This window comes from Hibiscus syriacus, unplaced genomic scaffold, assembly GCF_006381635.1.
Source record: "Hibiscus syriacus cultivar Baekdansim isolate YM2019G1 unplaced genomic scaffold, ASM638163v2 tig00110287_pilon, whole genome shotgun sequence".
NCBI classification, from domain to species: Eukaryota; Viridiplantae; Streptophyta; class Magnoliopsida; order Malvales; family Malvaceae; genus Hibiscus; species Hibiscus syriacus.
In genome coordinates, this window is record NW_024062662.1 from 182,613 (window position 1) to 252,889 (window position 70,277).

A 70,277-nucleotide genomic window follows, 5' to 3' on the forward strand; every position below is an offset into this window, starting at 1 on the left:
ACATAAAACGTTGAGTGACTAAAACGAGAGAAATTTGACAATACTATGATTAAATTTTTTAAAACAAAGAAGTAAATTTCAATGATTAAAATAGAATTAAGAACACATTCTTCGAGAGATGTTTCTGGAAAATATGTTTTATAGTTATATCAGATTATTTTTTTCAAAGCAAAATATGACTAAGATTTTTGTGTCGTCTTTATTTTTAAATATTCTTTCAATTAGATATGGCTACGGATGGGCATGGGTTGGGTCAGGTCGGGTCGAATTTTTGGTTAAAACGACCCGACCCAAAATTACACATCCTCCACCCAAACCTGACCCGACCCGAAAAATATATACCCTCCACCCGACATGAATCCAATCCGACTTTTTGAGATAAAACATGATCTCGACCCGACCCGAAATAATATATTTATTAAAAAATATTATTTTTCAATAAAAATATATATTTAATTAAAAAATATATAGAGAGATGCATTATTGAAATTATCCTTAAATATAAAGGTAAAATTATATATTTTTTGGGGTAGGGTATTTTTCATCCTAAACTCGAACCTGACCTGTCCGGAACACAACCTCTAAAAACACATGACTCGACCCCAAATTTTTTTTTATAAAAAAAATCCAACTCGATCGGGTTGGAACTCGTCGAATCCGAGTTCGATGCCCATCTCTAGATATGGAAGTAGTTAAGAGTATGATCGCTTAATTAGTTGAGTAACTCGTGAGTTGTTCGAATTTGATTTAATTAAAACTCAGTTAATATTAGATTTGGATTGATTCGAATCAAACTCGATCTCGACTCTAGATTTTAAGGAATTGAGTCGAGTAAGGTCCAACCTGACTTAGTAAGTTCACAAGCAGTTCGTTATTATTTTATAATTTTTTAGTAATTACCTGAAAAAGTTATTTCATTCAAAAAAAATCTAAATAATAATTATTGATTTGTTAATAGATAAATTACTAATTAATAATTATGACTAATTTACTAATCTATTAATTTACTAGTTTGATGTATTTGTTGATTGTTAACTTTAAAGTTTGGGCTTTTAAATTGTTTCATACACTCTTTTGATAATTTTTTTGATAAATTTGTTAATTCATGTTTATATTAAGCTCTATATAGTATTAGTAGATTTTACGTATAGTTAAAAAAATAAGGTAAAATTCTAGTGAGCTTAACGAGTTGAGTCAAACAAAATTTTAATAAGCTTAACAACCAATGCGTCGAACAACAAAATTTTTAAACGAACACAAATCAAACATTCAACTCACAGTTGAGTCACTTGATAAGCAACCTTAATCAAGAGGTCTCCTATTAACCTTTTCTAGCAATATTGATATTTCTTTAAAATATATAGTGAAATCTTGATTACAATTAACCATTCACCGTTACTAAAAACTCAAACGTTTATTAATAAAAGTATTTATAACTGAAAATTTACTCTCATAACTCCTATTTAACAGCTAGTTTTATAAATTCCATTTTTTAACTTATAGATAAGGGCCTATTAGATTTTTTTTCTTCATTTTAGCATTATAAGTTTATAACTATCGGAACTATCTACAAACCATCACATGTTGTTACAGAACTCGTTCTAGTTTTCTTCTCCACTTTCTCCCACAAATTCCTTTTCACTTGTTAACAACGCTCTATTTCATCATCAAAGAATCATTTAAAAATAAATACTTACTAAATTCAAACCCCAACTAAAACTTTAAACTGTATGCTTCTATGGTGAGACAATGGAGAGAAAGATTGTTGAAACATGGACAATACGTTCATTGTTGAGGTTAGTTGCTCGGATCGGATATTAGTTGCCATTAATAGTAGAGTAATAGAGATCAACAACTCCATTAAACTTCATTAAAAGTGTGATTGATCGAGTAGAAACGTGGAATGATATGAAAAGAGAAGTTAAATGGACAATGGCTTTCCAAGGGTAAATTACTAAATCGTCATTGTACTTTCTTTTCTTTCATATTTTGGTCTTAAAGTTTTTTAATTTGATCACTCGACTTTGAACATTGAATTGTTTTGGTCACTCTACTTTCTAACTCTGTGATGACATGGGAATTTCTCAACCACACAATCGACACAACACTCTTGTATCCCTAACCTAAACCCAGACTCCAAATCTAAAACAAAAAAGGAATCAGAAGCAATGCAAGAAAAAACTCTCGCCTATCATCCTGAAAGGAAACCTAGTTGTCCCTAACCTAAACCCAGACTCCAAATCCAAACGTTCAACCATCTACACAATATTCTAAACCAAATCTCAATGTCCAAATCAGAAATAAAAATAAAAAATCAACAACAAAATCGAAAATTCCTTGCATCCTCTATTAGATGAGAGCCACGCAACATTGCCTTGAGCACTACTGTTGGAGAACCACTGTCCCAACCGCTTCGCTCCTGGCGCACCTCCTCTGGCCGCGCGTCAATTTAGCCTCTGCCCAGATTCACCAGTGCACCCCCGTTATCACTAACAAGGTGCTAGACCAACCCCTCTTACCAGAAACCCTCGTAACCCCTTGACCCATATCTATCTAACTAAAAAATCCAAAATCGCGTGGCGTTTTGGGACAAACCGGTGTGATGATCAGAATGTGGATTTTTTTCAAACTGAGATGAGAAAAGGGGATGTAAAAGAAAAAAGAAAGAAAGGAGGAGAGGAGGAGAGAAATGGGAAGGAAAATGAGCGAAATGAGCAGAAAGTTAGATAAGTGGGGGAGGAAAGATGGTAAAAAAGGAATGAATAAATGAGGAAAGAGCAGAAAATAGCTTTTTATATGGAATCAAAATGACGTAGTTTTAGTTTAAATTCATTTTTTTAGATTTAAAATAACGTCTTTAGTTATTAAAAAATCGATGTTTAAAGTTTTTTTATTATTAATATAGAGTAATATTAATATGAGATAAGTATAATATAATATATGTTTAAAGATAATTATTAATTTTTTGACATTAAATATTTATACCTCTAATATTTATAATAATCGAATTCTGATATTGATATTTAAAGTTGAGTGATTTAATTATACAAAAACACTAACCAAATCCTCTAAAACAACCACTAACTTATCCTCGCTATACTAGTTTGTTTTTATTACTATCTTTAGTTTGAAATATAATATTTTATTTTCTAACTATATTTTTTTTTTTCAAATTTCAAAAAGAAAATCTATCTTTATTTTTCAAAATATAAAATCTTTTTTTCCACCCAAATCGGTTACCCTTGCGTTTTTATTCAAAATCACAGAAAATGGCATACATGTAATAATGAGCCAGGTGAGTGTCATTTAAAGTAACCGTATCTTTATAATCAGCAGTCGACAACCATCTCATTTTGAGTTTCATCTTTAATTTAAAAATTCGAAGAAACAGAGAGAGGAAATAGAAAACAAGCCCACCACCAAACAGAAAGCAGAAGAGAACAACCACAGCAACTCAGATTAGTAGTTCAAAGCTAAGAAATCAGGGAGCAAAGAGTTATAGAGCAAGTTTTTTGTGGAATTTCAATGGCAGTAGTAGTAGTACTCAATTCTTGTAAGCTTGTTTTGGTCTCTGCTATGATCATGGCGTCGGCAGCGATGATGATGACCGTCAATGCCAGTGGGGATAACCACAAACACCACGTAATCCTGCCGACAACCACCACCACCGGATCCGCATGCAACGGTTCCATAGGCGAATGCTCAGAAGAGTTTGAGTTGGACTCGGAGATTAGCCGCCGCATTTTACAGACCACCAGGTACATTAGCTACGGCGCACTCCGGGGGGACACCGTACCTTGCTCCCGCCGTGGCGCTTCCTATTACAATTGCCAGCCCGGAGCTCAGGCCAACCCTTACAACCGTGGGTGCAGCCGTATCACAAGGTGCAGGGGCTGAGCCTTTTCTTTCTTTACTTGAAAAATAAATAGCAACTATTTCCTTTTCAGATTTCACTTCTTTTAATTGGGGTTTGATTGTCATACATGAGGAAAAATAATTGAGATGTGGAGAGATTGATGACATTCATACTGTTAGTATTATTTTTTTCAATTTTATTTTTAATGTGTCTCTAAAAAATTATTGTTAATGGTACGCATTTTCGTCACATAAATGCATGTCTATGTGGTAGAGTCTCTACTTACGTGACATATCATATGGGTTTCTTTCTTGAACATTGATGTTATCGAAGATTAAAATGAAAAAAATAAATTATAAAGTCAAAAATTATATAAATCGGCCACTAACATGTTAGAAAAAGTAATTAATAGTGTTTAATTTGATTTCTGATACTTAATATTTTTACAATATATTAAAAATAAAATATTATAGAAAATTTACTTAAAATTATTAGAAATTATAAAATATTTTATACCTATTTTAAATAAAATAATGATTTTAAATATAAAATCAAAATCAAAATAAAAATATATAAATAATCTTTTAATATTTTGTGAAATTTTTAATTATAAAATTTACAATAATTTCAACTAAACCTTTTATAATATTTTATATTATAAAAAATATTAAATTCATATTTTATATAAAATTCATAAATCAACTTCAATATTTATTATTTTTCTAAAATGTTTTATCACCAATTTAGCGTTTTAAAATTATACAAATTGTCATAATTCTTTTAATTAAATTTTATGTAATTTTTGGCTCAATTTTTTTTTTTGATCATGCATGACACCAACCCATATAACCTATCACATGAGCCTTTCATAAAGTAGACACGCCTTCTTCTTATGTGATCGAAATAATTGTCATTCTAAAAAATAATTTTTGTGTGTTATTTCAGTAATTAAATATTTTATGAGTAATATTTTAATAATGTTATCTCATTAGAACTTGTAATATCATACGATGATTTTCATAAAATATAGTAAAAATATATTTAATATGAGTCCATAATTTATAGAATAAGTGGTTAAAAGTTATAGGTTGATATTTTCCTTTTCCCCTAAGTTATGCGTTCAATATTTATTAGAATCAACATTTTTCCTACCTTCTTTCCAAATAAAAATTGTTAAAAAGAAAAAAATAAATCTTGAATATGAATAATATGGTGTATGTATCTTGAATTTATTTCCATGTTGGATTGATTAAATTAAGGGGCAAATGACATGTTCATAAGAATTGGTAGGTAAATGAATAATGATGTTGGGTCCACCCAATGAATCAAATTCAAAGCCCTCCCCTTTTAAACCAAACATAAAATTTATGCTTCAAATATCTTACTTTTTACATTAACTTCAATATTTTTTAATTAAAACGTTTCTTTTATATAAATGATTAGTTTTATTAAAAATATGAAATATTTCGAATTACAATAGAAATCTATAATTATAATTGTAAGTTAAGTATATAATTAAAACAATTTATTGTAATAATTGAAATAAAATTAGTCGCTTAAGATTCAATAAGGACTATACAAGAAAAGATTAAAATCCAACTAAGAAACTCAGACAAAGATACATATAAATATATTTGATCGCATCGGCAATGAACCACAAAAGATTATCAAACTACTTAAAGATCATTGATAAATCGCAAATCAGACTCGAACGACGTGAAAAGCTATCCACGAATGCAAATAGGATACCCAAATTCGATTCGAGGGCCCAAATCAGGGAAAATCAACAAGATAATAGATAGGCGTCATCTTGATCAGTCGTGGCGATATTAAATCAACACTTAGAAAAAGATAAATGAAAACAACGACAAAAAACGTATCAAAAGGCAGAGAAAAACGTACTATAAAAATAGATGAAAACGTGATATACATACAGATTTATCGAGAAAAATAAAATAAAGATGTAATATAAAAAAATAAAATAACAATAATAATACAAATAGTTGACAATCAATATTATATTTGATGTCGGTGCGGATCAATAAAAACAAAAAGAAAATAGGATGAATGACGCATCGATAAAATTAGGTTTTGAAAAAAAAAAGATCCGATTAAGGGAGGAGCCGGATCAATTAAAAATTAAAATCAAAACGTTTTAAAAGTAAAAATCAACGTAAATTTCAAATAAAAAATTAAAATTTTAATAGTTAAGAATTAAAACTAATATGATTGCAGTATTTCATGTTCTTATGTAACAATGTAAATTACTAAATACATTGAAAATTTAACATCTTAAAAAATGTTTTGTACTAATCTTCTTTAAATATCTTCTATTTTTTTTGCAATCATGTTAAAAAATCATAAGATTCTTAAAATGATTTTAACAAATGAAAAAACATTTGCTTTTATTTGTCATCGTAATGGTTTAAATAATAGCCCTCAATCTTTACTAAAACGATCATTTTGATCAATATTCCTTTTTTAGTATTTGGGTGCGTAACATTTCATTTTGGGAGAAAAAAAACTTGAAAATTATTAGTTAACACACAATAAATATTCTAAAACAGGAGGTTTTTAACTTAAAATGAAACATTAAGGGTTAAAATGCATCGAGAAAAAAGAATAAGGAACAAAATAATTATTTTGTCAAAGAGACTTTTTACCCTAAAAGGAAACGTTGGGAGCCAAAATGTTAAAAATAAGATTAGGAGACAAAATGATCATTTTTATAAACAGTAGGGACTAATTTTGATATTATACCTTAAATAATGTGGTTTATTTTTTTGGGGAGGGGGGGTGTTTCGATATTCATGTGTGGTGGCTGGGCATGGCAATGATAAAATTAAATTAGATTGGTAGGTTATAAGTTGTGAATGGCTTTATTGGACCAAACTTAAAACTTGTACAAGCTTTGACATGTAACAGATGTTGGTGGTCCTTCCTTCCAGTTTTACATAAAGTTTATCCCAAATATTACCATTTTTAATATAATACATTTTACATAAAATTACTGTAAACTTGGATGCTAAATCATTCCTTTGCATTTTTTGATTGCAAGAGAAGTTTGGTTTCCTCTAAAATTCCATTGAAGCCTCTGTACTTTTATCACCGTCTTCTTATAACTGACCGATAAAACCGGATGCTTCATGCCTTCATGTTCTCTGTTGCGTCTGATTAAAATATTATATTCAATTCCATTGAGCCTTGGTGGAAGAAAGTGTATTGCCCGAACAATGTTCTTGCCTGGAAATGAGGGCATTGTATTTTTGATCTTCTCGGTGACTGCTTCTTCCGCCATATCGCCTAAAACAAGAACAATCTCCAAATCAACCAGGGATGGACCTAGAGGGGACGGGTGGCGGCGGGTCTGGTATAGTACTTAGCGGTGGAAAGATCCCAAAAGACTTCAATCTTCAAATGATTGGATTCGATCACTTTGTTGCCTTTCTTCTTCTTAAAGAACCTCAAATTAGTGTTGAGCTTGAAACACGTTGAAGGATCATCACTCATCACCAAAGTTTATGGTTAGGCCATAACCACCAGTTTGATTCTTGCACCAAGTGACCTTGATATAACACTGCTTGTCGGTTAAAAGAACGATTCTATAAATTCCGGTGACTGTGTTCTAGACCGATGGCACTAGGCTCGGAAAGATGCAAGCATTGTTTGAATAGCTAGAACATGAAGAATGCGAAACATGTACTGCGTTTTCACTGAAACATGAAACAATGTCTCGTTGTATATATTACAAACTGCAAAAGAAATATAGGTTCCCGATTTCGAGAAGGAAAGATCTAATGATTTTGAGAGATGGGTGTTTCTCTTCATGTGTGTCAGTGTCCTCAAACCATTATTACATACAAGTGCAAGGCTTTGCAGAATGCAATTGTGGAGGTGTTTCCAAAATCTAACCATCGTTTAAGTTTGCGTCACTAAGAAGAAAAAGAAGAAATGTATTCTTTTTACATTTTTTTAATCGTCAACTTAAACTTTAGTTAATTGAATCATCAGGAGTTAACGATGGATTAAAATCGAACACATCAAAAACGCTAGGAATGAAAACTATATTTTTTAATCGATAATTAAAATTGCTCAGACAAAAAACATAAGAGAATATCCGTTGAATTTAGCCATGAGTTTAGTAGGTAGCATGATCCGGATAATAGATCGGGTCAGATGTACAAACTTGGGCAAACGAATACCACAAAACCCAGGAGAACTATCAGGTGAGTGCCTGAGGCTAATGTTGTTTTTTAGTCTATGCTGGTCTCGTCGACTGTTCCAGTTTGATCTTCTTTTTTAACTTCTCAATCACCGGCACCTGTAATGTATGATCCCCCCAACGTTTTCTGGGTATTCTCAACCTTTCACAGCTCAAAAATCAGAGTACAAATAAAAGCAATGAAGAACACTGAACTTGGTTTTCTTATATTTCTACTCCTCTTCAACCTTCTTTTCCCCTTTTCCTATGGTAAACAAAACTTTTTTTTTATGAGGGTTCTTTAGCATCAGTCTTTTTCTTTGGATTTCTCCCTTTTATTGATACTTGAATTGATTTTGTTTCAAGTTATTCATTCATGGCTTAGGGTTGGGATTAGGCATTAATTATGCTTTGGGTTTATTTTTTTATGAAAGGATCAATCAAGTGAAGGCTTTATTTATTTAATTTGTTTGTTTAGTTGGCTTTAGATTATGGAATATGTTCTTTTGTTTTGTCTTTAGTTTGTTAATTTCTTATTGAGATTAACCTTCAAAATTAGCTGATTTATCTATGTGAATGTGTTAAGAGTACTATATGTAGATTGTAGACATTGCTTTCAAGTTTTAACTTCATCATGTGTTTTTACTCTGAGAAGCCTCCCATTTTCCTGATAAATGATTTCCAAAGTAGGAAAGGGTCATGCTTAAAAAAACACTCTATAGTTCTAAGGAGCTGCAGCATGTTAAATCCATTTACTTTGTATTGAGACAGGAAAAACCAATGGTGTTTGCGTGTCCCAAGGTGGCCATTTCCCGCCCTTCTCATCGAAGGGGAAACCTCCGAATAGGGTGGGGAAGGGACACAAAGATTTGACACTTTGTAGGTTGTTTCGAAAAAAGATTTGCTGTGATGCTGCCCAGACACATCCTCCTTTGCTTTCTATTAGGAGGCTGGCTTTAACAGGGGAAGCCAGCCAAGAGTGTTTGCATTTGTGGGAATTGCTGGAATGCTCCACCTGTGATCCAAGAGTCGGCATTAAGCCCGGACCCCGCTTATATGCAGGTCTTTCTGCAATGGAGTATTTCTGGCCTGCTCTAATGCTTACTTCTCAATGGATGCAAAGACACAGGTAGACAAGTGTGTCTAATATCTTTTAGATAGTTAATTACCACATGAACATCATGCACTAATGGGGGTTAGAGTATTCTTGATTCGATGCTCCCCTAGATTTAGTTCCAAAACTGTAGAGTTAGCCGCACTTAGGCTGTGGTGGATGATCTGTTGGTCAGGATGGTTACCTTCGTGGTCCTTCCCATCATTTGAGGTCGAACATCTTCTCTGTCGTGCTAAGGAATGATTGTGTTTAAGCCTTGGAGATATTTTGAGTTTATCTGTGTCATGCTGGTTCAGTAACTTTTCGATTTAGATGTTCCCTTAGATTTAATTCAAACATAGAAACCTTTTGTCAGGTTCTAGCACCATGCGGAGTAAATGACTTTGTTTGTGGTAAAGCATCTTAATGGGCATCCAATGGAACAGAACTATGCCTTGCTGCAGGTTTTGGTGTTGAACAATCTTTCGACATGCACAGTGGTGACGAAGAAGCATCTTGTTATGGTGGCAAAGCTAGTCTTGATTTAATTGCTGATTCTTGGGGAGCTTCACGAACTGAGGAGCCCCACGAATCCTGCAACTTCGGTCTCTTAGAAGATTTCGAGCAGTGGCTGCAGGATATGCCGTCTAACGAAAGAGTTTCTTGGGCAGTAGGAGGCCAGGTTCTTACAGCGGGCCTACTTTTTGCAAGGTTGAATTACTTCCTCTTGTGAATCACTAAGTTATCCTTCGGACCTGTGATTTATTTGCTAAATGGAATTCAATTCTAGTTTTTCGGTTTCTCTTTTTCATGAGTTATCTTATAATCGTTTACTACTTCCGTAATTCCAATGACTGTGCAGCAAAAGAAAGAGCCATAACCATCGCCAAAAGCTTGCAGCTATTCAACGAGCTGCAACTGCAAGGAGACTTGAGGGCAAGATGAACCAGACAGCTCCTTCTTCTAGTCAAGGAAATAGGAAAGAAAACCGAAGATGAACATCGCTGCCATTCTCCGAATGTTATATTAGAATCTGCAAGAATTCATACTTAAATTCTTCAACGGTTTTCGATTCCCACCAGTGAGTTCTTATTGTTTACACTTTTTCTTTCTTTCCTTTATGTAATTTCTGCAGGTTGGTATCCTTGAAGTTCACAAGAACTTGACCTGAGTGCTTGACTGATCATGAAGATTTTCGTGAACCATCCTCCTCAACCAGTAGCATCAGATAAATATATTACCCATTAAGATAAGCCTAATTTTGCAGTTCCATTGTGAAATCATAGCAAAAATAAAAAAGTTTGGCTTTGCTGTTTTAAGAGTTTGGAATACTCGTTTGTAGTTGACTTTTTGTTAAAGGCAAATTGTCCTTGATATGGATAGATTTAGAAAGAAGTGCCCTTTAATTATCCTTAAATGTTAATATCTGTGACGTTGAAAGATTTGTCAAGAATACTCGTTTGTAGTTGACTTTTTGTTAAAGGCAAATTGTCCTTGATATGGATAGATTTAGAAAGAAGTGCCCTTTAATTATCCTTAAATGTTAATATCTGTGACGTTGAAAGATTTGTCAAGGGAGACAATAAGTTATTGTTCGCGAACATAATTATTTAATATGTATGAATATGTTCATTTAACATTCGACAATCAATACTTTCTTTTTATCTTTTTATTTGCAAGTCAAAACAATAATGAAATTATGCCATTAGTCCTTAATTTCTTAGTTTTATAGTTTGAACTTCAAAATTTATCTTATGTTCAATTTAATCCCTATATTCATCCATATTCAAAATATAAAAAATAAAAGAAAAAGGAAAATCAAGTAAACGAGTTAATAAATGAGCTTATAAATGAGTTTATTTGTGAATATAAATAAATTAAACACATCTTTATTTGTGTTCGTTTGTTTATTAAATGAATATAAAACATGTTAAATTGAGTATATTCGTTTAATTTATCAAGTAAACAAATCTAAACAATTTAATATATCACGTCAATAAATCAAGTAAACATGTTATTTTAATATTCCACAATCAACACTAGTTTTTTCCTTTTATTTGCAGGTCAAAACAATGGTGAAATTATGCCACTATTCCTTAAGTTCCTTAAGATTCACAGTTTGAACTTCAAAGTTCACCTTATGTTCAATTTAATCCCTATATTCATCGACGTTTTAAATATAAAAAATAAAAGAAAAAGGGAACTCAAGTAAATGAGCTTATAAACAAGTCAATAAATGAGTTTATTTATGAATATAAATAAATTGAACACATCTTTGTTCGTGTTCATTCGTTTATTAAATGAATATAAACTTTTATTCATACTCGTTTATTTAACTTAATAAATGAATATAAACGAACTTTATATGAACTCTTTTCATTTGCACCCCTAACAATTAACGCGTGTTTAACAAATGTACTTTATTTCTACCATGTCCTTGACAATGTGTTATGGTTACAAGGAAAACTAAAACAACATGCATACAAACATTACGGAGTTTTGTTAGAACCCTGCTATTCTAAAATTTACGTAACAAATGAACTTATCTCTTATGTATATCAAACATGACAGTATATTCAACACAAATGCATCCATACACAGGGTACTTACACTGATGATGATTAGAAAATTGTCCAATGCAAAAGAAATTTATTTACTACTGCACAATAGTGAAGTGGGTGGTTAATTTACAGACTTTCCCGATGATATCGTTGCCAGTAAAGAATCCATCTCATCCAAGGTTACTCGTATAGCCATGCGTTGTATGATGAGGAATTCAAACTTGGATTTGAGCAGAATGACATCCCCAGAAAATCCTACATCATGGAACATCAAGCCTTTCCCATCTTTGGTGGCTGTTGAGAATACAATAGAGATCATATTCAATTGAACGCTCATCGAATTTGGTATTTTATATCTTTCAAAAGTCTAGTATTTGCTCGGTTCTACGTACCTTCTTCAGGGGTTTCGAACCACTCGATGACGATTTATTATCAGCGGGTTTCAATATCTCAAAGGAACACACAAGAGCTTCATTAACACTTAATAAAGCACCAGCATTGTCAAACTCTCCGCCATAGTTTGGAGCTGAAAATATTGTTACTAATCTTCGGCTAGCAAAGAACTCGTAGCCATCCTCCACAACCTGCAATTCATTGAAAAATCTCAATCTCGATAAAGTCGGATGAAATAACTAATAATGTCCCGTCCCTATTGGTCGTATTGTCAAGGCTAATCTGCGAGTATAGATTGCAAAAGGATGGCCGGCGGTACATTAGAGGTCATCAAAATGCATGTTACCGTCTAGCCTTTTCCGACAACTATTTTGAGGGTGATCTCAACTTACATTATCAACCTGGAAATCTGTAGATAACAAAGATTACTTATCAATGTTTAGGAAAATTGGCGCTAACAATTTTTACAGTTCTTGCATTTCCACGCAAACAGAGCCAAGAGATGCTAGATCCTTTAACTCGACCGGGGTTTTAAAATAATCTTCAGGGAAGATCAACTAGATGGGTGTTTCTAAACAATTTATATGAGGGGTATGAACTAGACTGGTTTTTACCCAAACTCAAGCTTATTTGATACTGAAATTGGATAATAAAAGCTCCATTGCACACACTAAACTACAACCATATATTCGTAACCAGTGTTTATTTGCTTAAAAGAAACCGGATTACCTGATGTCCTCGACAAATGAGATCAAGTTCATTCTTGTCCAAGAACTCTGCAACTACATCTGGTCCAAAAGTAGATGAAATTCCTCTATCACTATCTGCCCAGCCCTCAACCTTGGGATCAGGATCAGACCAAAGGAGATCACAGAGGAGACCATTATCGGGAACCTCTGTTGGCCTCTGAATTTCCCGGATTTGATCCAAATTTTCCAACTCCGGAGACAACCCTCCATGCATACAAAGTATCTTCTCATCAACGAGTGCAGCCACGGGTAACGTGTTAAAGCAATCCGTAAATATTTTCCAAAGCCTAACGTTGAATCTCCTTTTACACTCGTCATAAAACCCATAAATTCGATTGATCTTTGCATCTTCATGGTTTCCCCTTAAGAGAAAAATCTTATCAGGATAACGAATCTTGTAGGCCAGAAGCAAACATATTGTCTCCAAACTTAGCTTGCCTCGATCCACATAATCCCCAAGGAACAGGTAGCTCGTAGCGGGAGGAAAGCCGCCATAGTCGAAGAGTCTTAAGAGGTCTTGGTATTGTCCATGGATATCACCTGTAAAAGGTGAGTTAAAATGCACAAGATTAAGGATTGTTCATGAAGTCCAAGGGCAAAATATCACATTATAACATCAAAATAAGCAACTTTTTTCTTTTGATATATCATAAACACAAACATAGGAAAGAGATTTGTTCCCAAATTCATCTCATTCAACCAACCTACATACTTCATTACAATCATTTCCACACAGAAAGCAAGTTGAATTGGACTAAGAAAGAAATAGTAAAGAAAATATCAATTGCTGGATATTATCAGAGATTTAAATAGTGGTCCCCTACTGTTATACAACGGTGAAGGTATCGTGCGAAACCATTTTTGCACTACCGCGATGCCTGCAGTGACCGCAATAACACCTACTATAAACGCAAGCCAAGGCGATCGCAATTTAAGTCCCTGGATTTGATATCTCAAGGCAAACTATGTAGAAACAAGCCTCCAACACAGGACTGTTCTGAAATTCCCCAGAATTCAACAATCTAGATAGAAACCAGAAAGAACTCCAAAATTCTCTTCAAAAGTTGATGCAATGAGAATTTTAGCAAGGAAAACAACCAATCCATTAATTTGCATAAACTAGAAGCACAAAATCAGGAGCTACCAATTTCTAAATGAATAGAAGAGAGAGAGGGCTGACCACAGATTCTAATGGGGGCATGAATCTGAAGCAGATTAGGCTGTGAAAGGAAGATTTGACGAGCATTAACACAAAGCTGACGGATCTCTCCTTCAGAGAGCTGAACCTGTTTGCTTCCTTTACCTTCCAACAACCTTCTTACTATATCATCCAATACTCCCTCGTCCATCATTCCTTCCATTGTCATCATCATCATTTTTTATCCTTCAATTTCTTACCAAAAATACAGATGATACTTACCACCCACTCAATTCCCTTCTATGTGCTTATTGAGAGAGACGATAAAAAAAAGGTATAGAGAGAAAGGGAGAAATGAAGCAAAAAGGCTTAAACAACTCATAGAAAGAGAAAAGGGTTACTTCTTGAAACTTTTTTTTAAAAAAAAGGTTTTTTACATGAAACAAAAAGGACCCAAAAAACTCAAAAGGAAATTTCCGGTATAAATTTATTAAGATGAACAGAGTCAAAAGGGTCAAAAGAGCCAAACTTTACTACAAGCAAATAAATTGATCAAAGAAGATTCTTCATGCCCAATTTGGTTTGAAACCTTCAAACTGCAAAGGTAAGGGTTAGAAGTGAGAATTCGAACTAGTTCACTTAAAAATTTTGAGTTATCCGAGTTTATAAGTTGTATTTTATCACTTAAACTTAATTTGAAATTTTTTCAAGTTTTATTGTATGGATTGATTCTAATTTTTTTAACTTTATCTAACCATATATATATTCATATTCTTTTATAAATTATAATGTTATTTGATAAATTAAATATAATTTAAAAATATAAAAATATATTTATAATATTATATTTTAAAGTGTGTATTTTGAGGATAAATGATGTACGAGAGTATAAAGGAGTCAATGAATTGACGTGAAAAAATAATTTACAAACAATTGTAGTTAAAATATCAAATTAAATAAAATACAAAATTAAGGGATTAAATTGAGAAAATAGAGTACATTTTCAATAATAAAAAAAGAATTGAAGTTACATAAGTATTCTATATTGATAGGGGTGCATGTGGTTCAAATTTGACCAAAAACAAACTTGAAAACCAAGGATGAATTGAAGAATTTAGAAATCGTGCAAAATTGATAGACTAAATTAAAAAATAAAAAATCTTTTTTAATCAAAAAGAAGAGTTAAAAGTACATATATATTTTATGATGGTTTAGTAGCACATTGGTTGAAATTCGATAAAAAAATTAACTTATAATGAAGGAGAAAATAAACGAATAGAAAATCATGAATTTAATCACAAATCTATTAAAATACTTATTCAAGTTTTCAATTTTTTGAGTTACTCAAAATTTTAAAATTTTAAATTCGAACTCAAAAATCTGATTAATAATTCGAGTAACTCAACTCCAATAATTCGAAATTAAAAAAATATTTTTTTAAAATTTTAAAAGACAATAAATTTAATAAATTTTAAAGATAAAAATATACTTTTAATTAAAAAAATTAAAATATATAATAACATTATTCATCGATAGACTAACAACAAAAGGGTCCACTAAAAAATGTTTGTTGGTAAGCCATTGACGTTATGCCATCTCCAGAGAAAATGGAATTGGCTCCAACTTTTGTCGTAATACTCCAATAGTAGATTAGGTGTAAGCTGGGATGGAGCCCTTTGTTGGGTGAATAAGGTTGTGATGTTTTTGTTGTTGGTAGAATGTGTTTTTATTAATTTAAATATTAGTAAAATAAAGTATAAATTTCTTTTAGATTATAAATTTAAATATTTAATAAAATTTTATCTCTTTTTATATTCGATATTAACTTCGATTCTGAATTTTAAAAATTATTAGCTTTTTTGTTTTAAGAGAAAGGGCGAAATGAATATTGTTAGAAGCAAAGGTAAATAATTAGGAGTGTTTGATTAATCCTTTTGAGTAACAAATGAGAAGATGTGTTATTTTTTATTTAAAACAAGAAAGGTATGTTCTTTCGCAAGTGCCAACAGCTTAATCATAACACATGTTGAGTTTGCAATATTATATTTAATTTATGTTGTTTAGTATTTATCTAAAACTTGCTTAAGATCTAAGATCTTGCCTTATCAAATTCTAAAAAAAAAAAAGCCTGCCTTATTATATTCCAGGCTTATTCATAAACCGAAAGGGTTTTATTTACGAGTGTGCAAATTCTGATATCGAATTCGATCTTAATTTCTGAATCTGAATATAAAATTTAATTTGATAAAAAATAATTTTATATATATTTAATTACTCATGCATAATAAATAATTAAATATTCTAAGTTTTATTGGGTTAGAGTTTTAATGAGTTAGTAGGTTACTCATTTATTGGGTTAAAATGTATCTAAATCTAAAAGCCCATTTTTTATTTTTGGATAATTTAAAATTAAAATTTATTCGATCTGTATCTGATTCAATTATTTGAAAATAAAAAACAGATTAGATATCTGAATTTTCGCATCAGATCAACATACCAACGAATTGAATCAATCGGATTTGATTTTTTGCACACCCCTAACTTTGCTATTAACCAGCCTGCATTAACATATTAATTGACCATTAAAGGTAAAAAAAGACCGTAACATTCAAAAGCAAATGAAAATAACTTCTTTTTGGTAAATTACACGTTTAGTATATCGATTAGTACTTTTATTCCGTTTTGATCATCCAATTATTTTTTATTTCAAAATCATACTTAACGTTACGTTTTGGTTTCATTTTAATCCCTCACCGTTAAAGATTTAATAGTGATGATGACATGTAATCGCCGCAATAGCACCCGCTATGTCCGCAATCATGATAAACGCAACCGAAAATGCGACCGCAACTGTTATTTAAATCTCTGGTGATCATTTAGGTGCCTACGTCATAACGACCATTAAAAAAATTCGTTAAAAATAAATTAATCGTTCAGTGTTTGAAACGTGGCTTGATTTTTTATTTCCTTAAATTTTTTTAAAATTTCATAATTAAAAAAAATCAAACTTTTCCTATTTTTCATAAAATACCACAAGACTTTCAATTTTAGCACTGATCATCACCGCCGTCGATGATTATTGATTCACCCGCCAGTTACCAGCCTACCAAGCACCCTTCGACCACTCATCCACCGATTGGGATGGATGGGTGTTGGAATTTAAGGATTTAGGGTTTGGATTTAAGGATTTGGGTTTAGAGATTTTTTGGGGTTTGAAACTACAATTGACGGCGGTCGGTGGGTGGACATGCTGCCAGTGGGGGCGACAACGACGGTGGATGGTCGACGAGTGGGGTGGATGTTTTAGGGTTAAGAATTTTGAGATTTTAGATTTTTTTGAAAAATAATAATAATTTTAAGGATAAACTACATGATTGATCACTTTCGTTAAAAATTTGTACAATTTTACTTAATGAATTAAAAAACATAAGATTTGGTCACTTTCGTCTTGATTTAATTAAGATGTGGTCACTTAGAGTTAACTATAGTTAGACCTTTAATGGATTGCTGACGTGGCACAGTGAATTTATAAATTTAAAAGGGTAAATTATACAAATGGTCACTAATGTTTGAGTAAGTTTTTGTTTTCCTCACTAAAGTTTCAAAAGTAACATTAGTCACTAAAACATCAAATAATTCCTTGAACGATGATTTCATATGTAATTTACCCCCAAAGCTTTCTATTTTTGTTCCATTTTTCTTCCTATATATATATATATACTTTTAAAATTTTAAAAATAACAACTTAGAAATTAACTTTTTTTTGGACATGAAGGAATCAAATATTTTGAATGATAAACAAACAGTTAGAAAACTTTTGGAATAAGTTAGATATAAAATTATTATTCAATAACCTATTTGATGTTTTAGTTATCAATTTGTTATTTTTGAAACTTCAATAGGGAAAAAAGAAACTTACTCAAACATTAGAGACCATTTGTGTAATTTACTCTTTTTTATTTTATAATTTCAATGTGCATATAATGACAGTTAATTCCAGTGACCACATCTTAATTAAATAAAAACGAAAGTGACCAAATCTTATATTTTTTTGAATTCATTGAGAAAAAGTGTACAAAACTTAAACAAGAGTGATTAATCATGTAGTTTGCCATTATTTTAAGTTTTTTTAGAATATATTTTTAAATTTTTTATAAATGAGTCACGTGTCACATTCTGAGTGATTTTTTTAACGTCTATTACTGCCGAGACACCTAAATGATAACGTTGAAAACATTTGGAACTTAAATTTTCCAAAAAAAGTTTGGGTACCTAAATAGCAAATATATATAGTTTGAACACTTATTTTTATATTAAGCCTTCTAAAAATAAATACGAATCTTCCGATATAAAAATAATTCATAAAATATTTAATATCATAGTCGAAAAATTGAATTTCATAGAAAATAAATAGAAAAAATTTATTCAAGGAAATCATACTTGATCGGATTCGGGTTTTTGAGTTTTAGGGTGTTACAAAATCAGTATATGTTCATAACTTTCTTAATCAATTAACAACACAAACCTTGAAGACTTACTTGTTCGAACTTAAGATATCTAAAGAAAACAATATTCAATTTTTCACTAAAACTACTTCATGAGTTCAAAGTTTAATCAATAATATATTAATAATTTAAATATTAAATTCAAATATCATAAATTTTGGGATTTATTTTAAAATATAGGACTTGGAATTGAAAATGCTGAAATTAATAGGGAAAATGCGTGGAATTATTTATTTAGAAGCATTACAATATAAAGAATAAAAGAAAGAAAAAATAGTAAAAGAATGGGTGGGTATCTTATCTACCATATCAAATAATTTATTGTTTAATTTTTGAAAACCAAAAACCTTTGCTTTGCTGCACTTTGTAGCAATCATTTTAATATATAAGACCGCAGATATACGAGGAAATTAAGCATCATTCTTTATGGCCTTATTCTTATTCTTATGCTTATGCTTATTCTTGTTCTTTTGCTTCTTCATATCCTTATTCTTCTTTTTCTCCTCTTTCTTTTGCTCTTTCTCGTACTTCTCCTTCTGCTTTTCCAGTTGTTGTCCTAGCTTTTGTTTCTCCAAGTCCACACCAGCCTTTTCTCCCTCGGCTTCATTCGAAACGTCAAAGGTTGCGGTGTACGGAATTCCAGTTTCCTTGATCCAATCGTCACCAATGGCGAAGAACTTGGGTGGAAGGTATTTAGCAGCGTCATTCTCCGAAAGAATCTTAACTCCAGGCCATTTAACACGGTTGTTTGTGGAAGCACCAGGACCTCGGTTTTTGAATTCAAGGTATGTGCAAGTTTGGGTACCCGAACTGGATTCCCAGCTTGTCCAACCTTCTGGGTGCACCATATCGTCGATGTAAGTTTCCATTATAACTGCTGTTGATAGACTCCCCCACGGACGACCAAGGTATACTGGGAATTGGCCCTTCACCGGAGCAAGCTCAGGAGCTGGAAGGATTTGGCCGCCGTGGATCACAATCCCCGTGGGTTCTTTATGGTCGCTTCTCTTTGACGCTGTAATAACGTTTTGTTGACCATTTTGTGGCTTTCGGACGAGGAATGTGCAGTTCTGGAAAATAACGGATGCATCACCGAATACGAAATCGATTGTTCCAGAGATGGTGCAGTCCCGATAGAACTGTCGTTTGGTGAAAGCGTAAAGTGTGTCTTGGTAACCATCTATGGAGCAATTGAAGAACACCGAATCTTCCGATTGTACCCTCACCGCCACCGCTTGCGCTTTCAGTGGCCCTGCTGTGTTCTCGAACGCAATGTTTTTGGCAACGAAGTTGTTTCCGTCAATACCTATATACAGGAACAGAACAAAACAATATATACAGTCATTAGTTATATAAGTACCAACAGAATGGGTTAATAAAAATATGCATATTACCGAATGTAGCAGTGAAGTAGGTAGTGGGATTTCCATCTGGACCGGTGCTGATACTTCCGGTGATTCGAGTTTTCTCTTTACCATCTCCGACCAGTGCTAAATGTGTAATATCGGAAGTGATTTCCACATTCTCGGCGTAAACTCCTTCCTTGACGTATACGACATAAGGCTTGGTGGATCTGCGGGGGATTTTTTGTTTAGCTTCATTTAGTGTTTTGCAGTCTCCACTGCCGTCCTTGGCCACAACAAGGTCGGGCTTCAAGTCAGTTGACAACAGTCTCCGAGCACTTTGTGGCATACGTTGTTCAATATCTTCAAGTAGCAGGCGACGATTCCATGCTTCATTCTTTTCTCTAAATGAAGTCCAATCAGAATGTCCGAGAACAGGAAGTCCATCTTCATCTTGGAGTAATCGACGGCGATTCCATGCTTCATTCTTTTCTCTAAACGAAGTCCAATCGGAATGTCCGAGAACCGGAAGTCCATCATCATCTTGTAGTAACCGACGACGATTCCATGCTTCATTCTTTTCTCTAAATGACGTCCAATCGGAATGTCCGAGAACCGGAAGTCTATCATCATCTTGTAGTAACCGACGACGATTCCATGCTCTATTCTTTTCTCTAAAGGAAGTCCAATCGGAATGTCCGAGAACCGGAAGTTTATCATCATCTTGGAACAATCGGCGGCGATTCCATGCTTCATTCTTTTCTCTAAATGAAGTCCAATCGGAATGACCTAGAACGGGAAGCATATCCTCATCTTGCAGTAACCGACGACGATTCCATGCTTCATTCTTCTCTCTAAAAGAAGTCCAATCAGAATGGCCTAGAACCGGAAGTCTATCATCATCATCTTGAAGTAGTCTACGGCGGGTAAAGACTCCAGCATCCTCCAAATGCTGAAGCTGGTCTTCTAACTCACATGCGATTGCAAGGCCATTTCTGCTGAGTTGCATGGTGATATTCAAGAACATCTTCATTTTTCTGAAAGCATGCGATTTGGATTTTGTTTTTTTGAAGCCATCTAAACAAGCTTGTTGGTTAGCAATGGTAGCACTCAACCAGATCTTCAAATCAGCCAACAGTCTCTTAACGTTGGTTACATCTAGCCTCTCAACTAGATCAAATGACTTTTCAAGTTCAACTACAGTATAATTCAACAGAATTTTGCATGCATCTAAGGCACTTTTGGTCCCTGGATCTTTCTCAAGTTCCCTCAGGTGCGTAGAATTCTCCACAGCTCGACTCACATGCTTCATCGTGGCCTTAAACGCTGCTCGGACCAGGTCTTTAACATCCGTCTTATTTCCGGCCTCTTCCTCGAGTTGTTCTTGACATGTACCCTTGAACTCTGTTGGTTCGCAAATTAGTTCGATTGCCTTTTTGGAGGAAGAGATCTGAGCATTTTTGTTCCCATTTGTGGTCGATCCATCCGAGCCGTTTTCATCGTTAATGCTGACCCCAACCGTCACCGCGATCACCATAGCCACCAAGAGGCAAGAAGAGACCGCGATGATCGCGATCCTCTTCGTCCCCTGAGAATCCTCCTCAGGGCCAGCCATTGTCGAAAAAGCAATATTATTAGAGGGGCAGCAAATTTATTGTTTGCCAACTCCTTCGAAGGTAATTGAAAGCCCTCCGAAGTGTGGTTTTTCTCTGATATTCCTAGCTATAAGAACATGATCCTAATCACCATCACGCACCTGCTTTTATATTTTGGATTTTGGGTTATTTTTAGCATCGCAAACTTGAGAGTCGCCAACCATTTGCTCCAAAATCACAGGCTACCCGTTTATATGTACCATCCATGAATTGGTCTTGCAGTTATAATTGTTTTCAGATTAATGTCTAAATTACGAATTTCTCCTTAACACCTCCACCCAATAGTGTGTAGTAAATGTAACTATATATTTATATATATAGTTTTAATGTCGCTTGTATGATAATATTAACTAATTAAATCCTTTTCATTCAAACATAGTTTTTATAATGAATTATATTATATTAATATGAATTTTGAAATAAAAATAATAATAAAAATAAATCTACGTTGTTGATTGAGTAAATAGGTCCCGACAACCATATTCAGTTCACCCTTTTAATTTGGATTGAGTGTCGCAATCGTTGTTCAAGTGACCATTGGTTGATATTGAGATTATGACGACCCTTAGTGTTGGTCTTAAGCACAGGGTCTTGATGACTTTGTAGGTTGATAAGGTAGATAGATTCGATTGATGTAATCACTGTCAATTGATTCTGATAGATAATATTGGATTTATCAGTGATCATGTCAAAAAGATCGTGACTTCTCAATAGGTGTAAGGCTCCATAAACCTTATTTTCAGAGATACTCTCTTGAGGCTTCAACCATGAAGATATTCTTCGTAGGAGTTGTTATTTAGAGATCTTGAAATATGAAGATGGTATAATATGTGTATCCCTCGAATGTCATAAAATGACTTGACATAAGACTAACATGTGAAGGTGTGACTTGCATTAGATGTATCGCATTTTTAAGAGTCATGATTGCTTTTCAACGGCTTTGATGTGTCCATGTATCACTGTGTGAGAGGTGAAATTGAGAGACGTGATATTTTAACTGTTGGAGTTGGGGCAAAATCCCTGTTCATCTTCTATTTGACTTTGTACTCACCGTTTTCTTTTCCATACTCGATATATTTTTATGTAAAAAATAAAATCATATATGGTTTCATCACACGTTAGCATTCCCCGCTAGTCCATGTAATAAATCAGATACAATATCTCAGATGCATGACATGTTGCAGCAGATGTAATAATGATCCCCACATTGGATGAATTTGGCTCCGTTTATTGATTTGAAAGTTTTGAGCAACATCTTTTGCAGCTAATCTTATTGTTCATCTTCACCTATGTCCAATGAAGCAGATAAATAGCTCAAGATGAAGCTGTCTAGATCTCCCTCTAACACTGAATCAGGATCCGAGACCTCATAATTGGTCCTAAGATCCTTCACCATGCGATATGGCTGTATCAAATGATAGCAAGCTAAAGTTAGTGTTAACAAAATCGTTTCTAGTCCCAGAGGAAATTATAGTGCAACAGAGCATATACATGAAGGACGTAAGTTCGTATCTGGTTGCCCCAACTTATCTCAGTTAGAGACTGTGTATGCTGGGAATTCATCTGCGCCTGACGAGCCATCTCAAGCTGGTCTAATCGAGACTGAAGCACAGCCATTGCCGAGGCTTTATTCTGATGTTGTGATCTGTGTTTCCATGTAAATCATTAGCACAAGTAAATTGCAGTGGTTTTGACAATGAGGACATATAATCCAGACCTTTCGTTTTGACAAGTAGCAGTTACTCCTGTCGGAATGTGAACAATCCTCACAGCACTCTCAGTTGTGTTAACATGCTGACCACCAGCTCCCCCAGCACGAAACCGTTCAATGCGAAGATCAGATTCATTAATTTGTACACGGGAAGACCCATCACCTAGGATTGGAATTACAGCAACAGCAGCAAATGAAGTATGCCGGCGTTTTCCACTGTCAAAAGGTGAGATACGGACTAACCTATGAACTCCTACTTCTGCTTTGGCATATCCAAAAGCATATTCACCGTCAACTTTGATAGTTGCTCGCTGAAAGAATACACGGCCTAAGGTCAAAAACCTATAGCCTCTCGAAAGAATCTTAATTAAAACCAAAAGGTAACACCTCAATGGGCTTCATGCTTAGCACTAACTGGCATGAAAGTTCCCAGATATTGTTGAATGTCGGTTACTCTAGGCATGCTTAGTTTCGTTCTATACTGAATTAGGTAATAGATACTGATACCCAGTGCTGCTTAAATGAAGGATAAAGAGAGGTAAGAGACAAACCTTGACGCCTGCAATCTCACCAGGCATTTCATCCACTACTGTTACTCCATAGCCACGCCGTTGGGCCCAGGACTGATACATTTGCATAACCATTGCTGCCCAATCCATGCTTTCAGTGCCTCCAGCTCCAGCTTGCACCTACATCGTAAACCTAAATATCAAGGTTGAGATTGGAAGAAAACAAAGCAGCGGATTTTCATTATCTGTTGGGATAAAGGAATAGATTAAAAGGATACCACTCAACTGTAAGTAAGGCAAGCGTATTCTTTTTAAAAAAGAATAGACATATTAATAAAGCTATAGGATGAAACACAGTCAAAGCAGTATATAAGTGAAACCTCTATATAACAAGAGCAAGAATCATGCTCTCCAGCTAACAAAGCTTCAAGCTCCTTGTGTTTTGAATCTCTTCTCATCGTTAGTAATGCTTTCATTGATTCCTGCAGAAGAAAATTTTACGAAGTAAAAACCAGCTACTCGATGCCAACAAAAAGATGCTTAGTAAATACAAGCGATGTTATTCGTAGACTCAACTCAGAGGACGATCATAACAGCAGAACGTCCCTGCACGACAGTTAACAACCACATACCATAGAGTGTTATCTCATCAAAACTTGACGAAAGTAAATAACTCGTCATTCTATTGTTAATGTTATTTTTCATGGTAAAACCGTTCCTTTGTATAAATAACAAATCCAGCAATACCAAAATACACAATTATGACATAGAGAATTAATCTGAAGAAACAAAACCTAAAGATAGTAATTACAGTCTCATTTACAAACCTATCAGAAATAAACCCTTAATCACTAAAAAAGAATGAAGACATGCCTAGATAAGAAGTGAGATCCCACCGATTCCAAGTCAGTGTCATTCTCTTCCCTTGCAAGCTTTATCATATCTATATGTTCAAGCAGTTCTTGCTCAAATGCCTTCACTTCTTCATTTACCCATTAGTGAGCCATGTTCACGGCTTATCTTACCGGCATGGACAGGATCATTCCATAGGTCAGGCTTATTAAGCTCTGCAGATAGCAAAACCAATCTAACCATCAATTTCTTCCACTGCATCCAAAGACAATAAAGTACTTAACGAGCATGTTCTTAACACATGTAACGCAATCTATTAACAGAAAGATCATACTTGGAAGTCAATCCAAATATATAAAGCAGAAATTGAACATCAAAACTTCATCAATTTTTTTTGTCTAAGACCATGAGACTTGAGAGTTTACAATAAACTAAAAAATTGCTAAAGAGAAGAACAATAGCAGAATACCAATTTCAAATGTCAATTTATTACGATTATTAAGAAGAAGAAAAAGAATCAGAAAGGCATAAACTTCATCAGTCACTTTATACAAGAATTTGACCAAATGCTAATAAAACTACTACCTGAAGGCGTCTCTTGATAACTTGAATGGACTGAGCAATAGCAGCAGCATGACTCTTCCAATCACTTTCACTCTCCTCAAGAATCGTCCACTGACTGCTAGCAATCCCATCTACTGTTAGTCCATCAGACGTACAAGGTTCCACAGCAACCTGGGAACCAAATTCTCTTGCCCAAATCCACACATTTCGATGTAGATGAAATGAATGTTGATATTGTGGCCCCAAAAAAATGGAATTTGGAAGAGCAGAAAAGGACCCCCATGTCTTTTTCAGTGACTTATGCAAAAGCGAAGAATACACAGGATCAAAAACCTTGGAAACTTGATTGGAATCTAGGAAATTATCAAAAGACTGCACAGAGCAAAAAGCTCTAGTTTTGGTTATAATGTATTGAGATATGAAAAAAGACCCATTGCTCAATCTCTTGGACATGTTTAGAAGGGGGGAAAAGAGTCTTCTTTTATCCCAAAAGTATGATTTTTGCCCTCTTGGTTTTTGGGGTTTAAGATTTAGGAGGAACTATTGATTTTCAATTCTGAAAATAAGGGTTTATGGCCATGGGAAAGGCCAACTGGAGCTAAAAACGACGCCGTTTTCTCTCTTACAGTAGCTTGATAAATTGAAAGATTCAATCACCAACCGTCATGTAACGTGACACAAATGCCCTTATTTCCCCTTCTCCAAGCCCAACAAAGCTTCTTCCTTTACAGACCAAAACCCTTGTTCAAATTCCGCAGAACCCATTTTTTCCGCTCAAGAATGTCTTCAAACTCCGATTCCCTCCAAAATTACCCAACACCTTTATCCCCTCCATTGCCGTCAATCTCAAAAGACATTGAGCTTGCCAGAGCGATGACAGCTTCTTCAAAATCAAGCCTTTTTGAACTCTCAAAAAGTGAGATTTTATATGAAGATGAGTGGCTCATTGCCGTCAACAAACCTCAGGGGATTTATTGTGATACCGTTCTAGCTTCTGTTCCTCGCTTTCTATCTGACTCGCCCGATTCAGATCGGCTCTGCCAAGGTAGAGTTTGCCGCTTCTACTTCCCAGAAACGTGTACTTCATTGTTGGAAGCTTTAATTTGTTCAAATGTTGCAATTTATTTAACTTAAGTTTTTTTATCTGATTTTGAAGCGGCAAATTGTTTCCTTTGTAAATGAGATATTATTAGTTTTGTACAAAGCACCTTTAGCACTGGATTAGAGTCTAAAAACAAGACTTGGTTATCTGTAGATTTCTCCTTCTTTCTACATGAAATAGAAAAATACACGGGCTTCGCTTCATTTGATCATATATGGATTTTCATTTAGCATGTAGGGTAGGGATTTTCATAACAACTGCTATTCCGATTACAGACCGTTATTTAAATCCTTATGTAGAGTTGAAAAGCATTGTATCACAATCTATTTTTGACTCTTGATGATTCATTACTAATAACCAAGATCAGAAGAAGCTTTCTTTTGATATGCTTGAACCTTTTTGTTTGTCAATCCAGAGAACCAATCCAGCACATTAGAGCTCCATCTGGCAAATCGACTTGATCGTGACACGAGCGGCATCATGGTTATTACCAAGTCGCACAAAGTAGCTTCTATGCTCGTCAAAGCATTTACTAATCACAAGGTTCAGAAAACATATGTTGCTTTCTGCATTGGTTCAGCTCCACAATCAGAAAGAATCACCATCAAATCAGGTCATGGTCGATCAAAGTTTGGAGCATGGCGTGTGTATGCTGCAGGAGATGTAGGTCGAAAACTACCAGGAGGTTCCGTAGTTAGGGACATGGAAACTACATTTGAAGTGTTATCAATCAATGGACAGCATGGGTGCAAGGAGCCATCTGAATGTGTGAAAGATGAAGAAAATAGTATTGTAGTAGAAGAAAAAGCTGTTATCGATGTTGATGCAAAGAAAGACGAAATTTTGGTTAGAGCATTTCCTCGAAGTGGAAGAACACATCAAATCCGATTGCATTGCCAATATCTCGGGTTTCCTATAAGAGGCGATGTGAAATATGAGGGAGTCTATGAGTGGAAAGGAAGAACATATGATGCCCACGAGCTTCACGCAGAGACCTTGTCTTTTCAGCATCCAATTACTGGTTTCCCTCTCATGATTCAAGCACCCCTTCCTTTTTGGGCTAGCCAAGCACTGCAGCTTCTAATAGATTGAAGGGCGTTCCCTGCATGCACCCACGCAACTTTTAGCTTCAGAAGATCCCCAAAAATATGGTAAGCTAATTCGATGTGATTATTTCTCAAGAGTGAAATTGGCATATCTTGCGTTATGCATGTAAGAACCATTATAAGCTTACTTATGTCGCGCATCTTGTTGGTTTTAAAACCAGCTGAAGAGTTTGTTCACCAAAAGAATTGAGAGAGAAGTGAGAAAAAGAAGAAAATTGAAGCTATAAAAATCGACTCACGGCATGTTTTTATTAAACTTTTAAAGTTAAAATACAAAATACTGTCACTACTACTGATTTTTTTTCAGATCAGTATGGTCTTGAAATGTTCAAATCTAATCTTGCCAATAGGCTTAGTTAGAATGTCTGCCAATTGATTTTCAGAATTACATTGAACCATTGTAGATTTTTTGTTCTGCTCCATTTATCTCACAAAACAAAACTTTACCTTGAAATGTTTTGTTTTTCCATGAAAGACAGGGTTCTTTGCAATTGCAACAGCAGATTAGTTATCACAATATATCCTTTGCTGCTTCCTCTTAGATCAGATTCAACTTTCTTAGCCAAATGGCTTGGTTAACAACAATAGTTGTAGCAAATATTCTGCTTCTACTGTTGATTGGACAATTGTTTCTTGCTTTCTTGAGTTCCATGAAAAACACCAGAATCAAGTGTAAAAAAGTATCCAAAAGTGCTTTTCATATTGAATCACTCCAATCACTCCATTTATCTCACAAAACAAAACTTTACCTTGGAATGTTTTGTTTTTCCATGAAAGACAGGGTTCTTTGCAATTGCAACAGCAGATTAGTTATCACAATATATCCTTTGCTGCTTCCTCTTAGATCAGATTCAACTTCTTAGCCAAATGGCTTGGTTAACAACAATAGTTGTAGCAAATATTCTGCTTCTACTGTTGATTGGACAATTGTTTCTTGCTTTCTTGAGTTCCATGAAAAACACCAGAATCAAGTGTAAAAAGTATCCAAAAGTGCTTTTCATATTGAATCACTCCAATCACTCCATTTATCTCACAAAACAAAACTTTACCTTGAAATGTTTTGTTTTTCCATGAAAGACAGGGTTCTTTGCAATTGCAACAGCAGATTAGTTATCACAATATATCCTTTGCTGCTTCCTCTTAGATCAGATTCAACTTTCTTAGCCAAATGGCTTGGTTAACAACAATAGTTGTAGCAATATTCTGCTTCTACTGTTGATTGGACAATTGTTTCTTGCTTTCTTGAGTTCCATGAAAAACACCAGAATCAAGTGTAAAAAAGTATCCAAAAGTGCTTTTCATATTGAATCACTCCAATCACTCCATTTATCTCACAAAACAAAACTTTACCTTGAAATGTTTTGTTTTTCCATGAAAGACAGGGTTCTTTGCAATTGCAACAGCAGATTAGTTATCACGATATCCTTTGCTGCTTCCTCTTAGATCAGATTCAACTTTCTTAGCCAAATGGCTTGGTTAACAACAATAGTTGTAGCAAATATTCTGCTTCTACTGTTGATTGGACAATTGTTTCTTGCTTTCTTGAGTTCCATGAAAAACACCAGAATCAAGTGTAAAAAAGTATCCAAAAGTGCTTTTCATATTGAATCACTCCAATCACTCCATTTATCTCACAAAACAAAACTTTACCTTGGAATGTTTTGTTTTTCCATGAAAGACAGGGTTCTTTGCAATTGCAACAGCAGATTAGTTATCACAATATATCCTTTGCTGCTTCCTCTTAGATCAGATTCAACTTTCTTAGCCAAATGGCTTGGTTAACAACAATAGTTGTAGCAAATATTCTGCTTCTACTGTTGATTGGACAATTGTTTCTTGCTTTCTTGAGTTCCATGAAAAACACCAGAATCAAGTGTAAAAAAGTATCCAAAAGTGCTTTTCATATTGAATCACTCCAATCACTGTCTGTATACCCAAGAAAACTCAACTTTTCAACCTTCTTGAACTAGAAATCATAATCTGAAGTGTCTTTTATATACCTTAATGCTCTCTTGGCTGCCGTAAAGTGTGAGACATTGCAACAATATCTTGATAGTAAACTTACAGTAAACATGATAACTAGTCTGGTTATTTTTAGATACAACAAGCATCCAATAAGACTTTTATAGCACTTCTCATCGACTCTTTCAAAGTCATCTCTGCTGCTTAGTTTTTCACCTTGAGCAATGAGCATACTAATAGACTTGCAATTCTCCATGCAAAATTTCTTCAAAATCTTCAATGAAAATCTTTTGGCTTATGGAAGTGCCTTGTTGGGATTGTTGAACCTCCGTCAAGAAAGTATGTCATTTCAAACACACCTTTTATTTGATTTTTGAAGGCAACAGAAGCTTTTCACTACTTTTGGCTACCAAGGGTTCATCGACTATATAAAGATACTATCAACAAGGTTTCTTCTTTTAAATTTTCTCAAATTAAGTTAAATTTTATTCACTCCTATCCATAATGATCGACAAATTAATTTAAAGAATTTGCATCACCCATGCCAACTTTCAAATAAAAATATTATTATTATTTTTTGTGTAAAATATAGAAATGATCCCCTGAATATAGGTTAATGCTTTGTTGAGTCCTCCGATTATTAAAAGTTATAAAATAATCCTCCGACTATAGGACATTGCTTTATTGAGTCCTTAGATTATTGTAAGTTACAAAATGGTCACCTGACTCTTCATGTATTTCAAACTTGTCTGTATCCTTTAAAAAGTTGATTGTGGTCTAAGTTGGACGTTAACTTGTTGACTGTGATATAACAAAATCTGATATCAGAATCTCAAAAGACTATCATATCTCAATTAACATGTTAACGTTCAAGTTAGAAGACAGTCAATTTTTAATGGAAAATGACGAGTTTGAAATATATGAATAGTCGAGAGACTATTTTGTAACTTTTAATAGTTGAGGGAATCAACAAAGTAACACCCTATAATCAAGGTATTAGTTTATAACTTTTAATAGCCGATGACTTAACAAAGCAACACCCTACTGTCAAGAGACTATTTATGTAATTTACCCTTATTTTTTACCTTAAAAGTGTCAAATGGCTTTGAGATATTTTGATAAATCTAAACGACAAAAAGATTTGTAAGGACATAAGTAAAGTACTAAAACATGTTTTGATATTATTTGATAGTTAAATTTAGATTTGAATATAAATATTTCCAAACTAAATTTTTATTTCGTAATATTTTAAAAATGATGATGAAATTTTTAGTATAAATATTAAATCAAGAAGTTGAACACGAGAGAGCATGGTGGCCGGAGGTCACTAAAATCTAGATTTATTGTTTAAATTTTATTTAGTTATTTTAATTAATTAAATATCTAAATCTAAAATTTAAATACTCAATTAAATACCCAATAATTAAGTAAATTAGAATTAATTTTAATTTATTATTAATTAAATAATTAGAGTCAAATACTTAGTCAAAGAGAATCCTCATTCCATAATTAATTAACTAAATTAATCATCAAGTAATCTTCAACCAATAAAATTACAATAAAATTTAATTTAATTTCTAATTCAAAATTCAGTCAATATCTAACAATCTCTCTTTTGACATAAATTTCATTAGAAAATTGATCTTCGATGCTTCAAGTACGTAAGCCATATCACATCCTAATTTTAGGGTTAGGAGATTTTGATGTTTAATTGATTAAAAAAAGAGTAATTAAGAATTTGAGGGGATTTACTGTCATTATTACAAATTGAAGGGACCTATGATTTTGGAACTTATAAAAGGATAATGTACAAACTTATAATATATGAGCAATAAATATTATTATCCATTCACATTGTGCTCTACACTAATGTATAATTTTATAACAAAAATATTTTAAAATTGATGAGTCGTTAAATATTTTTAAAATCTTTTATGCTGAGACATGTCATTATCTAATTATATATAAAAAATGACATATCAATGCTAATTAGTAGAGAGAAGAGGATCTGAAAACTAAAAAAATAAAATTGTCAGCATTGTTGGTGACACATTTGCAAAATAAAAATATATATGACCAAAAATAGAAAATAAAAATAAATTGATGACTAATAATATAATTTACTCAATTATTTAAATTGTATTTTTAAATAACGAACCTCTCATTTCTCCACGGTTGTACTTGTTTTTACCGTAATCAAAGGACTTCCATTCTTTTCCCCTTCTTTCTCTTTCCCATAGCTAAAGCCTCAAAAGCAGAAGAAAGAAAAGAGAGAGAGAAAGAGAGAGAAGGTCCAACGGAAGGCAAGTAAGGCATCGACAGATGGAAGATTTCCGGAACTCTTCCCACCGGGAAGCCGGCGGCCGGAACTTCGAAATATTTGATGCTAACATGTTAAAATACGTCGACAAAGTTTATTTCGGTCGACCTCAACTATCCTACGATCCTTCTCCTCCGATCGATCAAAAACCGGCCGATAAGAAAAAGAAGAAGAAGAAGAAGAAGTCATCGTTGCCAATCACATCATGGTTCAATGAACCAATGATAAAAAGAAAGATGAGGGTTACCAAGTATAAGATGTATGCCCTTGAAGGGATGATCAAGTCTTCTTTGAAGAAAGGCCATAAGTGGATCAAGAAGAAGTATCATAAGCTTGTGCATAGTTATTAATGGAAGAGACGTTGATAGCATGGAAGTGAAATGTGGGGGGAAACACCCACAAAAAGTGTATAAAATGCATATTTTTCCCCATTATTTCTTTTCGTTTCTTCTTCCTCTTCTGTTCATTATATTTTTAGGATTCTAGTATTCTACCATTGAAGAGGTTGGAAAATTTGATCGAAGGATGAACTGTGATGATACATATATACGACTGAATTATGATGCAAAAATGATCAAACACATAAAAATCATCTACTATTTCTTTGTTTATTAGAGTTGCATCTGCATTTTATTTTTAAAGGATGTGTATCTTGACCAGTGCTGCAAAGTTTGGATTTTGAGTTGTTTAGGTGCGCTGTACAGTGCATTCCCCCCCTTCTTTTTGTTAATGTTTGTAGCTTTAACCGGTTGAATCTTGCCATTCTTAAAGCTTATGTTTGAGGTTGGTTCTTATTTCCTACTGAAAAATTATTGGTGCAGACTGCTCAAGTGATTACCGATAAGCCTAATATTTCACTCATATAATCATTTTAAATTAAATTCTATTTAATTTTATTTATCCGATGACCTTACATTTATGTAAAATTAAAAAAAATATAATAGATAAGTGAATCCATCATATATATATATATTAAATTGAGACAAAAGTTCGGAGAATTTTACGTCCAGTAGTATTTCTGTGAATCTCTCTCCTACATGGAGGAAATGTGACCGTAAATGCCATGAAGTTGCCAAGAAACAACGTGAAAATAATAAAAAAAGACGGTCCAAACTTGAAAATAATAAAAACTGCATCCATCTAACACAGAGAAAGGACACTTCGGCCGACAGTAAGTGAAAGTGACATAGTGAACCTAGTGGGACTACTGATAATTAAGGATAAATTTTAAACAAAAAGATTAAATTCTAAACTATAAATCATAATTACGACACATAACACTAAAATACACTAAACTAAGTTCAAAAAAAAATTGTGTACGAGATAATTTAAAAGCATTTAAGTGGCATAATCATAAAATTAATATGTGATGTTGCATAAATGATCACTTTATCTTTATTTTTTTGAGCATTTTAATTTTTAATATTTATTTTAAGATAAAAAATTCATCACTTAATAGAAATTATTAGTTAACAAATTATCTTCTTGAAGTGATGTACTTTATTTCATTTATACAAAATATTCTATTTAAAAAAAATTAATAAACTATCGACGTCTAAAAAATGTCTTATCATACATAGATATAATGCAATACTGACATGACACAAATGAAGATGTGACATACCACGTTAGTAAAAATATTTTTATTAATTAATTTTATGTAATTTTATTTGTTAATAATTATAAACCATTCAAACATTGGCACATGGTAATCTCTTGCTGATTTAAAATTAAAGGATTTTAAATAGAAGCTTAGAAGGGATGGAACCCAAGTCATTTGGAAGAAAAACATGTTCAGAAAAAATAACAGACCATTAAAAACTTTATTCTGTTTCATAGATTTTCGATCCGACAAAAGTGCATCGACTAATGCGAATGAATCGTCGTAGGGAGGTTTTTAATCATCTGTTATTTTCTGAATGTTTCATAATTTAATGAAATTTTAGTTTTGGTTATACAACAATCCTATCATAATATATACAAGGAATCTTGACTTAGCGGTTTAGGTATGAGTCATTCCTCCCAATGGTTCAGTCCTTTTTAAGCTTATATTTTAAATCTTTTAATTTTAAATCTATAAGAGGTTGTCATTTATTTTTATATTAAACCGAGACAAAACAAAACCAGACACGGTTTTTGTGGAAAAACATAATTTAAAAGCGTTTTTTTTTTTGGCTCAAGCGCGCGATTTCAATCCGAAAGTTCTCTTGATCGCACGATTTCAATCCAAAATTTCTCTCAATCGTGCGATCCCAATCCAACCCAACCGTGTTTTTTTTCATAAATTTCTTGTCAGAAGAAGAACTAAATTCAAACACATGTAGCCGTCCTCTTCTGATTTGTCGGATGGCTCGTTTTCATTGTATATTTTGATTTCTCTTTTTATGTACTTTTCAATTATGATCACGCGTTTGTTCTATTTCCACATCGTTAATTCGTTTTACCTATGAAATCCAAATGATATTTTAGTATCATTTTTTAGTTAAACTCCGGTCCAGTGATGTGCACGATTTAACTATATCCTTACAAATTTTGCATATTTAATGTTCCTTTATGTCTTTCTCTTCCTTTTGGGGGTTTTCTTGTTGCTTTAAACCATTTTTATCATTTAAATACAACATTTTCTTGACTTCAGCGACATTACGTGTTTTAAAACAGTGGTTTTGAAGAGTAAATTCCCGGTATCTTCTATTACTCGAGAGTTTTAAAGTCAACGAAAGTGTTTTGCTTTCTGGGTATTTATAACAACCAGCTGGAGAGCATTTGGGTTACCAAGTGTTTGCTTTTATTCTTTCCAATTTGTTATCTTTTCATGATGCTGCCTAGTAAGAGAACTGCTCCTGATCATGGTGATGATGATGAGAGCTTGGAACTTATGGCTCCTGAGCCTAAAAGAAGAGCTTACCTCAAGAAGTGAGTTGGGTATTTTTCGTTAAAAGGTTGATAATTTTTCACGTTTTTCGAATTGAGTTTCTTTAATTTCTTGGTTGTTTTTTTTTTTCAGTGCTGTTCGAAACAAAATGGGTGTTGGAGGGCTTTCCTTCAACAAAATTGTGCTCAACCTGGAACCAATGCTTCGGTTATGGGTAAGCCCTGCTTCATATGTTGGTTCTGCTTCATTTGAGCTCAACTTGGGGTACAGTTTGAGCTGTCAAATCTTATTATGATAGTATCAACGAATTTATTAGCTGGAATTGTATCTTTACATTTCAATCTTGGTTTGAATTGCCTGATTTCTCAGTTTATGTCACTGTATTTTAATTCTTCTACATATCATCCGTTTAGGTTCGAGAGGCTGTCGAAACGGCAATTATGTCCTCCATTCCTTCATCTTCAAGGTCAGCATTTTGATGTATATCTTCCATGTTTGTATGTATCCTTATGCTGCATGTTTATTGTGTAATCCGTTAGCAGTCTAAGTTGGTACTTTTACTGTTTTAGATCCTCGCTTAATCAGATCGAGGCACCAAGAGGACGAAGGCTGCAGTTGCGTTTTGTCGATAAACTACCTTCGACCTATTTACAGGCAGCAAAGTTGAGGCTGAGAATGGGAATCCCATTAGGATTGTCCTAGTTGATGCAACTACCCAGACAATGGTCTCATCCCTGTCATCGATTAAGGTCGAAATTGTTGTCCTCAATGGTGATTTCGGCACTGATGAACGACAAGATTGGTCGGAAAATGAATTCAATGCTAGTGTTCTTCGTGAACGAGAGGGTAAAAGGCCATTGGTAACAGGGGATCTCAATGTTACGATGGTAGACGGTGTTGGTACTGTTGATAACGTGGTTTTCACCGACAATTCGAGCTGGATAAGAAGTGGAAAGTTCCGTTTAGGAGCTAGAGTTGTACAAAGAATTGCTGGTGAAGTGACGATCAGGGAGGCTACAAGTGAAGCATTCAAGGTGAAGGATCATCGTGGAGAATGTAAAGCTCAAACACTATTTTTTTCAAATTCAATTCCATATTCAGTATAATCTTAAAAACTGACATGGAAATTTATTCATATGCAGTGTACAAGAAACACTACCCGCCGCACCTACGCGATGAAGTATGGCGTCTCGAAAGGATAGCGAAAGATGGCACCTTCCATGCTCGTTTGGCTTCTAAAAATATTCATAACATAAAGGACTTCCTGCGGCTGCAAGTTACTGATCCATCCACACTACGCAATGTAATAAATCAAGAATTCTTCATATCCATCATAACATCTAATTTTTTTTGTTTCATCGGCTGAACCTGTCTGAATTGTGACATAACTGCAGATACTAGGTGGTGGGATCTCAAACAGGGTATGGGATACAATCGTAGAACATGCCTTAACTTGTGTTCTTGATGATGATGAGTGGTATACCTACTACGGAGCTGCACAAGGAGTTGGTCTCCTCTTAAACTCCATTTATCAGGTCATTGAAGTAACGTTTGATGGCCAAAATTACCTGCCTGTAGAAAACTTAAACTTCTCCCAGAAGGTACGTGTGTCATATCCGTGAATTTCGTAATTACAGTATTTCACCTTATTATGTTCCATATGTTACATAAGAATAAAGACTGAATGGTTTTCCTGCAATTCATTTTTGCAGCTGCTAGTGGAAGATGCAAAGAGACAAGCTTACAAGAATGTTCGGGACCTGGTCTTGATCGACCGGCAAGCGATTACGGCTGGCCCTTCAATGCTCTTTACAGGTCTGCTGCCTGAACCAGTAGGCACCTCGAATTTGCTTCTGCAGCAACCTGATCTCTCAGCCTCAAACCAAGGTAAAAGACCAGACATGCCACTAGGGTTCTACCAGTTTCAGACTTTGAATTCCTTCTTATTAATTGAAATGCAGAACACATGTATTATATGCTTATGAAATCCTTGTATATGCAGATCAACAAGGCATGTCACTGGGATTCAGCCAATCCTCCTATGCCTATGAAGTGGAAGATCCCGATCAATTGCAGGGAATTGGAGCATTTAGTCCAATGCTAAGAAACAGTTTTCGAATGGAGGGAATTTTCCCTTACAATGGAGACAATGTTTTTTCACTTTTCACAGATGGAGATTTCGATATAAATCAGGATAATCCTCAGGCTCAAATGCTAAGCTTAACATCAGCCGCTCCTGCATGGGCACAAGGAAATGGATTTATTTTGACTCCAGACTATGAATCATCATCTATAGGCATCCTTGCTTCTTCCCCAAGCTTCAATGTAAATAACCGAAGCATCAGAGAGGCGAGAGATGTATGTCCCAAAGCTCAGTGGTTGAAGTTACGAGCCGTTATCCAATGGAGGTCAATTAGACGTGGTGCTGCAAGAAGGCGGCACTGGCTGCCACAAGGTATATGTATATAAATCAGTAGGAACAATTGCACAGCAATTAACCATCTCCAACATGTTCTATGTAATCAGGAGACAATAATCTCGAATGTCTTTTATCTGAGGTTTCTACATCTTATGTAGTGTTTTTGTTATGGAAATGTGTTGTAACTTGTATGTCGTGTGAGGTTGTAGGAGGGCAATCAGTGTTATTCTCTTAGGTTTATTATTTAGCTGAAGATGTCACCTTTGTAACTTGCAACTAACAATTGCAAACAAAACAAGGGTGTTTGCAAATAGTGTTTGTAAGTTAAAAATATTAGTGTAATAAAATCATCAATTTGTTCACTCCTTTTGATTTGAACAGAGAGCCGCAATCGATGGTTGCATGGTGATCGATCAATGATATGGTAACAAAGAGGAGAATAGAGAGAGCGAGTGAATGGATAGGAAGAAATCCTTTTTTAGGTGAATAGGGGTTCAAAGATTGATCCGTGATGATGTCATGCTTTTGCATGTTGATCGATCAGTGATATGGTAATAAGAAGGAGCATAGAGAGAGTGAAGGAATGAATGGATAGGAAGAAATCCCTTTTTGAGGTGCATAGGGGTTCATATATTGATTCTCTATATGTGATGATGTATTGCAGATTGTCTTTTCGAGAGGTGATGGCTGACTGGAGGGTACAAATAACTCAGGAGGTACAACATTATGTTCTCATTGATTGAGATAATGTTATAAAGTGATTTGATCCGAGATTTATATGCAGAGATATTTTTTTGTATGTATTGAGTTTGATTACGCTTTGAAAGTTACTTTGGAGGCATCTCTAGACTAATGTAAAATTTTCTGTGAGGTGTTTTCAGCGCCTTCGAGAGGTCGAAAAAATCGGAGGTTTCTCCAGGCTTGTTTATTTTCCCTACGAAGAACCTTTTAGGATTGATGGACGTATGGTGGAAGACCTCGATGCCTTTATACGTTTTTCCAAGCCCGTATAAGGCGTTTTTAAATTTACAGAGTTTTATTAGTGATATCCCTGAACTCATATGTACTTCCTTGCAAAGGGCCTTCAAGGCCTTTGGAAATTACTTTTGTGTTGTTAATTGAGGTGGGCAGAATTGTCTCCGGGCCCATATACATTTCTTGCAGAGATTTTTTTGACACTTCTAGGATATCTCAATTAATTCGGGTAAAGTTGTCTTTAAGCCTGAACGTATTCCTATTTGAGGATTCTCAATGCTCTTAAGATATCTCAATTAATTCGAACGGAGTTGTCTCTAGGCCGCATGTATTTCCTGCGGAGGATTCTCAATACTTATGGGTATCATAATTTGGTAAAATTGAAGCGTATAGAGCTAGCTCTAGGACCGTATGTATTCCTCACAGAGGATTCTCAACGCTTTTCTTGAGATCGTTTATGTATTCTTCAGAGCTTAATGGCAAATTTCTTCGACCATAGCAGAATAATATCTACTCCATTTGGCTAGTGAGGTCACATGGTCATATTGGTTGGAAGTATCTCCATATTTTCGATTGTAGATGAGGCATCTCGACACTCTCTGAAGAGTCCATAAGGGGAGAGACATCTTCATCTTGGTAGAAGCAATGGAGACTCTTCTCTTTGCGAGTCAAGTCTAGTTTTACATGACTTCTATTCGTGGGTTAAGTCAAGTTGAAATTAGCTCCTTTTTGCGAGTTGAGCTAGTTGAGATTGGTGTCTCCTTGCAAGTTGAGTCGAGTTGTGGACTCCTCCTCATTGCGAGTTAAGTTGAGTTTTAGATGACTTCATTGTTGGTTAAGTCAAGTTGAAATTAGCTCCTCTTTGCAAGTTGAGCTAGTTGAAATTGACGCCTCCTTGTGAGTTGGGCCAAGTTGTGAACTCCTCCTTGCGAGTTAAGTCGAGTTTTGGATGACTCCCCTTTGTGGTTTAAGTCAAGTGAGAATTAGCTCCTTATCACGAGTTAAGCTAGTTGAGATTGACTCCTCTTTGTGAGTTGAGACATGCCGTGGACGACTCTTCTTGTGAGTTGAGCCGAATGCATTGCTCATTGAAGTTTCAAGCCCATTTTCCTTCGTTTTGAAGTTGAATATTGGCTTTAAAAAATCTATAAAATCGTATGCATGTGTGTAAAATCATGAATGCATTGTTCTTAGGTATGCCTAAAGTAAACAATATTGAAAATTTAACCAAACATGAACGCTTTCAAAAATAAACAAACATGAACATAACTCTATTAATTCAAACTCGGTTCATTTACACTCTAGCATGTCATCGAATACGCAATTGAGTTAGTATGTTCAAGTAGTGGGAACTACGTTAGATCTCGTGTAGTTAGGTAAGTTGTGTATGAAATGTTAAATATGTTATGAATGTCAAATAAAATGTATGATATTCATTAAGTCCGATGATCTCAATACTATAGAGATTTTACGCATTCTTTGTATTTCCTATGTGTGAGCATAAGTCGTGGGCACGATTTATTCTCATATTTTTAACTTCCTAATGAACTCTGGAGATAAGGCATGGGCATGGCTTGATCTCATAATCTTCTGTCATTTGTTATTCTTGGTCTACCATTAATTTGTATTAAATATGTTTTTGAATACTTAAATTTGTCTTTAATTGATTGAATAACCTCTGTATGTTTGTATGTTGTATAAATTGGTCCATCATTGATGTTTAAGTTGTGATTCCTTGATAAATTAGTCAAATTAGAATCCGATCAAGTTCAATTTCATTCTAACCTTCAAATGGGTAAATAAATTTACTTACTAAATTTTACTCTATCTCTTATTTCATTCATTGTACTTTTAATCAATTTGATCACTAAAATTTTAAATTGCTCCTGTTTTAATCTCTGTCGTTAAATAATTGTTGACATTATGACATGGTAAGCAATACTAAAACAACGTAGCGTTGAATCTCTACAAAAAAAAAAAAATTAAATTTAGACCAAAATGACGTAGTTGGTCTAAATAAAATGTTATCTTTCTTCTTCTTTTTTCTTATTTATCTTCCTCCCTTCTTTTTTCTTCTTCTTCTTCTTCTTCTTCCCCTCCCATTTTCTCTCTATTTCTCTCCTCAACCTCAACTAACTCAGATTCCGGCCACCACATCAACCGTCGTTATGACCACCGTGGCACCGGCCACCTCTCATTTCTCCAACTAAAACCCTAAATTTGCATAATATATATAGCGATCTTGTTATCTCCATTTGCATCCGGGCCTTCTTCCACAATTGCTGCGGATCCATTGCTTTCCTGCTCCCTTCTTTCTATTTGCTCCTTTTCTTGATATTAAGTATTTCATACCTACACTTGTTCTTATCTTTGGTTTTCTGAGTCTGTTGCATGTGAATGGATGGGTTTCATCAAAACATAAGTAGATAACCTTTGTGTTAATACTTAGTTTTTGTTTGAGATTTACATAAATTGCAGAATCATTTTATGAGTTGGAAGAAGAAATGTTTACTTTGATTCAAATAATATTGCAGAAAAAATGTCTTTTTCTTTCTAGCAAACATTTTATTGACTGTTAATATGTTGGAAGAAGGCCATCAATGCTTAGTTTGTTGATAAAAATAAAATAAATAAAAAAGATCGATCAACATAAAGGCTCGCTGACAATGGCAAGCAAGAGAAGTTTATGCATGAGGGGTTATTTGAGAGAGAGAGAGAAAAATTCCTTAAATCCCTATAAATTAATATTAGGATCAAGTAATTTTATTAATTTTAAAAAATTAATTACTTAATAAATTAATAATGTATTAATTTATTTAAAAAGATTTATTCGATTCAACAAACATACGTTATCTTCATGATATGAATTCATTAAGTGACTTTGCAATCAAAATTGAAGATGATATAATATCTTTACACTCATTTACGCGGTAGGAAGCACTCATAACTGTAATAAATTTTCACAATTTTTTATCACAGTATGAGAACGCAACATCAGAACTTTTAGATGTAATAAGGAAAGTTAGAGATGATATACAACTAGATTTAAATTATAAGAAGCATACAACAATAGAATACATTTTACTAAGTTTTCATAGTTATATTTATAAATTTATAGAATTATTAATTTATAATATTGAAGAGATCGTATATTTATATAAGAGTCTTTCAAAAAATTATTATCCTTTTAATTTATAGTTTAGATCGTAGGTTTAAATTAAGACCAAAAAAATTATTATTTTAAAATAAATATTAATTTATCTAATATTAATTTATCTAATATTAATTTATAGAGATTTTATCATAGGTTGTACTTAGAAATAACTGTGCTTGATGGTGGGATAAGAATATTATGTTCAAGATCCTATTTTTATTTTCAAAACTTGATAGAAAAAACTGTTTAAAAAAATATAAAATTATTTTATCCTATAAATAAATAAACAAAACTTAGACGAAGGTTAAAAAAGTCAATTTAGGACCCGAGACGTACGGATCGGGAGATGCGCACATGGTCCGGGTGATCGATGGGGCTCAAAAACTTAAACTGAGAGCCCATTCCACTATTGTTCAACCTCAATCCAAGGGGAGGTTAATCCCTTGTTTGTCTCCATCTACGAGAAAGATAACTGAAAAAGGAACTTGAAATCCTCCACGTTTCTCTCTCTTTAACTATTATATAAATAGCTTGTGTTGGAGCCTTTTTTCAAACAGTTATTGTGCATTTCTTCACGTCTCGGATCACTCCCAACACAAGGCACGTTTCTCCCTCCCTCTCTCTCTCTCTCTCTCTTTTGGTTACTTGGAAATCGAAAGAAAATCAGAAATTTTTATGTTTTCATATTAATGTTCATTTCATAAGTTCAAAAAGGGAAAGTCGAAGAAATCACACTTGAACATGGTAAAATGAAGTTGGTTTTCAATGGATAACAAACGAGGAAAATTTTGAATTTGATTATTTTTTCAATTCCCTTTTTCGCTTTGGGTTTCTCTCTTTAAATTGTACTTTGTGAGTCCATTAGCTTTCCCCCCTTCAGATCATGTAAGGTTGCATTGAAACTTCATTTAGGTTTAGCTACATGATTAAATTAGTTTGTTTTGTTTTGCTGGAGTCAAAGTAACAGTTGTCATTTATTGTGTTATTAGGGGAAAATGATGAAGATGGGGTTTACAATTTGCCCTTCGGATCATCATTTTTGTTCAGTTTTTGGTGTAAAAACGATGCATCTTTATGAGTCTACAGTGACTAGTTTGGTGCAAAAGTAGGATTCAAGTTGAGTTCTTGATAGGTTGTTCAATTGTTTTCGATAATGGCTGATATATAAACTTCTGTATTGAAATTTGCTTGAAAATTGGGTTGTTGCTGGTTTTTCTTCAGCTTCATTGAAACATGGGCTTTCAAATTTGTGTCTTGGGTGATATTTTCTCTGTTTTTCTTCTTATTTTACTAATTCAATGGTTCTTCATTTTCAGATTGCAGGCAATTCTTTGTCTGATGTGGTATAACTCAACCATTGAAATCTTGGCCTATTATAGATCAGATTCAGATGAGATCTCTCGCCATTTGCTTTTCAATGTTGCAAGCTCCCAGAGGCAGGATCCATGGCTTAGCTAATTTTATTGCGAAAGCCTCCACAATATAAGTCCGGGTCGTGTACATAATTCGAGCTTCAAGCCGCTTGCTTCCAATTATGGGATCGAAGGAGTTTCAGTAGAAGATGGACTAGAAGGCCTATGACAACTAAAACAGATGGAAGAAACAAGACTAACCAGGCTGCTAAACCGAGTAACCTTATCCGTAAAATTTTAGATGAAAAGGTTTCAAGAAGCACTGCATTGAATTTAAATAAAAAAGAAGAAATAAGTGAACATCAACAGCTTCAGTACTGTGGTATTCAACAGATGATTGCAGAGAACAAAGACTTAGTTGACCTTGTAACATTTATCATTTATGATACTGAAACTTCGGGTCTTAGCAGAAAGATGACCGAATCATCGAGATAGCTCTTCAAGATCTGTCGGGAGGTGAAAACAGCACATTCCAGACATTGGTTAATCCGGGATGCTATGTTGCAAATTCACATGTCCATGGCATCACAACCAACATGGTGTGTAGGCCTGACGTTCCAAGGTACAATGTTTCTTATTTCCTTGAGTTCCTTCCACCAAATATGAAATCAAAAAATGAGAAATTCTGTTTACTAGATGGTATCACTGTATCAGTGGTTAAATTTGGAACTTTTCCACTGTTTTCTGCTGGTGGGAAATGTCATTGGCAACTACTATCTGCATCTAATGCGGAATTAGGTTTTGCTTATAGATTACTGTGATGCTGTGCTTATAGATTACTGTATGGACCTTTTGTAGGATGGAGGAACTAATACCAATCTTGCTGCAGTTCGTTAAAGCCGTCAGAAACCCGGGGGCTATATATTGTGGGGTGCTCATAATAGTTTTGCATTTGATTTGCCATTTTTAATCAATGAATTTAGTCGTTGCTCATACGAGATCCCTCCGAATTGGTTGTTTATGGACACCCTTTCTCTTGCTCGTGAATTAATGAAGTCTGGAGGTCTATCCCCCACCCTTTCTCTTCACCTAAAGGATATTTGTTTCTCTTGCAAGTTAAAAGCTTGACATGAATTTTATTGACAGGAACCAACCTCCCTTCAGGAATATCCGTGAAAGCACTCCGAGAGCACTACAGAATTCCATTAGTTGGTTCGGCACATAGAGCCATGACCGATGTAAGAACCTTAGCAATGATCCTACAGATGTTGACATTTGACTTGAAACTCTCACTCCCGAACCTCATCACGAGATCTTCCACTGCCTCGGAATATCTGAACAATAAAAGGAAAAAGAGTTGAGCCTTAGTTTCAGGTTTGTTATCCTCCACCTAAATCATTTATTGTATTCCTTAACCCCATTCTTACCCATAAAATGCTAAGCTGCATTTTTCCATTCAATCTCTGTGTAGCATGTACTCTCAACTTTCCAATAAGTAAAACATCATTTAATGAAACAAGTAATCAGTAGATTCTGTTTTTGTTTTTTTAAGTCCAAAGGAATGATACAAGTTTATACCATGTATATATATGTAATGGAAACATTACATGGGAGAGGGTTTTTTTTTTTAAAGAATGACATAGAGTCCCAAGTCAGTATATTCTTCTTGGGTACTAAACGTATCTTTTATTTTGTTTTGGTCACCCAATTATTTATTTTCAAAATCATACTTAGTTTTGGTTTCATTTTGGTTACTCGTTAAAAAAAATAATGGTGAGGATGACATGTCATCTTTGAAAACAATAAAAAATGTCATGTTAGCAGATTTATTAATTTTTTAATGTGGATGATTAAAATGTAATGTTTGGTATGATTGGAAAAAATAGTGAGATGGCCAAAATGAAATAAAGTGAAAGTTTAGGTACTGAATTGTAATTTACCCATTCTTCTTTTGATATATTCATTTAGATCCATCTCTAGATCAACTCCATCCTGAGCCTACGTCCGAAACCAATAATTTAGTTGCACCAAAATCATGCGTTATAAAGGGCTAAAGGATCAGGAGTGAATAAATTTTGACCTTGATTTTTTTACATATATTTTAATAAAATCTAATTAACAATATATAAATAAATATTTTAGAATCATTTCAGGTCAGGATGAGATGTTTTCTCTAAACCCGAATTCAATGTCAATTGATTAATTTAAGAAAAAAAATATAACCCACCCAAAATTTTAAACTTGCACAAAATCTAATCTTGTGGAGTCCGATTAAAATCAATCAAATAAGAAATTTTCTTTTATCATCCCTTAACACTATTAGTACATTATTTGAGGGAATAATAACAACTTACAAACTATGTAAGAGAGCATGAAGAACAAAGCACCAAACATTCAGCGACAAACTAAAGAAGGGGTGCGAGGGGCTCGTACCCCTCTATTTTCTTTTTCTAAAAGTAAAATATTTTTGGGTAAAGTACATAAATGGTACTCCGACTATTAAATATTATAAAATGGTCATGCAATTATAAAGCATTGCTTTGTTGAGTCCCCGACTATTAAAAGTTACAAAATAGTCATTTGACTATTCATTATGTTCTAAACTTGTCATTTTCGTTAAAAAATTGACGGCAGTCTGAGCTGGACGTTAACTTGCTGATTGAGATATGATAAAATATGATTTCATAATCTCAAACGACTATCATATCTAAGTTAGTATATTAACGTCTAACTTAGACGACCGTTAATTTTTTAACGGAAAATGACGAGTTTGGAACATAATAAATAGTCGGGGTGACAATTTTATAACTTTTAATAGTTCACGGAATCAGTAAAGCAATATATGATAATCGGAGGACCATTTATGTACTCAACCCATTATTTTTTATAAATTTAAATAGTAGGTGTACATTTTTTAATAAAAAAATTAATGTTTAATAAAGCTTTATATTTTAAAGTTTGATCATTTAATTACTTTCAATATTCAATCTTGGCTTTACCATCAAACATCAATATTTATCCTTTGATATCCAAGACAGGTGTATGTGTGTGGAGAAATCAAAGATGACTTTTTTTTTGTTGAAGAGGACGAAAAAGCAAACATTCAAATAAGTTTGAAAATAGTTGGAAAATAGAAGCTGTGTCTTGCCCAAATAATTAGATTGTATGGCCTCATATTTATTTTAAACAGTAAGTTTAGATAACTTCTCTCATTTCCACTGTCCATTATTTGAAGCACGTTTACCTACAAATAGGGCGTGCCCTTATTCTCATTCACTTTATAAGAAAAGATTTACCAATAAACAAAATGATAAACTACATATTTAGCGACTCGACTATCACTTTAGTTCGTTTCGATCACTCAACTATTGTTATTTTCAAAATCATACCCAAAGTTATATTTTGGTTCCATTTTGGTCACCCACCGTTAAAAAAATTAATGGTGATGCTGATGTGTCACCATAAGATAATATAACATCATCATTGAAAAAATAAAAAAATCATCACGTCAGCAGTTCTATTTATTTTTTAACGGCGGGTGACCAAAACGAAAGTTATGTATGATTTAAAAAAATAGCTGGGTGACCAAAATGGAACCAAAATGATAGTTGGGTGACTGAATACGTAGTTTACCCAAAATAATAACTGCAATTTGAACATATTCCAAAGGCATAAGTGTGGCATGATTTCATGAAGAATAAGAAAATATATGCATTTGAGTAGGAGTTAAGCTTAATCACCCACTCATTTTGCCCAAGGAAAGAAACATAAACCCATATAGCAAAACCGAATTGAATATTTGAATACCATGCTTCCTTGATTAATAAAAGCAACCAATTGGAGATTGGAAATTAAGTAATGGCATATAGAAGACTATAAATTTTAGCCACATTTGAACAATCACCCACTTGCTTGTTGAATGTTGATACATTTAGCATGCCACGTGAGTTTAGATGAGTAAGTAGGTCCCATCAGCACATGGCCAAGTCAGCAATTGCCTTGAATATTTTTCCTTTAGTTTTTCATGTGTGTTCCACTCAACTCCATTAAAGAGAAGACAAACTGCTCCCACAAAGTTTAGTTGTTCGCCCTTCATTATTATATTCATTTCTTTAATAGATATTTTTATTAAAAAATGAAATATAAATAAATGGCCCTCCATTGCATTTCTCTCCCAACCCCACTTTATTTTATTGCCAGCCAAGACACAGCAAATTCCCATTAGATTAAAAACACACACGCACACAGAAAACAAATCTCTGTGAATGAATGAGAAAAGAAGTTAAACACAATTTTTTTTTGGGACCAAGAAAATTAGATGGAGAATTTCTTTTATTATATAGACCATAAGAAGATGAAAAATAAATCAAAAGTCAAAACCACTTTCGCCTTTGTTTCACTTACCTACTTACAATCTATCTTATATTTGTTACAACGAAAATAGATAACAACGAAGGTAAAACGACCGTAAAATAAAGAATATCAAAATTTTAAGTGAAAATCTTATTGATACTTTATTAATATATATCTTTATAAATAATGGATGATAATGTCAAGTTCGACGAACACGGATGAACATGGTTAATGAGAACACCATTAAGTTAATTGATAAAACGTTAAATTATAAATAACTAAACGTATAATTATAAATTAGTTAAAAATCTAAATGTAATTTAATTAAAATAAAATATTTATAAACTATTAGTTTTTAGGGTAAACTATTTCATTGACCATCGAACTATTTACCCTTTTTACTTTAACCACTGATTTTTCAATTTTGTTAATCGGGTCACCTAACTATTTAAATCTTATCAATTAAGACACATGTCGTTAAATATTAACGAAAGAGATGGCGTGACAGTTAATAAAATTTGTATAATTATACATTTAGTCCTCATTACTTACACATTTTATTAATTTTATCCTAACATTTAATTAATTCAATAAATTTAATCCTCAATATGATAGTGACATATGTCACTGTGTGATTGGAATTTTTAATATTTTTTATTTAATAATTTTTTCATTCAATCAATAATCGATGATGGTGGGGTTTGAACCTGGGACGCAAGCCGAAAAACTAAGCACTCTAATCACTAAGATGGACCACTAAATTTGTATAATTTATAATATAATTAATGGTAATAAATGACCTTATAAGGACTCAAACATAGAATATTTGAATAGTATGAAAATATAATATATATATAAACAAATATTATAATTGATTAATAAATGTATATGTTTATTTATATTTTAAATCACATTTAATGCAAAAAAAATTGAATTTAATATGTTATAATTGAAATGTATCATTTAACATATTTTAAATTAGTAAATTGTCTTCATTATTCTAATTTTATTGAACTGAAATGTACCATGTCTTATATTTTAAAATATTATAACATCGATCGGATTATAATCTTATTTAACAACTCTATATTAAAATAGACTAATTCAATAAAATAAAGTTTCCCCTAAAATTTTCTTCAAATATATAATGAATATATAATAAAATATAAAATTCTTACTTTAACCGGAATATAAACAAGTCAATGCATAAATTAAAATGCTTACTACGATAAGCCCTCAACTATCATGAAAATTCTAAGTCAATGAAGCTCTTCGTTATTTTTCAATTGTAATATATTAATTTTTTTATTTTTCATTAAAATGATTTAAAATATAAATAAAATACATTCACATATTAATCAGTTATAATATTTTTTTGTGTGTGTATATATATATATATATCATATTATCATTATTCAATTATTCCATGTTGAAATTCTTATTAGGTCATTTTGATTTATTTATTGCCATTAACTATATATATTATGTTGTGATATGTTTGTGATTTGAATGGTGCAGTCTAGTGGTTGGGGCTTTTGCTTCATTTCCTCGCGTCTTGGGTTCAAACAACACTAGTAATAGTTATTGAATTAATTTATTTTCAATTCATTCCATTGGTGACACGTGGCACCATTTGATTGGATGAAAATTATTAAATTAGATAAAAATATTAAAAAAAATATTTAACGGCTGGTGGCTTGATTGACAATATTTAAATAGTTAGGTGTCCCAATTAACAAAATTGAAAAATCAATGGTTAAAGTAAAAAGGGTAAATAGTTAAGTGGTCAATGATATAGTTTACCCTAAAACTATTATTTTATAAATATTATATTTTAATTAAATTACATTTAGATTTTTAACTAATTTACAATTATACATTTAGTACTTTATAATTTAACATTTTATAAATTAATTTAATGGTTCTCATCGTTAACGGTGCTCATCGATAACGGTGCTCATCTATACTATACAAGCATAGTAGAATTTTTCAATTAATTAAATTGATTTTGGTCAAAAATTTGGGTAAGTTCACTAAACACGGTTAAATAACAAATTATATGGTAGATGGGATTTTCACTAACTTAACGTAAAAGGGCAAGATCTTTAAAACTTAAAAACTAAAAGGGTAAACGACCTATTTGGCCACCAAACTATTCCAACATTTTTTTGTCATCTAACTTCTTTTTACGTTACATTTTATTTTTATTTTCATCACTTCTCGTTAGATTTAAACATTGTCTTAAAAGAAATGATGATGTGACATAATACAATAACAATTTTAGTCTCTAAAACTTATACATTGTATCAATTTGATCTTAAGTTGAAATAATTCAGAAAATTTTCAATATTTTAAAATTCTATCAAATTGATCATCATTTTAATTTGAAATAATTTCATAATTCGACATTAGTGATGGGGTTTGTGACATACGATGTTTCGAGTGTTGAACGGCTGGCGAGGAGGGGCGATCCACGGTGAGTTTTCAGAATAAAGGAGGGAGTAACGAGTACCTAGGGTTTCGAAATAAGGAATAAAGTTCGAAAAATGTTTGGGATTCGTTGGGGTTGATAGTCCTCAATAAATAAAGGGATTCATGATTAACAACTTTTCTAGTATTGAATGGTGGGTGATGAGGGGCAATTGGCTAGGGTTTTAAGATAGGGGATAAGGTTTCAAATGATGTTTGAGATTCATTGGTTTTGCGTAAATCCCATCTGCAAAGCAATTTGTGACAAATGTCATTTGTAGTGCTAAATGATCAACGAGAAGAGTCGTCTAGCTAGGGTTTTGGGATAGGGGATAAGGTTTGAAAAGATGTTTGGTATTCGAAGGGGTTGTATAGTCCTTAATCGACAAAGGGGTTTATGACGAATGCCGTTTTTGGTGGTGAACGATCGGTGAAAAGGAGCGACTGACGGTGGGTTTTTGGGAGAAGTGAGTGAGTGACGAGCGGTTAAGGTTTTGAGATAGGGTACAACGTTTCAAAAGAAACAAAATTTCAGGTTTCATAGAATTTACCCTCGAACGTGCTATCTAATCAGATTTAATCCTTAATTTTAAAAGAACTATAACTCTTCATTCGAATTGAATTCACTTAACTTTTGACACATGTCATCATCTTATTAGATGATTAAGTTTATTGAATTATTAGATTATTTCATACCAAAATAGGGACAAATTGATAGAATTTTTAAATATTATTGATTTATTAAATTATTTTGAATTATGACAAATTTGATAGAATATGCAAGTTTTGAGGACTAAAATCGTTATTATACTATGTCAATCACCATTTTCGTTAAGTATACCTAAGGAGGGATGACCAAAATAGAAACGCAACATAATGTGATTTTAAAAAATAGTTAAATGATAATAAATGAAACAAAGTGACTAAATAAATAGTTTATTCAAATTAAAAATATAATATTTAAAAGTAATTTATTAGGGAAGCTGTTTTGTTTTTTTAGAGGTATTTTTCCATGTAAATATTAAGATTTGGGACATAAATGTCATTATCAAAGAGTTTTGTCAAAAAATCAGCACCTGAACCCCGCGTTTCTATCTCTAGATTTCCCTTCCAATCAAATCTCTATGAACTCTCCCATCTCTCTCTCTAGTTTTTGAGCTTTGATTTTCGGAACCAAGAAAAACAAGGGAAGAGTGTTTTGTTTATGCATGCAGATATATGAATAGACGCCCAATGAATGTCCATATCAGCTCGATCTGAGGTTTCTCTTTGCTCATCTTTCAACTGTGAACTCCTTTTTGGGCTTCTTTCACTTTTTGAGGAGTTTTTGGCTGTTCATTTCCCACCTTTATTTCTCTTTTGGATCTTGAACTGAATTCTGGGTTTTTCATCAAACGGTTGAAATGGGCTTGGTTTAGATTTTGTTTAATTTCACTTTTTTCGTAGATTGATGTATTAAGAGTGTTTTTGAGTTCACTTATTTTAAAGTTTTATGCATTGTCTTTGTTTGATTCATTTCTTTCTTTATCGTTGTCATTGCTTTCTGGGGATAAGTGTAAAGTTCAATAAACGTGAATTTATGTGGAGAAAATTTCAGATCAGTTTATGGGGTTGTGTGCGTGTGTGTGTGTTTGCAGTAAGCTTTAGGAAATGTTAAATCTTGAGACTATCCTATATTCATCCCTTTTTGCAGTTTAATCCATCTGGCTTTGTCTGCCATTTTGAATGATGTATAGAAATGAGGAAACTGTGGGCATCTTTTGATCAATTTGATTCACTTTTTGGCTTTATGATTGAAAAAATTGTGTTTTAAAGGATACTAATGAGGTATATAGATTGTAAGATTGTTAATGTTTTATGACTTGTATAGTTTCAATTGGATTGCTAGGTATTCATCATTGTCTTCTAGAAATGTTGATACCTATTCTAACATGAGCCGGACTGAAGTATTGAGGATGAAGCCACCTCTTGTTCCACTTGCAACCTTAATCGGCCGTGAACTGAGGAACGAGAATGTTGAGAAGCCTTTTGTGAAGTTCGGGCAGGCTGCTTTGGCCAAAAAAGGAGAAGATTACTTTCTGGTTAAACCTGATTGTCAGAGGGTTCCTGGGAATCCGGAAACGCCTTTTTCAGTATTTGCGGTACTCTCTCCCTTCCTCTTTCAAACATGAAGTCTTGTTTGGTTTTGAAGAAATGATGAACAAACACAGGAGAAATTGAATTGTATTGTGGGAAGAAAGAGATTCCGAGTTGAACTTTGGTCAATGCATGATATTGTTTGATTTGTACACATAAAAATGAGAACCAGTCTCTTGTGATTTTTCTTCTTTCCTCCGTTACCGATCAAGTTGATAAATGTAAATTTGACAATACTTTTGATCCTTCTGAAGATTCCTAAGATTGGTTATGTTGGCAGATCTTTGATGGTCATAATGGTATATCAGCTGCCATTTTTGCAAAGGAGAATTTATTGGGTAACGTCTTGGGTGCAATACCACAAGGTGTCAGTAGGGAGGAGTGGCTTCGAGCCCTTCCTCGGGCTTTGGTTGCAGGTTTTGTGAAAACAGACATTGAATTTCAGCAGAGAGGTACTTATTCAATTTGGGTCATCACATTCGTTTTCAGGCGGTCAAATTCTGCTGCGAGCTTACTTATCTGTCTTCTTATTTATGTTGATGACAGGGGAAACTTCTGGGACGACGGTTACATTTGTTGTGATTGATGGATGGACTATCACTGTTGCATCCGTTGGTGATTCTCGATGTATATTAGACACCCAAGGGGGCATTGTTTTTCTCCTGACTGTTGATCACAGGCTAGAAGAGAATGCAGAAGAAAGGGAGCGTGTCACTGCCAGTGGTGGTGAAGTAGGAAGGCTTAATGTTTTCGGGGGTAATGAGGTATTTTACTTTACAACATGAGAAGTTTCTATCCATCTTTTTTTAGTGGTAGGAATTAGAAGTCATGGAATGGGTTGTTTATGATGGTTATGAATGTGTATACCTCCTATTCTTTATGGTTTGAATCTGTTAGGTTGGTCCACTTCGTTGCTGGCCTGGTGGATTATGCCTCTCTAGGTCAATTGGTGACACGGATGTAGGAGAGTTTATCGTCCCGATACCACATGTTAAGCAAGTGAAGGTTACATCTTCATTCTCATGGCTAATGCATTTAATAGTTTTCTTCTAAACAATCAAACCTGACTTTTTTTCTGGTTTAACTTAGCTGTCAAACGCTGGAGGTCGACTTATTATTGCTTCAGATGGTATTTGGGATGCTTTGTCTTCGGAAATGGCTGCCAAGTCTTGTCGAGGTTTACCAGCAGACCTTGCAGCAAAGATGGTTGTGAAGGTAATAACCTGACTGGTGTTTCTTACTTGTATTATCCACTCAATTTGCTTTGCTATTTAATCGTGGTTATAACACGTCTTTTAGGAAGCTTTGAGGTCAAGGGGCCTGAAAGATGATACAACCTGCCTGGTTGTTGATATTATCCAATCTGACCAACCGGTCCTACCTTCAACTCCAAGAAAGAAGCAGAATATGCTCAGTTCTATTCTTTTCAGGAAGAGATCTCTAAATTTTACGAACAAGACTACTAATAAACTTTCTGCCATTGGAGTTGTTGAGGAGCTGTTTGAAGAGGGTTCTGCCATGCTTGCTGAAAGGTTCGTTCGTTAGAATTTTCCTCTGCTCTTTTAAGTTCTAATTGTTTTTATTTTTTAATTTCCTTGTTGCTTTATAATATTCATGTTTGGTGTAAATGCGTGTGGAAAAGATTATGGATCATTTATTTGCGTTCAACAACAGGGATTGAAATTGGTTTGTGATCACCTTTTTTGTTGTATTGCGTTTATTGCAATCACTGCTATAACGATGCTATTGCGGTCATTGCAGGCATTGAGGTCGAGAAATTTTTTCCTAATTCATACAACTTATTGTAAAACATAACTATTATAATTACAAGTATAAAAACCATTTTTAATAATATTTTTAAAAAAAAATGTGACGCAGGTAATTGTGGTCCGCTATTGCCACTAAAGCATTTTTTCATTGTCGCTATGCACCACTACTGGTTCCATATTTGTTCCACACCATTATTTGATGGTTTTGTGGCTGCAGTGGGTGCCGTTACAGTGAAATTAATGGCTGCGACACTGCTATTGGACCGCTATTTGAATCCCTGGCCTACAATCTGACATGCTACTAGCAACAATTTTGACTAGTTTCTCCTAGTTTCCTATCAAATTTACCCCGAAATGCCGGTTTCTTTGACAAAAGTACTGCTGTAATTACTTGGAAAACGGATCTTCAATTAAGTTGTTTGAATGGATATCTCATTGCAGGGAAAGCATAATGAAGGTTTTTAAAATAGTTCAGTCTCTCTTTTTATTAGAAAAAATATAAAAGAGCACGCCCTAATTCAAAAGAATCTTATGATAAATTTTGCAGGTTGGGTAAGGATTTCCCCATGAATGCTGCAGACTCCGGAATCTTCAGATGTGCAGTCTGTCAATTTGATCAACCTCCGTCCGAGGGTTTAACTCTGAACTCTGTGCCTTTTTTCTCACCTGGTTCAAAGCCATGGGAAGAACCCTATCTCTGCACCAACTGTCGAAAAAAGAAAGATGCCATGGAAGGAAAAAGGCCAAGCATACCCACAGTGATCGCATAACATCCTGTCCGGTAACAAAGTAAATACCATGTATGTTTTTTTTCCTAGCACATTGAGCTTGCTTGGTTTCTCATTACCTGTTGATTACAATAGATGTGCGTAAGAATCAAGGTAGAAATAGAGTTAGGTGTTCTTTTGCCATTATTGTCTGCGAGTTTACGTTGGTTGTTTTACCGACCAACTCCGGACAAAGATTTATGCTATCTGATAGATATTTGTGAGTTTACATTGCCTGTTTTGTTGACCAATTCCGAACAAAGATGCTATCGGAGAGATATTTGTGATAGAATTGATTGCTAACCGCATAAATTTTGCAAGTAAAAGTGAAGACTGAGCAGTGTATATATCTATTTTCAACTTCCTTTCTGCTTGAGTTTACATTGCCTGTTTTGCCGACCAATAGTCGCTCTTTCGCGTCCATGTTCTTTTTTTATGAGAGGGAGAATGATGCCATCAAGAAGCAGGCCTTAAAAAAGCTGTTAGAGAGCTTCATATGCCTAAAATGTTGAGATCTCTTTCACAATAAGGTTTTAGGGAAAGAATCAACAGAATCATGGTAAAACAATTTAGGGGTCAAATTAAAATTTCTAAAAATTGTAAGTCTAATAATTTTTTTAAAAAATCTTGAGGGACTAAGAGAGTTTTCAAAAAATTGGAGGCCTAATAAAAGTAGTTAATATCGTATCACTATCAATCGTAGAATTTACAACTAATAGAAAATATTTTTAAGTGGAGTAACTTTTTAAGTAGTACAACTGAAAATATTATTAAGTTTATAATTTTTTTAAACATTTTCGATGGGTAACAGAATGTGTTTTGGTACTGAATGTAAATCTAAAATATTATTCATGCAAACCTTAAATGTTATCTAAATTTTTAAATTGATTTCAACTTAATACTGAAAGTATTTTAGATTATAACCTGAAATCATACTAAACATACATCTTACATTGGTGTTGATAACGTTTCAGGTTTCAACTAAAATTTTTGCATGAGTTTTTATCTTCCAAGATTAAATATTTCACGATAAGTATCAGAACTTTGACTCTGAATTTAGATACTTACCAAACAAACTTAAAATGTTATATATGTTGCTAATACTTTAGGTTGAAAAATTATAAATATCGAATCTCAGAGAATAAGTTTCTATACTTACCAATCGAACCTAAAATGTTACAAATATATATAACATTTTAGGTTTGCTTAGTAAGTTTTGAAACTTAGAGCAAAAGTATCGAAACCTAAAATGTTACTAATATATAGAATATTTAGGTATTTAAACTTTTTGACGATCAATGTAGGTGTCTAACGTTACAAATACTACCAGTTTAAGTGTCTAATCCATCACGTCTGTTAAAAAAATCGTTATATGACATGTTTCACACACACACATATATATATATATATATATTTTAAAATTATTTATAAAATCGTAAAATTATTATTTGGAGAAAAATCCAATTCTTTTAAAATGTAAAGATACCAAATTCTTAAAATTTCTTATTCTACTCCTTTTTATTTCAGTTGCGAACATCTCAGATCATCTATCCATCGTCGAGCGCTTATTCATTCGTCTCGATCGTCTATTATCCAATCATCACCCTTGTTATTAAGAAACAAGAAAGAAAGCACATGCATGTGCAACAATGATCGGCCGATGATGCCAACAACAGTTATAAGAGGGCAGGAAGGAATGACAATGTAATACCTCAAACATCGGATCAGTTACTATAGTGAAAAGAATTAAAAATTGGTGGGTTATTTTAAATAAATTGAAAAGTACAATGATTGAATTAAGAAATTATGTTTAAGACTTATTATTAAGAATGAAATAATGGAGGGGCATCATGATCCTTTAGAAGGAAATGAATTTAATATTCATTCTTTAGTGATATTTATTAAGGGTTGTAATGAAAAAGGGATAAGTCTGACTGTGGTTCTCTACTCTCTTCTTCTTCTCGTTCTCGTACTCCCTCTAGCAAAGGTAAGATTTCTTCAAGTTGGTTTTTCTTTTCGTTTTGGGATTGGTTTTAAAGCCTTAAGTGATATAGAAGCTTAAGAAAAGCTTAAGAATGAATAAAACTAAGAGATTATTGACTTATTAGTGGTTTAATAAAATGAGTTTTTAAATGATTCGATGAAATATGGTCAGTTATTGGAGTTTAAAAGCATTTTTAACTTGTCAAAGATGTAAATAAGAAATTTGGAGCCTTAGAAGTGATTGAAAACATGTTTGAAAATTTGGGGTGATTAGTTTTGAGATTTTGGATGTTATAAGGAGATTTATGGATGTAAGTTAGTATGAATAAGTGATAATGAGTTTAATGGTATGATTGGAGATAAGAGTAAGAGATTTAGATGAAATTTGAGTAAAAATCGAAGTGAAATAAGTAAAATCTGGGTAAGGGTATTGGTACTGGAAGAACAATACCGTTACTATAAGGTTAAATTGAAGGATTCGGATGAACAATATCGATAACGATTTAAAGAAGTACCGATACTAAGGTGTAGGTATCGATACCGTAATCAAAAATAAAATTCCATAATGCTATAATGGTATCGATACCGAAGTGGGTATCGGTACCATATAAGGGAAATATCAATACTATAGGAGGGGGTACCGATACTATTCAGTCTGAAATTTTAAATTATGATGAATTTTTAATAGAATTCGAAAATAATAGTACGTTTGAGTATTATTATTTTGTATAAATGTTAGAAAATATACTAACATTTGTATTGTATGTGTGATTATGGATGTTTGTGTATATCGTAATCAAGCTCCTGAGTCAAGCAAACAGAAATGCAAGGATAAAGTAGTAAATTTTACAGTATTTTGATATATTTTTAATAATGTTTATGGAAATGATTTTACGAATAATTTTAGAGTATGAACTGCTCTGAAATGAATGGATGAACTTTTATATTGTTTTAACAGTTATCGATGTTTCAAAAATAAATGTTTAAATTGCGAATTTAACTTAAAGGCCCATTGTATGTGCATTGAGGTTCATAGATACATTTCGACATAGTTTGTGTATGATGACTATCGATCGATTTTATTTAATGCATAAGTTGCATTTTCGTATGATGATTATCGATCGCTTTTGTTTAATGCATATGTTGCATTTTCGCATCAGTACTATATATACTTTTGGTACTATGTGTGCACTCATGATATTCATAATGAGTTTATGAATGATCATTTCAGCATTATGTGTGCATTCATGGAATTCATGATGAGTTTGTAAATTATCATTTTGGCACTTAGGTGCAACTCATGTACATTGCATTCTCATTCAACATACATTGGGCAAATAAAAAGGATAATTTGAAAAATTTTTGATTGATAGGTATGTTGGGCATACGAAATATAGTTTTACTGGTTATGTGCAAGAAACTTGGTTTACTAGGGCAGTTTTAAGTATTATTATGATTTGTACGATTTAATTCGTATTTTGATAGTTTATGATATGCTTATATATTGGTTACACTTCATTTATATTATTATGTCTCACTAAGTGAAAACTTGGAGTGTGTTGGTTCCACGCATAGGTATTAGTACGAGCAGAGTAAGGATTGCAACTGATATTATAGATGTTTTATTATTATTATTACATTAAAATGTTTTATTTATAGAAACAAAATTTTATTGGTTTACAAATACGGAAATGTTTTAAGGGTCATGTGACACCTGTGACTTGTATATAGAAACGTATATGAGAAATGGGTGTTACAGATACATCGAGGGTTTTTATTTTATTTTTTTTAAAAATAAAAATTTCAGAAAAATATAACATTGACATATGGCATTTAAACAAATTTCTTAACGGTCGTTCCGAGATAAGCACCTAAAAGTATAACGAATAAAATACTAGAGACATGCTTTGAATGAAAAATTCTTTAGATACCTAAAACTAACATGATATAATTTGAACACTTATTTTTATATTAAACTCATTTAAAATGATAATTCTAAACACCTATATTGATAAAAAAAAAAAAGTACCTAATTTAGAAAAAAAATCTATAATAAACCTTTAAATACAATACGGAAATTTCTAATAGACTTCAACGGATATTATCTATTGGTATCAATTTCGCAACTTACACAAACCAAACCTGCAAAGTAACATCCACTTCAAACTCTTTGGGTCTCATGAATAACACAAAAGCTGTCTTAGGTTAAAAGTGATGAGATTTGTGACTTCGTCGCAAGACCATGACATGGGTAAATTCTACAATACAACCTAATAATTTAATAATAAATTAAGGCTAAAAACGACAAAAATAAATGCGATTGAATATGTTATAAAAAATACAATATTTTAAGTTTAACATTTTTCATTACCAATCGAAAATATTATCTTTCTTGTAATATTTTAAATTCAATTGAAAATGTTACAAAGAAAATATCATTTAAGTTACGTGCTAAAAAGTTATGCTTTTTGATAATATTTTTTTTCTATCGCACCGATTTTTACCGTTTCTTAAATTAAGCTGCTTTTTTTTTTAGACTTTCGCCCATGATATTGCAACATTGAACAATACTGGAAAGAAGATGCCAAATAGGTTAAAATTACATTCTCAATTCCTCCAATGATAGGAAGAAACAAGAGAAGGCAAGAATACCAAAGTTGATCCAAAGTCATATGGTTTAAAACAAAATGAACTAAGAATTACTTTCATCTTGCCTCGATCACCAGAAAGCATAAGAAAGTTGAATATTTCTTTTTATATAAAGTTAGAAGTTTCCGCTGCTCCCATTTTCGGTGAAACGTTTCTCACTATGTGCCCTTATAGGTCAGACTACACCAATCCCTCACCTGCCAAAATCAGTCAAGTGCATCAATCAGAAGATCAAATATGTAGAAGGTACAAGCTAGCTGAGCAGGGCTGTAAATGAACAAAGAGATACCTGAACTACTCATAAACCATTAGTATATTGTTCGCTTATCAATCCTTTTTTTTTATTAGTCTAAGGTGATTATAAGGTAACATCTGTTTGAAAAACTCTCAACCATTTGACAATGAACGCTCAAACATCCTTGCAGACATCGTGCTTGAACTTGGAACCTCTAAGGATAACAATCATCTCTTAACCATTGTTCATTTATAAATCTAAATAAATAAGATTATTTTACATCTAAAATATAAGAAATATGTTTATTTATGGTTTGTTTATTATTCATAACCTAACTTCTAATTGTTCGCAAACATGTTCAATTATATATTTACAAACGTATTCATGAACATGTTCTTATAATATTGGCAAACATATTTTTTTAGTTCACAAACATGTTCGCATAGATTAAAGAAACGAACACACATAATTTTAAATAAATAAACAAAAACGCAGTTTTGAAATTTTTAACGAACATAAACTGAACACAAAATTAAAAATAAACAAATGAACATGGGCTATGTTTGTTCGTTCAAGCTCGACTCATTTACAACTCTAGCCCATATGGTGATTTATTATCATTATGTCCTTTACTAGTAGTTTCAATAACTTTAGGATCAACATGCCACTTTCAGCAAGGGTGATTTATTTATTCCATCTTTACAGAAATTATCGATCAAAATTTGAAAGGAAGGGAAGGTAAGCAATCAGTCATAATTCAAAGGAAAAATTACAAAGAAAACTTACTCAGGTCATCAAAGGATATATTGTTAACACCTGGACCAGGCTTTATAAGGCGAATTCTTCCTACAGGGAGAAATTATAAGGTAAAAATGTCACAACAACGACAATGCCACCAAAATTGATAAACTCGTTAAGATAAAAAAACCAAAAAGCATGCGTCCTAAAACAATAAAATGCGTGTCAAGGGAGATAAATAATGGCATAAAAAGCCACATACCATCACGGCGGATACATATTTCTGGTACATATTTAACTTCACCATTTATGCTGTCATTGTAAACTCTGGTCTCAATATCACCCTCAACAAAGACTTGAGAGCTGCATCAAAAATACATTCCTCCCGCGCATAAGCATGGTGCCATTTTCTTAGATAATCCGAATTTAGATTGTATCAAGTATGAATACGTTACTTTTTAGTGATTTGTTGAACTGCATATGCCCCAAGTGTATCATTATGCACAGCAATTCGATGCCATTGGGCAGGTTTTGGTGTGTTTTGGTCCCGTATGATTCTCTGGTCATACATACCACCTGTTCCAACTGTAAATATAGTCACAGTTCTTCCATTTCTCAATATCTTCTGCACGGGGGCTTGCCCAACTTTCCCACATATAATTGCCTGTAAGAATACAAAATACTTGTTTAAATCCCCATTCAAAGGTAACAGAAAAGACAAACGGGGAAACATGTGCACATACCACCTTTACTGATTAAAGGAAATAATCATATCTAGAATCCAAGTTTTGCAGTAACAAATGTTGCTATATATTCATTCGCCACGAAGTTCTCACTGATTAAAAAACTACCAAGAGGCTATTATACCTTGTGTACACCACGAAAATCCCAACCCTTTCCAGGACTGACACCTTGGGGCCGTGGCTCACGCCTGTCTGGCTTGAAACTCAAAGCATCATCAGCCTCTTTGGTTACCCAGTCATCATCTTCAGAATCATCAACCGAACCTGTTGAATACCACATCTTGGAGGTACGTCGCACACCCTCGACTACAACATTTTCATTAACAAAGTTACCAATGACATTCCATAAAAATTCTGTCATACACATCAACTGTTTGGTAAAATTGCTGAAAGAACCAACATTGATCAGCATAGTTAGTTTACATCATTACAAAGAAAGCTAAATCTTTTTTTCTGGGTAATGCCAGCCCTAAAAGTTTAAAGAACAAAATGAAAACAGCGCCTACATCAAAACGTTTAATTTCATAGTCATAACCATAAACGTAAAAAGAGAGAGAGGGAGAGAGAGAGAGAGAGAGAGACCTAGAGAAGAGGTGGGTGTTGTAGAAACAGATACTCTAAGGAGCTTTGCACATCTGATGGCAAGTGAAGTCATACTGTATTCCTGTGAGTTGATCGAAACTCAGAAAAACCCGAAGGGATGAAGAAGAAAGCAAGAGAATTGAAACAAAAAATGAAAGGAGGGAGGAAGGAGGAGGGTTTTAGGTTTTGGATATGTAGAATGGGCCAGTTGTAGAGCTTTCTCACATATACAAATAAATGTTTAAATTCATCGCTTGTTGCTCTTGGGCTGTAAATAGGGCCTCAAATACATATTTATTGAATTCTTCATTTTTTTACTAAATGTTTTTCACTTTTCATTATTGTTTTGGTTAAACTACTTATTTGGTCATCTATCTATTATTTAGTTTCTGTTTGATCACCCGACTATTATTTTTTCAAAATCATATCTTACGTTACTTTTTTTTTTGTTCTGTTTTGATCACTTGTCATTTAAAAGTTAATGGTAATGTTAATGTGTCATCATAAGGTGATGTCACATTAGCATTGAAAAATAAAAAATGTCACGCCAACATAACCATTAATATTTTAATGATACATGACTAAAACAGAATAAAAAACATAACGTTAGTATTTTGAAAAAATATATAACGTTAGTATTTTGAAAAAAAATAATTGTACAACTAAATCAGAAACTAAGTAATAGATATGTGACCAAATAGGCAGTGTACCATATGTTTTCATTTAAACTTTAGATCTAATGATATATTTTAACCATTAAACTTTTTTTTACCTCTTATGACTCTAAAATTTTAGTTTATGATATAATGTTAAAATATATTATAATGTTTCATTGAATAATTATCTTGATCTATGTTCTTTTACTGAAATAATTTAGCATTTAACATTATATTTTTTTTATTAAAGTGGCCCTTATATAGAAGAAAATTATTATTTTTAGAAGAAAATTATTATTTTTTAATAGTCTGGGGTAATTACAAATAGTATTTGTTCACAGTTTCTCATTCCTAATTTGTAAAATAAGGATTTCGATCAAATCACACATCACAGTATACTAGAGTCCTTATATAGTTGCTCGAATCGAGGATCTCTAGGGATGGAACACTCCTCCCTTTAACCACTGAGGCCACTAAATAGATTCATAGATAAATATTATTAGTTGAATAACAATCAACATATAGAACTGACATGACAAATCTACATGACATTGGATGCTAACGCAACACAATAACACTACAATAAAAGTATTTTATTATACGTGAATAAAAAGTATATTTTAAATTTATTTTATATAATTAATTTTATTAAACAATTTCAATTGAATAAACTAAAAATTATCTTTGAAGTAAATAAAACTCAGGTTAATGAGATCAATGTCTTTGACGTAAATGAACTTTGTTCATTTAATATATATATATATATAACATATTATCAACCAAACTGCCGAATCTAAATCTCTTTCCCTTACCTGGTTTTCAAATCATTTATGGGAATCGGCAACATAAGATGTAAAGAGTTGGAATGCTTCTTCTTCTTTTTTAATAATAAGGAAGCCATGCAAAGTTAGGCTGAGACTACAGGCAGTGAGGAAGCTCCTCTTACATCAGTGGATAAGAGAGGATCTAATTAAAACAGGTGGGGGCGTTGCATAAAGCTCCATTTGGGTCACAGTGGGCGGAGCCATTTTTGCTAGTTTGTCGGCTAAAGCATTCGCAGAACGAGGAATCCAGCGGAGGCGAGTGCTCCATCATGTTTACGCAAGGCAGTGATGGAACGAACAAGGGAGACTGGGCTGTTCTGTGCCATATTATCTTCGAGCAGCTTGACTGCTTGCTAGCAATTAGTTTGAATTTCCAGGCTCTCAACACCAAGACTCCGAGCTAGGAGGAGGCCTTCATAAATGCCCCAGAGCTCAGCCTGTAGAATTGAGTTGTGACCGACATTTTTGTTGAAACCATAGATCCAAGAGCCTTCATCATTCCTGATAACTCCTCCCGAGGATCCGAGACCAGTCGATGAGTGAACGCCACCATCCGAGTTGAGGCACATCCAACCTGAAGCAGGTTTTTTCCAAATAGCGTTGACCACAGCCGTTTTGTAAGTGGACGATGGGGGTAAAATTGCAAGGCCGTGATACTTCGCCCATTGATCAGCACATTGAAGAACACCGGGTAAAGGCAGAGAGGCACCTTTGAACTACATATCATTTCTTCGTTTCCAAATTTGCCAGGTTAGAGAGGCAGAAAACATAGACCAAGTTGTTCCATTCCTCGGCAACAATTCCTTAATATTTTATTTTCAATTCCTTAATATTTTATTAGAAAAAAATAATATCTCTAATGTTTAATTAAATATTCACTTTAGTCTCTATATTTTTTAACACTTTGAATCCCAACGTTTTATTTTAAAAATAAATGATCTTTGATTGTACGAAGATCGTTAGTTAACTACCAACAATTGATTTTCAATGATATGATAAGATATGTGTCTAAAATGATGATGTGACATGTTCTACACTATCACTTTGGACACACAACACATGTCACTTAGTCACTCATGTACACATGACATGTTAATACTTTGGACACATAGGGCTTGCTATGTTAGTGAAGAAAATTGACTGTTAGTTAATTAATAATTTCTTGTTCAACCAGGGTCATTTTAACATAAAAAGAAAAGTTGGGGCCAAAGTGTTCCACAAAAGAATAAAATTCAAAGCGAATATTTAATCAAATATTAGTAAATTTTTTGTCATTATACTTTTTTTTATTTCACCCTTTAATGTTTTCATTGATTTTATTCATAATATCATTTCTTCATTTCATGAGAGCAATTTGGAGTAGTTTTCTAATTGTGTCGATGCAAGTGTTAACAACATTGGAGGATATGGCTGTGAGTTAGAGTGAGTAGGAAAGATATAACAGAGGACTAGAGTGACTGCAGAGGATATGAGACAAAGGACTTGAATGGTTGCAGAGAATATGGCGAACGTGTTAGAGAAATTGTGAACGAAACCCCCAAGGATATAACAAATAACTTTTAAAAGGAACAAACTGTATTTAATGGTGAAAATTCATTTATTGTACTGCAAAAGGATTGATTATAATGAATCCTATTTTTATATATAACTTTACAGCCAATCTAACCGCTTCTCTATCTACTGCTAACTAACGTAACAAATCAACTAATTAATCACTCTCTCTCAAGTTGAGGGGTGATATACAGCTTTTACCCTCAATTTGTGCTGATTACCTCCGACGGTGACTGATGATCGGTCGGTGAAGCTCCCATGGTTCTCTGCACAGCACTAGTGGGAGAAAGCATTAGACTGGAGAAGAAGCCTTCAAGTGAGAAATGAGGAAAATTATTGGGGGGGGGGGGAATACAGAAGAAAGGGTTTTAGTATATTCCACCCAAAACTATGTCGATTTTGGGATAGTTGGGAGAGGGAAAGTAAGAAAATGGAAATAGCAATCCTCCAAGTATCACAAGATTTTGTCCTTGTCGACTAATTTCAATACAGTTTTAATTATGGCTTAACAGTTTCAGATATTTTGATTTAGTCCTTAATTTGGTTTAAATATTCATAATAAAAATAACATTTATTATTTTAAATTATCCAATTAAAAATCGAGCATAATCGTATATAAATTACTTTTGACTTGTAAAATCGATTATACACATTTACGTAAACCAAACAAATCACCTTGATTTCATAACTCAGTATCACCAAAATAAATACAAGGCATCCACTCGATATAAAATACTTCACACACACACATATATATATATATATATATATATATATATATCAATAAATTCATTTTAATAACAAATCGAGTACACAGATACTTGTAATAATAATCCTCGTTAAAACTTGACTTGATATTTGATATTATTTTCGAAATATCCACGCGGTATTAAAAATTATTATAATATTCTTAATATAAAATAATTTGTATAATTATTCGATACCATATTTGAGAAGTTGGATTTCATAGAAAATGAATTAAATACTTTTAAATTTCAAAAAGCATATCAAATAAAATAAAATAAAAATCATATTCGATTGATCGAATTTGTATTTTAAAAGTTAGGGATGTTACATATTTTTTTCATGGGATGTTTGGGTATAAATCTCAAGTGATTGTGTCTCAAGGTTTGGGTAAAAATCATATGGGAGTTATAAGATTAAATATTGTCTTCAAAGGTTCGAATTTAAATATGCGAATTTGAATAGAAAAAAATCTTTAACAACGAAAAGCTGAGATAATAGATATAAACCTTGTTAATAAAATCAAAATACTCTAATTCAATTATACTCATTTTTTCTATTAGTCATCATAAAACCTTTTTAAAATCAATTCACTCGCCTTAATAGTATCAATTGAACTAACAATTACATATCTTAAGTTGTAATCTACACAAATTTCATTTGGAAAAAGAGATTCAATTTTATCATTATCAAATCGATCTCACTCAGTTCAAACAACCCACGGTATCCAACCTTTTAATACTTGATTTACCAACTCTTTTTTAAAATATATTCATAATGCTTTTAAAATTAAATTACCTTACCATTTACATATGTTCACCTCAAGTTTGTTCAAACTCATAATAATATATGACCCGAATTTTGAATATTTAAGCAATAAATTTGGGATTGAACTCTTGATTTCAACCCTATTCACTGTCCTTAGCCTTTAACAAATAAAGTAATGCTGTTGAACAAGAACAGATAAAATTCAGCTTTAACACTGTCTAAACGGTTTGGCATACAAAATGCAGTAATCCACCGAGTAAAAAGATAAACAAATAAAACACATAACACAACTTTATCATGTCTTGATGTCTTCAAAAATAGTATGTCACAACGTTGTCTGTTACAAGTCACTGACAATCATAAACAGTTCCAAGTACAAAACTTTTTGCATTTCAGCACACCATTGAATATCAGAAGCTGGATCAACCACGTTGAGCCCTTGATGGTCGCCAGGGTTCTGGTTTGCTGCTGCCGCTACCACCACCCAGACGATTCGAATCTGGTGGTAATGCTCTGCTACCACCACTGCCTAAACGATCAGAATCCTGAGGTGGAGCCCTACTGCCACTGGTCCAGCGATCAGATTGCGGTGGAGGAGCCCTGCTGCCCGCAGTTAATCGCTCTGGTTCTGAGGGTGCTGGCTTGACCCATCGATCGGGTTCAGGTGGAGCTGGCCCAGAGCTTTCCGGTCTTTCTCGCCGAAACCTAGGAACATATTTCCCGGGAGATGGAGCAGCAGCTTGAGCAACTCCAGGCTCTGTTGTGCGGGATCCAGTAGGAAGTTCAGAAGGCCTAGAAAGCCCCTCTGCAGACCTTCCCAAAAGAGCTTCTCGCCTCAGCCTTTCTTTCTCTTCTAATTCTCGTTCTCTTTGCCTCTGCTTTTCGGCAATCTCATCCATTTTTGCTTTGTGTTCAGCTTCCTCTTTCCTTCGTTTCTCAGCCTCTGCAAGTTTCAAAGATCCAACAAATCAAGTAGATAGAAAGCAGAAATTTGTAGCCTCGTAGAAAAAATCTCATTGGATACCTTTGCGTTTACGAGCTTCCTCCTCTTCGTGCAACCTTTTTATTCGTTCCTCCTCAGACCTCACATAAAATATTTTCTTTCTCTTGACATCTCTTTCCTGCATCCGGGCCTGAATGATTTGATTGATTCTATTCTCTCTTTCTATTCTCCTTCGGTCAAACTCAGCTTGCCGACGACTTATTACTTTTTCCTGGAAAATCATCTGTGGAAAAGCAGAAACCAAATGTCTTAAGTTAAAGTATCTCTAGCAAGAGAAATTCTCTCAAGAACACAAAGCCACAAATTGTACTAACCTTGTTTTCTAACATGCGTGCCAGCCTATTCTTCTCTTTCAAGTCACCGTCATGGCGCTGTCTGCTCAACTCAACTTCCAGCTACAAGTCAGAAGGAAAGGATTAAAGATGATATTATGAGAAGATCCACAATGGCAAAAACCTCTCTCAAACAATGGTAGAGTAACATAGATTGACAGTCTATCCATTCGAGAAATAGATGTGCAAATGAAGGTCGAGTGTCTGTTGAGGCAGATTTAAGCACATCAAATATTTGATATGTTCATAGAAGATAAGAGATCAAATGTTTAGAGACCTCGGATGGGAAAATTGCAAACAAGGTGTAGTTCAAATGCAAAAAAACAGGTGCAATAACGAAACGGAGAAATGAAAGTTTCACCTGTTGCTCACGCTCATGAAGTGCCTTCTCTTCTACCAGACGTCGTTGAAAAGCAGCTTCAATCAAGGGGGCTGCCTCCTCTCTCTTTGCCCTTTCTAGGTGGTCCATTGTTTTGGCAACCTTTTGTAGCCTCTTCTCCTGTTCTTGCCTCTCCTTGAGCTGCTCACTCAAAGCCCGCTCAATCAAGGTTTGCTTCGTTAATTTCTCCTGGATGCACATATATAGTCAAGAAACAACTTCAATATGAATCAAGCACTTGATGGGCATAAAAAAGGCCACGTACCCCATCTAAAAGTGGCTTCTTTTTCCCTCGTTTCAAATGCTTTTCAGTTTCCTGTAGTAGTGCCTGTGCTTCTTCAAGCTCCCGCTCCTCTATTTCCTTACGAATTCTTTCAGCTCGCTGTTGCTCAAACATAGCAGCAAGCCTCTTTTTCTCTGCTTCTTCAGTTTTCTTCAGTAAATTCTGCCTCTTTGACTCCTCCTCACGTTCCTAGTGTATCAAAAACAAAAGCATGAACATAACTTTATGAATTCATTTACCCGATTTTGCTAAATGATGAAACCTGATGTTTTAAATGGGGATACCATTTCCAATAGTTGACGCTCTTGTTCTTCCTTTCTTTTCTCAATGATTGATTTCCGAGCAAGAAGTCTTTTGTGTTCCTTATCTACAATTTCTGCTAACCCCGGTAAAGCTTCACCCAGCTTAGATGATTTCTTCACAGAGGGGTATATCATTGCTCTCGCTTTATTCAAAGACTCAGCAAGAATAGTCAAGTGATCGCGAAGTTTGTCAGATTCAAGACCCTAAAAAGGAAAATACATTTTATTATAAATATATATCATATGCCATGCAAAGGCTTTTAAGAAATATGAACAAAAATGCATAAAGCCTAGATATACCTGCAAAGAAAAAAGTATAAACAGTCAATAATCCAAACTTACCATATTACCAAACAGCACAGCACCCTTCATGTGATCAACTTTCATGGCTATGAACTTATGTTTCACAGCATCAACAGAAATCTTTTCCACCATAGAAAATTCAAAGAAGGGGATCATCTGAGACAAACTCTCAATTTTCATTGTCAGGTAAACCTGGGACACCTGGAGAGGCAAGTAAATCAAACATTGACACAAGAACACACGTGCTTAAGCATAATGCTAGTAAGAAAATTTTAAAAAAATGAAAAGGAATCAAACATGAAAACACACCTGCTTAAGCAACCTGAGGGTAACAAGCCTTTCAAGGGAAGGAACATATTGAGAGAGTTGAACTTCGGGTACAGATGAAGCTGAAGCCAGCTTCCCACCCAGTTTTGATACTTTCATCAACAAAGGCTGAATCTTAGATGCAACATCAAGAGGGGAAAAATCGTTCTCTAAAAGATGGTAAAGATCTTTTACTTCTTGAGTCGCACAACTAAGAACACCTTTGGATACCTAAATAAAATGGAAATTACAACAGGCAGTTAGACAAAAGACGTTTAAAAATTCTAGTCACATAAATATAGAGCTAATATTCCTTTGGTAGCCCATATGACAGAGAGAGAGAGCTCAATCAAGCCTAAGCACAAAACTGGGGAGACTTGTTTCTTTGCGCTAAAGAATGTTGCAAAGAAAGACCAAATCACTTCATGAATAGAATGATTATGGATCTCAAAGATCTCCAGGATCAACGCAGATTTTAAGGCTATGAAATGAAACATAGATATAGTGCTAAGCCGATACAGCAATAGATCATTCGCATTTACCAATGGAGACTTTATGTAACATAGTCCAACCCAACTAGTTTGTATTAAGGGCCGTATTTGGGTTGAGTTCCACTATATTAAATTGATTTGAGAAACATCATCATATAAGACTTAAGACATAAATAACCAGAAAATTAAAGCATCACAATCCATGATTTATAATCAAATCAATAAAAGAAATATGCAGACAAAAAAAATCGAGCTCAGAAAATTTAACCATACCAGGTCTGTGAGAACTGCCGATCTGGACAACTGTAAGAAACGAAGAATATCAGAATCGTTCAATATCCAGAACAAGAAAAATTACAGCAAATGAAATTCAATACAACATACCACTTCTCTGTTCTCAAGTTTAGATTCAATATTAAATCCTATAAGATTTGCCATTCGAATGTTGCGTTCTTTCTCGTTTTCAAGTTCCAAGTGTGATGCACCACTTGTTTGATTGTAAGGGGACACTGATAGTGCAGCCAAAACAACTGATGATGCTATCAACTGCAAATCCTTCTGACTCAAGTTTTTGTTAAAGCTTTTTTGGAGTGTGAATAGCTTGAACCATGCATAAGCATTATAAAGATAGCTTCCTGAAATCCAGAATATTTCAGTTAACTTGGCATAATAAACCACCATCAAGGAAGCCTTGGGAGTTTTCTTGACAATGGACATCAATCCATGAATATCTTCAACAGAACGAAAAGCTTCCTGTGAGGACCAACATCACAAGCAAAATCAGAAGCAGGTACCAGCTATCCATTACAAGATAGCGAACTCGTCCATTAAGCACAAAAAGGTGGATGAAGCAAGAAGCATACCTGCCAGAGTCCAAGTTCAGTAGCAATCTTTAGCTGCTCAAATCTTGTATCGAGATACAGTTGCAAACTCTCAGGTGCTGAAAGGTCAGGTCTATCTCTCTGATCTTTATATTTATTTAGATTTGCTAAATGATTCCTTATAATCTCACACAACCTTCGGAATTCTGTTGTCCGTTTATACTGCTTGCAAAACTGGAATGCCCGATGTGCTGTCATCTGCATGATATTTTAAAACTAAAAAGATTTGTTATTTGAAATATATAAAGATATTATTATTATCATGGAAAAAAGAAATTATCAACCATAAACAAAAAAACAATACACTAATTTCATTATGTTTCAACTGTAAGGATGTGCAGGCTGTATCACCAATAGCCAAGACCAAAATCAACTCTAGGCCGTACTGTTTTTTTCCGGGCAAAGCAAACCTGGAAAAGTCTTTGAAATTCATCTAATAACAAATTAGGCCAAAAAAATCCAATACTAAATTAATAATTATTTTGCAAAGACAAAAAGCAATTCCCAATAATAAATTTATTACCGTTTTGCCAAGACCAAAACCATTTTTTGTCGTCCATAATCTCTTTTTCCCGGAAACCTCATTAAATTTATGAGATTCACCTAATAACAACTTTAGGTTCTATATTACTTAGAAA

At 33.5% G+C, this 70,277-nt stretch overlaps 8 protein-coding genes and 4 pseudogenes across 14 annotated transcripts in view; 7 read left to right on the forward strand and 5 right to left on the reverse strand.

The window, feature by feature from the left end:
- Positions 1-3,413: 3,413 nt before the first annotated feature.
- LOC120116221 (rapid alkalinization factor-like) lies at positions 3,414-3,928 on the forward strand. The gene has a single exon (XM_039136762.1). It carries the CDS (start codon positions 3,526-3,528, stop codon positions 3,895-3,897), a length of 372 nt encoding a protein of 123 aa, XP_038992693.1. The 5' UTR covers positions 3,414-3,525; the 3' UTR covers positions 3,898-3,928.
- Positions 3,929-8,109: 4,181 nt separating this feature from the next.
- LOC120116219 lies at positions 8,110-10,465 on the forward strand (annotated as a pseudogene).
- A 1,335-nt stretch (positions 10,466-11,800) lies between these two features.
- On the reverse strand, positions 11,801-14,358 carry LOC120116220 (serine/threonine-protein phosphatase PP1 isozyme 9). Of its 4 annotated transcripts, XM_039136758.1 has the most exons (4): positions 14,034-14,356; positions 12,834-13,393; positions 12,104-12,295; positions 11,801-12,005 (listed from the first exon to the last, which is right to left on the reverse strand). In XM_039136758.1, exons 1-4 carry the CDS (start codon positions 14,227-14,229, stop codon positions 11,982-11,984), a joined length of 972 nt encoding a protein of 323 aa, XP_038992689.1. In that variant the 5' UTR covers positions 14,230-14,356; the 3' UTR covers positions 11,801-11,981. The 4 variants fall into 4 exon arrangements, with proteins under 4 accessions (XP_038992689.1, XP_038992690.1, XP_038992691.1 ...); XM_039136759.1 differs by lacking the exon at positions 11,801-12,005 and having other exon boundaries at positions 12,111-12,303; positions 14,034-14,358; XM_039136760.1 differs by lacking the exons at positions 11,801-12,005; positions 12,104-12,295 and adding an exon at positions 12,315-12,513 and having other exon boundaries at positions 14,034-14,358.
- A 4,496-nt stretch (positions 14,359-18,854) lies between these two features.
- Positions 18,855-21,480, reverse strand: LOC120116215 (probable pectinesterase/pectinesterase inhibitor 21). Of its 2 annotated transcripts, XM_039136755.1 has the most exons (3): positions 20,681-21,480; positions 19,891-20,506; positions 18,855-19,802 (listed from the first exon to the last, which is right to left on the reverse strand). In XM_039136755.1, exons 1-3 carry the CDS (start codon positions 21,452-21,454, stop codon positions 18,907-18,909), a joined length of 2,286 nt encoding a protein of 761 aa, XP_038992686.1. In that variant the 5' UTR covers positions 21,455-21,480; the 3' UTR covers positions 18,855-18,906. The 2 variants fall into 2 exon arrangements, with proteins under 2 accessions (XP_038992686.1, XP_038992685.1); XM_039136754.1 differs by having other exon boundaries at positions 18,857-19,802; positions 19,891-21,480.
- A 1,151-nt stretch (positions 21,481-22,631) lies between these two features.
- On the reverse strand, positions 22,632-25,674 carry LOC120116217 (annotated as a pseudogene).
- A 94-nt stretch (positions 25,675-25,768) lies between these two features.
- Positions 25,769-27,415, forward strand: LOC120116218 (RNA pseudouridine synthase 1-like). The gene is made up of 2 exons (XM_039136757.1): positions 25,769-26,175; positions 26,648-27,415. The coding sequence occupies exons 1-2, from the start codon at positions 25,812-25,814 to the stop codon at positions 27,322-27,324; spliced, it is 1,041 nt and encodes a 346-aa protein (XP_038992688.1). The 5' UTR covers positions 25,769-25,811; the 3' UTR covers positions 27,325-27,415.
- A 778-nt stretch (positions 27,416-28,193) lies between these two features.
- Positions 28,194-37,270, forward strand: LOC120116216 (annotated as a pseudogene).
- Positions 31,623-31,970, forward strand: LOC120116185. The gene has a single exon (XM_039136728.1). The coding sequence runs from the start codon at positions 31,623-31,625 to the stop codon at positions 31,968-31,970; it is 348 nt and encodes a 115-aa protein (XP_038992659.1).
- A 4,133-nt stretch (positions 37,271-41,403) lies between the features above and the next one.
- Positions 41,404-43,904, forward strand: LOC120116224 (annotated as a pseudogene).
- A 6,425-nt stretch (positions 43,905-50,329) lies between these two features.
- LOC120116223 (probable protein phosphatase 2C 5) lies at positions 50,330-54,186 on the forward strand. Its single transcript, XM_039136763.1, has 8 exons — positions 50,330-50,475; positions 51,103-51,355; positions 51,631-51,802; positions 51,897-52,114; positions 52,248-52,355; positions 52,440-52,565; positions 52,650-52,882; positions 53,667-54,186. The coding sequence occupies exons 2-8, from the start codon at positions 51,146-51,148 to the stop codon at positions 53,887-53,889; spliced, it is 1,290 nt and encodes a 429-aa protein (XP_038992694.1). The 5' UTR covers positions 50,330-50,475; positions 51,103-51,145; the 3' UTR covers positions 53,890-54,186.
- Positions 54,187-58,625: 4,439 nt separating this feature from the next.
- On the reverse strand, positions 58,626-60,969 carry LOC120116172 (single-stranded DNA-binding protein, mitochondrial). Its single transcript, XM_039136719.1, has 6 exons — positions 60,817-60,969; positions 60,359-60,540; positions 59,947-60,155; positions 59,754-59,854; positions 59,540-59,599; positions 58,626-58,715 (listed from the first exon to the last, which is right to left on the reverse strand). Exons 1-6 carry the CDS (start codon positions 60,887-60,889, stop codon positions 58,699-58,701), a joined length of 642 nt encoding a protein of 213 aa, XP_038992650.1. The 5' UTR covers positions 60,890-60,969; the 3' UTR covers positions 58,626-58,698.
- A 4,589-nt stretch (positions 60,970-65,558) lies between these two features.
- The window catches only part of LOC120116225 (eukaryotic translation initiation factor 3 subunit A-like), a 6,124-nt gene continuing 1,405 nt past the window's right edge, over positions 65,559-70,277 (reverse strand). For 2 of the 3 annotated variants that reach the window (XM_039136764.1, XM_039136766.1), the window contains exons 4-14: positions 69,622-69,837; positions 69,143-69,511; positions 69,032-69,061; positions 68,271-68,498; positions 68,001-68,162; positions 67,641-67,862; positions 67,339-67,545; positions 67,056-67,262; positions 66,677-66,757; positions 66,384-66,585; positions 65,559-66,302 (exon numbers count right to left, since the gene is read on the reverse strand). In XM_039136764.1, the coding sequence (XP_038992695.1) occupies positions 65,782-66,302; positions 66,384-66,585; positions 66,677-66,757; positions 67,056-67,262; positions 67,339-67,545; positions 67,641-67,862; positions 68,001-68,162; positions 68,271-68,498; positions 69,032-69,061; positions 69,143-69,511; positions 69,622-69,837 (2,445 nt within the window). In that variant the 3' untranslated portion in view covers positions 65,559-65,781. The remainder of the gene's footprint in view (positions 66,303-66,383; positions 66,586-66,676; positions 66,758-67,055; positions 67,263-67,338; positions 67,546-67,640; positions 67,863-68,000; positions 68,163-68,270; positions 68,499-69,031; positions 69,062-69,142; positions 69,512-69,621; positions 69,838-70,277) is intronic. The other variant, XM_039136767.1, reaches the window with a different exon arrangement.

Excerpts from the sequence above, each read along its gene's own strand:
- LOC120116221 (XM_039136762.1), top strand. The coding sequence starts at position 3,526 with ATGGCAGTAGTAGTAGTACTCAATTCTTGTAAGCTTGTTTTGGTCTCT.
- LOC120116220 (XM_039136758.1), bottom strand. The coding sequence starts at position 14,229 with ATGATGATGATGACAATGGAAGGAATGATGGACGAGGGAGTATTGGAT. Across the intron at positions 13,394-14,033 it reads TGCCCCCATTAGAATCTGTG|GTGATATCCATGGACAATAC; the intron begins GTCAGCCCTCTC and ends CACCTTTTACAG. Across the intron at positions 12,006-12,103 it reads GTTCGAAACCCCTGAAGAAG|CCACCAAAGATGGGAAAGGC; the intron begins GTACGTAGAACC and ends TATTCTCAACAG.
- LOC120116215 (XM_039136754.1), bottom strand. The coding sequence starts at position 21,454 with ATGGCTGGCCCTGAGGAGGATTCTCAGGGGACGAAGAGGATCGCGATC. Across the intron at positions 19,803-19,890 it reads CTACTTCACTGCTACATTCG|GTATTGACGGAAACAACTTC; the intron begins GTAATATGCATA and ends TCCTGTATATAG.
- LOC120116218 (XM_039136757.1), top strand. The coding sequence starts at position 25,812 with ATGCCCTTATTTCCCCTTCTCCAAGCCCAACAAAGCTTCTTCCTTTAC. Across the intron at positions 26,176-26,647 it reads TTCAGATCGGCTCTGCCAAG|AGAACCAATCCAGCACATTA; the intron begins GTAGAGTTTGCC and ends TTGTCAATCCAG.
- LOC120116185 (XM_039136728.1), top strand. The coding sequence starts at position 31,623 with ATGGAAGATTTCCGGAACTCTTCCCACCGGGAAGCCGGCGGCCGGAAC.
- LOC120116223 (XM_039136763.1), top strand. The coding sequence starts at position 51,146 with ATGAGCCGGACTGAAGTATTGAGGATGAAGCCACCTCTTGTTCCACTT. Across the intron at positions 51,803-51,896 it reads CATTGAATTTCAGCAGAGAG|GGGAAACTTCTGGGACGACG; the intron begins GTACTTATTCAA and ends TGTTGATGACAG. Across the intron at positions 52,883-53,666 it reads TCTGCCATGCTTGCTGAAAG|GTTGGGTAAGGATTTCCCCA; the intron begins GTTCGTTCGTTA and ends TAAATTTTGCAG.
- LOC120116172 (XM_039136719.1), bottom strand. The coding sequence starts at position 60,889 with ATGACTTCACTTGCCATCAGATGTGCAAAGCTCCTTAGAGTATCTGTT. Across the intron at positions 60,541-60,816 it reads AACACCCACCTCTTCTCTAG|TCGAGGGTGTGCGACGTACC; the intron begins GTCTCTCTCTCT and ends AAAATGTTGTAG. Across the intron at positions 59,600-59,753 it reads AATATGTATCCGCCGTGATG|GAAGAATTCGCCTTATAAAG; the intron begins GTATGTGGCTTT and ends TTCTCCCTGTAG.